The sequence below is a fragment of the Brienomyrus brachyistius genome, chromosome 13 (genome assembly GCF_023856365.1).
Source record: "Brienomyrus brachyistius isolate T26 chromosome 13, BBRACH_0.4, whole genome shotgun sequence".
Classification (NCBI taxonomy): Eukaryota; Metazoa; Chordata; class Actinopteri; order Osteoglossiformes; family Mormyridae; genus Brienomyrus; species Brienomyrus brachyistius.
Window position 1 is genome coordinate 15,359,546 of NC_064545.1, and position 61,753 is coordinate 15,421,298.

The 61,753-nt window shown below is 50.0% G+C and overlaps 1 protein-coding gene across 4 annotated transcripts; it reads left to right on the forward strand.

The window, feature by feature from the left end:
* Window positions 1–6,261: 6,261 nt before the first annotated feature.
* LOC125706317 (SH2 domain-containing adapter protein F-like) lies at window positions 6,262–57,166 on the forward strand. 4 transcript variants are annotated; one of them, XM_048972964.1, is made up of 8 exons: window positions 6,262–7,016; window positions 17,752–17,881; window positions 43,781–43,996; window positions 44,314–44,412; window positions 47,387–47,518; window positions 51,829–52,003; window positions 52,206–52,325; window positions 54,342–57,166. In XM_048972964.1, the coding sequence occupies exons 1-8, from the start codon at window positions 6,591–6,593 to the stop codon at window positions 54,526–54,528; spliced, it is 1,485 nt and encodes a 494-aa protein (XP_048828921.1). In that variant the 5' UTR covers window positions 6,262–6,590; the 3' UTR covers window positions 54,529–57,166. The 4 variants fall into 4 exon arrangements, with proteins under 4 accessions (XP_048828921.1, XP_048828923.1, XP_048828922.1 ...); XM_048972966.1 differs by lacking the exon at window positions 47,387–47,518 and having other exon boundaries at window positions 6,263–7,016; XM_048972965.1 differs by lacking the exon at window positions 44,314–44,412 and having other exon boundaries at window positions 6,263–7,016.
* Window positions 57,167–61,753: the final 4,587 nt, after the last annotated feature.

The following is a 61,753-nucleotide window of genomic DNA, read 5'->3' on the forward strand; positions in this document are numbered from 1 at the left end:
CAAATTTCTATTGGACTCACCATATTCTTCATACAGAAATGACATAAATGCATTATGAACCCATTACGCCAGTGACGATCCATAAAGATGTTCTTGTAATGAAAACCTGGGCAGTTCATTTCAAACACCCCCCTCAGCACCTCAAAGTGGATTAAGCCCCATTTCCACACCATTTGCAGACGAACTTGAAAGGTCAGATGTTACACCTAAAATACATTTGAAACACAATCCTGTCTACTGAGCCTAATCTAGTCCCTCAAAGTCAATTCTCCAAAGCCTTAGTGCGAAAAGTAGCCTCTCGGTTTTTGTAACACTGGTTAATGTAACACCGGACAAAAACTCTGACACTGATGTCTAAATAAAAACATGGATACTCACTTCCGTATTTGCTTTGGTGTTTCCTCCGTAATCAAGTAGAATTGGAAAGATGTTGCAAAAGCCTCAGCAAGTGACTAGTCGTTTTTGTACTAGCAACTAGTTTAAAAAGCTAACTAAATAAACATTAAAATATGAGGGAAAGACCCTTTCCTGATGATATAAATGCAGGTGTGTGGCCTAGTGTCGCTTGCTGGCCTGCAGTCACTCGGGAGGCCAGTCACTATGATGCTGGCTGAGTCTGACAGACAGCAGCAATCACATGGCTTCACAGGGATCCTATTAGCATCCCGTACCTACAAAGAGCTGCACGGCGACTCCCTGCTCAGCTCACCGGCAGCTGTAAACCTATGCTGTGCCGATACACCAGGAGCTGCACTGCTCTCTGCAGCCATTTCTCAATAACACGTCTGGGGTCGGTTTCTTCCCTCTACAGCATGACATCATGCCCCGCGGTTTCAAGAAGCCCTGGAGAGGCAAAGGAGCTGCTGAAGATTTAGCGACGTGTCGTTCCCTCGGCTCACAGCCATAAAGCAGCTCTCACCTGCTCGCCGTAAAGCTCAGCCTTTGTGAAAGTTACAGTGAAGGGGCAGCTTCATCTTAGCTGCCAGTGAAATCTCTGCTGTGGGCAGACAAGACAGAATGGGAGATTCGCTTGATGTGAGCTTGGAGATGGGATCGATGTGGGTGTTTGCCAGTGCTGGGCATTGCGTTTTGGAAATCAGCATGACAAAGGTTACCTCAGCTCTGAGTGGCCGCTGGTCATGGCAAAAAAAAATCAAGTGTTAGAGGAGGCAGGATGAGGGCCGCCGTATGCACAGCCCACCATACGCTCCACCCCCGAATGCTCAGCCCCTGTACATTCAGCCCCCTGTATGCTCGGCCTGCCATACGCTCGGCTCGCTGTACGCTTAGCCCACTGTATGCTCCGCCCCCTGTTTACTCAGCCCCTGTACGCTCAGCCCACCGTACACTCTCATTTGTCAGCCGCTACTGAGTAAAGAGGCAGGGCTGCACTAAAAGCCAGTGTGATCAGTCTCAGCAGAGGACACAGAGTCAGGCTGGGAGGGGGTAACCAGCTTGTCAGAACCACAGAATCCATTCTCTTCTGGCTATTCTCTGTCAGAAAGCAGGCTGCATATATATTTTATCTTAGGAGTTAATGTGCTGATTGTCGAAAGCACAAAATCTAGAAAGTCTGGTGTCTTTGAAAAACCGTAGTAGTAGATTTGAGATAATAGGTTTACCCATTGTCTTAATATAATACAGCTATCAGCAGATCACATGGTCAGCCCCTGTAGCACCATAGCGTGACTAGACTGTGTGTTTGGGGCAGCTGGGCTTCAACATGATTAGACAAAACATCCGATGGCTTTTACTTCCTGTTACTTAAATTCTGCCCTTGATGCCTCAAGTCACGGAGTCCTTTTAGAAGGTCAGAGAAGGTCCTGCCTTCTACAGCACTGGGTCACCTAATGCTCCTCTGTATTAGGGGAAAAGTTTTCTCGCTTTACACAAACACACAAGTGTTACCCTCTTGGGATTCGAATACACAACACATGTGGTCATAAACTGAAAACCTAAACCACGGTTGCACACTATTGAATCCCTGTGTGTCATTATGTTAACCCACAGACCGTATGATAAAACCTGCTGCTGGGGCCACAGAGCTGCAGCGACACAAAGATCGAAAAGACAGGAGAAAGCAAAGAGGAGGGCAAACAGAGGAAGTATTACCTCACTGGCGGCCTTTCAGCATCCCGAACGACGACATCAAAACAACTTCAGTCTGTCTTCACTTCATGTCTCCCTCCTCTTCCTAACAGAAAACATTTCACTAAAAATGATTCCATTCGTAGGATGAACCAGTTTGATAGATAATCCTAAAAAATAAGCATCGCGGTATCTTTGGAAAACATAAATGTATCAATGAGTAACACTGGTCCACAATACGCCGACCGACGTCTACAGAAGGGGCCCCATTTGCCCCTGACATGCGGCGATGGTGAAGGGTGCAGATCAGTCTCCTGGCCGCAGCTTCAGATCGGGCAGGAGCACCAAGGAGCGTGTGCAGCTCGTAGAGTCCGCTCACCTGCTGTAGTCGCGAGAGGAACGAGTTTCCGGGCGTCTCTTTGCTGGGCCGCCACTCTCTGACCAGTGACACGGGCCGAGCAGTGCTGACCTTCGATCTCCCAGTATGGAGAACAATCCAGAAGGTCCTGTGGTTTTGGCAAAAATCAGGGTGGCAGTTCATCCAACCCGTTAAGCGGAGCTTGGTTTGTAGCCCACAATGCTCTTAGGGAGAACCATAAAGCGTACGATCTCCCAGTTCAGATTGGAAACATCTCTGTCCTCGGCCTATAAGGGAAACACAGCCAACATGTACTACAGCGTTTTTAATAGTAGCAGCAGGGACCTAAAATGGTCGGTTTTCTCCGTGATGCCTGGCTGATGGATACAGGGCCTTTGGCGGCGCTTTTCTTAATAATGCATCTGCAGAACAAACCGGGTGTCAGACACCCAGCTGGGGGCCTGGGGGACAGACGCTTCGGGCCTGACGGGGCCTACGAAGGATTCAGTCATTCCTTTATTACATTACAGAGGAATATCCTTTGCTACACAAACTTTTGGACGGCAATTGCTGTACATACTTCATGTAGCCTCCCTTGTACCACAGTAGATATAATCGGAACATTTGTTGTAGAATAACTTCTCTGTCGTGTTAGTTGGAAGCTCGCTTGACTTGGACACAGTGTGGCTGCCCGGCCTTTCAGTTACAGTGAGCCTCATAGCTGGCTGACTGAGCGCAGTATGTCACCAGCTCATAAAAAATGTATGCAATGAAAAAAAAGGCTCTTGCAGCATTGAGCTGGAACAAAGCTTTGCTATATTAAAACAGGAGCATTAAAAGATGGTATTCCGGTAAATGGTACGGTCCCTGAGGTATATGCAAATGAATTGCCTGGCAAAGAGTTGGTGGTAAAGCTGCGCCTGAATGAGTAGTCTCTGTCGAGGCAGGGAAGCAGAGAGACGGAGAGGCTGAGAGGCAGGGAGACAGAGAGACAGAGAGGCAGGGAAGCAGAGAGACAGAGAGGCAGGGAAGCAGAGAGACAGAGAGGCTGGGAGACAGAGAGACAGAGAGGCAGGGAAGCAGAGAGACAGAGAGGCAGGGAAGCAGAGAGACAGAGAGGCTGGGAGACAGAGAGGCAGGGAAGCAGAGAGACAGAGAGGCAGGGAAGCAGAGAGACAGGGAGGCAGAGAGACAGAAAGGCTGGGAGACAGAGAGGCAGGGAAGCAGAGAGGCAGGGAAGCAGAGAGACAGGGAGGCAGAGAGACAGAAAGGCTGGGAGACAGAGAGGCAGGGAGACAGAGAGGCAGGGAGGCAGAGAGACAGAGAGACAGGGAGGCAGAGAAGCAGAAAGGCTGGGAGACAGAGAGGAAGCCTCGTCAACTTAACAAATTAGGGTATGCCATCATTCATAATTAGCGGGGAAATGTAACCACCTGCTCTCTTTGTTGAAAAAGTAGCAGTTATATTGCTCAGCTGGGATGCTGAGTGATGGAAATGATACATGCGAGTGCTGGATAGACTGCTGCAGAGGCTGAGTCGCGCACAGACGTATACTCACGGTGTTTAATTCAGCGGCAATCAGCATGGAGGAGGTGCACAGATATGGCTCGGAAACCCTGGCTGAATATCGCAGGAAAGCTGCTCAGAGTGACAGCGCTGCCATATTTAATGGAAGCATTCAACACGAACACACCGGCGGTAGATGAGATGCCTCACGGAAATGCCCAAGACGGATAAAAGGTTGTCATGAAAGCAGGCTTGATGCTCATCTCATGTTCATCCCCCTTTTCATCTTGCAGAGTGCACAAGGTCAGCCAGAGGTCCCGTGAAAGGGAGATGTGGACCTTTTCCATTCCACCTGCCGAATGCGTGTCTCACTCATCAATTTTCATATCGCACCAGGAAGCGGCGCGGAAAAGGCTCAGGATGCTGGCTGTGTGACATGGCAGAATCCCACCCAGCAACTGCCGTAGAAAATTTTTTTCTTTATTTTTAAACGAAGCTGCTTTAGCGGCTTACTGTGTGTCTAACAGTTTAAACAGAGTTTTTGTTTTGTGTCTATCAACAGAGCGCTTCAGGTTTGCAGTCATGGGCAGGCTGCGGGACTAGAGGTGGATGCCAGTCACTGTCTCTCGGTGTCTGGAATCTTCTCTGCCTCTCTAAACAGGACAGCTATAATACTGTCAAATTTGTCTCCAGATTCATCTAATTAGCAATGCAAATGCCGTGGCTTGTGCTGACCCGATGCTCATTGGACGTTTCCCTTGCGCCTGGAGTGTGATTGATACCAGCCCTTTGTGACACACCATTTTCAGGCTGAGTGCATTCATCTCTGAGGGAGGGGATGGCCCTGTCTTACCAAAAGGGGGTGCTGTTTCGAGAATGAGTCTGAGGGATGTTACGCAGATGGCTGTGTAGGATGAGCGTCAGAGATTTGACCCAGCTCCACCTAATGTCGCAAAGTTCTCCAGATATCACATGAGGGGGCTTTCAGCCATGCAGCAACACCTCAACCGCTCTTAAGGATTAAAAGAAACTGATCAAAAATGGTGTGGTGTTCTGTCAACTGCTGTATATGAAGAGCCCCTATTTTCGTGTTTGAAACCTGCGTTTCATCAAGTGTTCTATAATTTATTGTTTTTACTGGCAGTGGGCGTCTGTGTGGCTGTTTCACTTCCATCTTCATTCCTGCAGCCACCCAAATGAAATTAAGGTAATGCATCCAAAGCGGCCAATAAGATTTCTTTCAGGGGTTATACTGGTTCCTGTTAGGGTAACAGGTGATCTGGGCTCCAAAAGAGAGAGAGAAAATAATATGCTTCATTTTAGCCAGAACTACCCATGTGCTTCTGGCCAGGAGACATGTAGTCTAAGGCTACTTAAAAGGACAGCGTCAAAGAGGCAGAAGAGGGAGCTGATCGTCATTGTAATGTCTCTGTTATGTGTCAGTACATGTGATTCATGTACAAAGCTTTTCCCAGTTGCTAAATTCATCCAGATGTCTTTAAGATCTTATTAAAGACAAAGCACAGCTACCAAAGGTGTCCGAGTCGTGTGCTGTGCTCCTGACCATTTTGGTGCAAAAATACTAAAGCAGCCATAAATGTATCGTGAGGCTTTACAACATAATTTTCGTAACACTGATAGTTTCACCGAATGACGTGGAAATATGGAGTTGTCTAACATGTTTCTGTCGTTATCTTTTTTCTACAGTACTGCTTTAACTGGGAAAAAAATACTTTTACATTATTGAGTGGGGCATTTGCGTAGCTGTAAGACTTGCATCTGGATAATTATGTTGCCGTTTCTCGCTTAGCTAGTCATGTGGAAAAGATAATGCTTGAGCAAGGTGAAATCTGCCCCGTCTCTCAAAGCTGTTTTGCCGTAAAGCACGACTGTAAAGTTAATGGTGCCAATGATTGCTGATTAGTTTTCAAAATAAATGCTGTATCACCTTTAGTTTTTTTTGTAATGCAGTTAAAGAATAAGTAGATATGCACATATATCCGCATGGGGGAATTTAGAGAAATGCTGGTTGTACGTGTAGATAAATCGCGTGTTCCACTGTGCCGTTGAAGCGTGTCATTACGGTACGGCAAGGCACCTGCCACACTCAAATACTGCCCTGCAGCCGTCGCCAACAAATCTGCAATTTTAATTTTAAGGTAAAGAGTAAAAGTACTCTTTACATATAAACGCGCGCGCGCGCTCGTGTGTGTGTGTGTGTGTGTGTAGATAAAAGCATGCACTTGTCATTATATAATTCGATTATGTAACAAATTGTTATATTATAGAGCCCAGTGTGCGACATGACACGCATGCATAGGAGACGGGTCTATGAACCTGAAGCATCCGGTAGATGGCAGTGAGCGGTCTCAGGTACCCACCGGAGACCCAGCCTGCCTGCCTATCGCAGCAGACACCCCCGCACCCATATTGCTCAGCGCTCTGACTGTCAGCGCCGGAGTTGCAGGAGGACGCCGCGTGGGTCCGAGAGCGCGTGTGACCGGGAGCCGAGAGCGCTCGCCGTCTGACTTTCACAGACACTCCGGGCTTCGGGAAGGACGGACGGACGATCCAGCAGCTCAGCGGGAGAAAGTGCAACTAAATATCCAAAGTGACTTGTGAGCAATGCGCCGGCATCATGGCCAGATGGTTCAAGGAACACTTACCGGGATTCAAAACTACCAAGGCATCACCTCCGGCTCCCCCGAAACCCGACTACCGGTACTGCCACACGGCGGTGCCCAGCACGCCGGGCTGCCACCAGTCAAGCCCCGGGGCCACTTGTCATTACCCGAGTGCGGCACAGCCGGACATTCTCGCCGCCTACAAACTACAGAAGGAGCTGGACTTCGAGGATCCCTACACCGGGGGAGGGAATATTTCCTTTTCCAGCCCAATTTCAGTCGGCTCGTCGGACATTAAGTACGTGTCGCCGAAGCACCGGCTCATTAAGGTGGAAACGCTGGAAAAAAGTGGCTGCCCTCCGAATGCCGGCGTCTCATCACCTCCGAGCGTCAGATCGCCGACTTCCCCTCCCGCCGAGCCGGACAGCCGACAGGAAAAGGTACCGGCAGCGGAGCTCGGAAACGGGCGCAACTTTGTATGGAGTGATCGCTTTGAAAAGAGCCGCCGATCGCGTAACACGTCGCTGGGGAGCCGCGCTCAGCTGCTTCCCAGGCCGTGTGAAAAGTGCGCGCCGAGTGCATAGAGTTAGATGTAACCGAGCCCGTCTCCCGGGCGGACGTGCTGCGGATTGTCGGAAACCGGAATAACAAGTTAAGCGGATCCTCCACGGTCTACCATGCGGGCCGGGAACGTCGTTATTGCAGGCTGTGCGCACACTGAGTTAACTTTTCTCCGCTTTAAATCGTCCCCCGACCCGGAGCTGCCATAAAAATCCATGTACGCGGACCGATGCTTTCCTGTGTTTTAAAGTCGTTATCTGTCGTCACATATGTTGCAAATGTGATTTCGCACATGTTTTGCTTTCCGTAGTTATTTATTTTGGATGTTCAACTTGACGCACATTAAAAACAACGCTCCTTAAAGTGGGAATGCGGTTTATTTGAAGACCCTTAAATCCATCTGCTATTAAACCTAAAAGTCAACAAAACCAGCAGATGTGCAGTTAAATACGTAGTTTTAATACTTCCCTATTTGTTCCCAGTGCAAATCAGTGTACTAATAAGAAATATACTTTCTTTTGCAAACTGAGGAAAAGGGGGCGTGTGAATTCGACGCCTTTTGCTGGAGAAAAACACTTCGTAAGAGTGTGATTTAATTAGGCTGGACACCGCCCCTGTTCCCCCGATGGTGAGGTACCGGACGCCCGGCCTGGGAAGGTGTTACTCAAGACAGCCAACACCCCATCCGCACGGATCACTGGGGCCACGGAGCCGCTGATCTGCCGGATCGTCAGCAGCAGTCGGCCAGTCCCTGTGCGCTCGCAGTGGTTTACGGCGGAGGCGGGCCGGACGAGCCCACCATACAGCCCAGAGGCTGCGGCGTTTAAAGCCTGGGGGAGGGGGGGGGGGTCTCTGCCTTTTGTGGCCGTGGCAGTGCGGGGGTGTGAGTTAGGCGTGGCTGCTGCTTCTGACTGGAGTGACTTCAGTGAGTGAGAGAGACGAATCCCAGCAAATTGCTGCTATGGTGTGAAATAGTTCATGTTTTTTTTTAAGCAGTAAGTTAGAAGCGCTGTGTTTATCTCAGTAGCTTGTATGTGTCCATCCCTGCAACCTGTCCCTCGTGGATGTGTGTTCAGCACTCACGGGGCCAGATTTGCACATTTGTGTTGGAGTGTGAAGATAGATTTAACTGTTAGAGGTGGAGCACAGGTGGTGTCTGGCTCTGGTGAAGTCAGTGAACAGAATTTCAAACAGCCTGACAGTACGTTTTCCTCTGGGTCGGGGCTCTGCACTGCGCGGGAGCTCTCCCCATCACTGCCAGGGATGATCACTGTAATAAATGGTAACAAAATCCATGCACATGTTCGTGGCCCTGTCAGCCGCACCTGCCACCTAGGGTACGGGGGAGGGGAGGGGAAGTCGTGTTACGCTCTCCACTGAACACTGTCACAGTCTTACTCTTCTCTGAATATTTCCTCATCATCCCAAGGTAAAGTGCCTATTCTGCAATCCTAAAAAACATGTCCTTAATTTTCTTGTCTTATTTCCTGGGAGACTCTTGTACCAAATACTAATAACTGAAATCGAGCTTCTTGCCGTTTATCAAAGCAGCAATCAGTGACACTCATTGACGTAGGACTGAAGGATCATGGGGAATCTCAGACTTTGATTGCTGATTTGAGGTTGATTTCTTTTGCCCCCTTTCCATTTTGTTTATTCTGACAAAGCAGTCACTGTATGATGCGTGGCGGGAGAGCACTTACTGCAGCAGCCTGGTTAATTAAAGCTGCCCCCTAGCAGATGTGAAGTCCTGAAGGTCGGTGGAGACCTGATGAGGATGATCTCACAGGCGAAGATGAATGGAATCCCAGACAGCTTTGCCCTGTTGCCACGTCGCGTGATGACTGTGTGGTTTGCCGCATGCTATTTACTTGCGTTTTTTCCCCCCATTTCTACTCGAAGATTACAAATCAAAGAAGCAATTTCAGTTGAAAATAGCTGCCTACCCCAGTATCGATTCAATAAATGTCTATTATGGCGTGATTAGGCTTTTATTCTAATGAAAATTTGTGCCTTTGTGTGTCGATCCACTGTGCCAATCTCAAAATGCACATTATGTACAGGACAGTGCAGAAGCTCTAAGTAGTCAAAGAAAATGCTTCGACTTATTTATCTGGGTTAGTCAGTATGTATTTACTCTTAAAAAACACAATTTAACGATTGAATATATGAACTGGATGTACTGGAAGGTGGAAGGTTGCTGCAAACACTGGTATGATTGTTTCAAAATGATTTAAGGTAGTTTCACATCATTTAAATGTCATGTTGCTCAGTGCTGTTACTGTATTCATGTATGTGCATTTTGGTGCTTTAAACTGAAGCGTCCTGGAACCTTGTACACATTAACAGGGCTGCATCTTGCAGTTCTGTAGTCACTCCTTGTTTTTCCCCTGACATTTTTCATTTCAGATCCTCTCTCGCTTTGACACGTAGAGTGTGTGCGTTTGACCTTTGACCTTGCCTGGTTTCTCCAGTGCACGCTGGAGCTGTCCCATCACAGAGCGTTTGTAACTCTTCTTTGCCAGACTCTTGTTTCGTGATGGTGTATTAATAACAAATAACCGTAGAATTGTTCAGGAGCCTTGCATCTATAGGCAGTTTTGTGCATCAGCCTTCTATCTTGATCAGATTACCCCAGTCTGGCCCCGGTAGCCATTCAGTGCTGCCCAGTGGAAGCAGCAGAAAGAAGACTCCATTTCGCTGTTGCCTCCCACCTCGGTCGTCAGCGTCCCCCTCCCCCCCAGCATGAAATATTTAGTCTTTAGTTTACTTGCTTTTAGAAGTAGCTCTTGCTGTAAATAAGGCTGCAGAGTCCTGATCTAGATATTTTTGAATGTTTCATAAAACAGCATCCTTGTTTAAAGGGGGGAAGTTCTTACGTTGTAGGTTTATAAATGATGTAGCCGTCTGACATCTGAACAGCTCTCCCCTGTGACTCCCCTGGGAGACGTGGACCACTCTAAGATCTCATCGTCCCGCTGGCGTCTCATCACCCTGATTGGCTCAGATCCCTGACCAATACCCTGCCGCTCTGATCCCTTTCAGAACCTGTTCAGTGCCGGTCTGTTGCTCGCCCCTTAATCGCTGCTTCTCCCCCCACTTTGGATTGGCTGCATGTTGTCCTGTCCTTCTGCATCCCCCCCAAACTGCTGCTACGGCCCGGCCTCGGCTGTCCCACCTCTTCTAGGAAAATCAGAGAACAAATGGCGAAATCCCAGGGCAGGGAAGGATCGGGTTACTCGGTTCCTAACGGGGCCGTTCTGGCTGGCTGCCTCTTTTTTCACAGCCTTTAAGTGGTGTGTGGCACTTTGTGGTGAATTGACAAAAGATATAGGTTTTCTTTTACATGTGAGATTTTTTTAGCTCCTACAGAAATTGCAGTATGACTTGTGCTCCACAGCAGCGTATAATCCGAGCCAAAGCTGCGTCTTAAGGCAGGGCAGGTGCCTGACTAAGAGAAAGGCCCTGAGTGTCAGGCCCGTCCTTCCGAGCCAGCGGCTCCCTTCCCGTGAAGCTCCTTTGGAGTGTTTCAGCACTGCTGACAGGCTCGAGTCCAGCTTGCGGCTGCTTCCCCCTTGTTTACAGTGCCCTCGCTTTCTGAGCGAACCTCGAAATCCGCCACACGTGGGTTGGAGGACTTTTGCTTATGAAGGATCGGCAAACAGAGAGTCCTGCTTTTGGAAGGGACACGGTTCGAATTTTGGAAGGCGCTTTTGTCCCCAGCTGTCTGCAGTGGGATCTAAATTATCCACTAAACAGTAGGTGTTTTGCAGAAATCTGTCATGCTGTTCCACTGAAAAACAGTACTTGTTATACATATATGCATGTTACTTTAAATATAATGTTTAGGGTTTACAAACATGGGGAGTTGTTGTATTTTACAGTTGTTTCCTCTTTTGCATTGATTTGGATAAATTATAGCAGCACTGTGTGCAGATATCTGGCAATGTGGATGTATGCTGAATGTTTAAAAATAAAATGGATAAAATTTTAATAAATTATGAGGTTAGAGATGTGCTTGTTAAAAAACCCTGGTCTCGCGTCACCTCGCAGAACCTTACACTGCCCTCTGAAATGCATACAGGTGAACTGAGAGCGAGATCCTTGTCAGTGGGCTGTTATCCTTAAATGCCTCTTCTCTTAAACAGTCATCTAATCTTGTAATTCAGTCGTGACATTACCCCTTAAAGTTGCTTGTGAAAATGCTAAAAACCTTCATTGCATTTAGTGCAGCAGCACCCAGGGTGGTTCATGTGAGCCGAGTCCCCTTCAGTTTCACCTGTGGAAATAGCCTTTATAAATCACGGTTGTGTTTTAGCCCTGAGAATCCCGGCCGGCAGCCTCCCAAACCATCTGTGTTACCGATTCCTTTGCTTCTGTGAGTAGTCAGTCACCTTGGTCGCTCACGCCTGCGGGAAGAGTGCGACCGCGTGCCGGAGGATGATCAGCTGCGATCAGGAGGGATTTTAAGCGACACACACAGTAATCTGACTATCGAGTGCTTCTGTTTGGTTATGGCGTTTAATGTGCAATTGACAGAAAGGTTTCTCTGGAAGAGCGTTAAGGTTTGAGGGACCCTCTCTCCTCTTCCTCTCTGCTGGTTTATTTATCACACAGCTGACATAGACAGTTTGTGGTTCAGATGCGATAGTGCACTGGTTTCCCACATAGGATGTCTGTAGTTTAATTTGTGTTTTTTTTTACTGTATCAGTTACTGGTGCCCTCAGCAGCATCTTGCTGGGCGCTGAGAGTCTGTCATGTGTTGGAATCCATTCCACCAGGGACAGGATATAGGTGGAACAAGTGATGGCTGTTGGGTTGAGAGAAAGTTGGGCTGGAAATATGTGCTGAGGTCACTGAAGGGAAGTGTGTCGTGTTGGTGGATGGGTACGGAGCCGCAAGCTGTAACTGAGTTTCTCTGTCGCTCTGGGACAGACGCGCAGGGCAGGACTGCCAAAGCCAATCACACTGAACGCTCTGGCTCTGAACCTGCCTGGCTGCTGTCGGTATTTTTATGTTTAAATTTGTTCGGTGCCAGGATACTGGATATGTGCTTTGGAAGGAGCTGAACACCGTTAAGGACAGACTGATGTGTAAAGGGGTCCTTGTTATAAAACCATATCTTGACATATTCATATAATCTGAGTCATTCATTCATTCATTCATTCATTCATTCATGCATGCAGCGTGTGTGTTCGAGGCTATGGGGATGTTTTTATTGCTTTTTGTTGAAGGTTTTTCTTTGCCATGCATAAATGCAGATCTAAATTGTCAGATTTTCTCTCTTTCTTTTTTTTTCCTTCATTCCACCTGGCTTGTGGGAAAATGCCCTCAGTGCCAGTGTGGGCAGGACATTCAGCACAGATGCTGTGTGTTGCGAGTGCCGCCTGGCCCGGGTGTCAATGGGGGCCGGGCCGCTCACCGCTCTCATTAAAAACGAGCGCCTGGGGTAGACGGGACGTGGGGAGCATTTGTGGGTCACACGCGGAAGAGGGGCGGCTGATGTCTGGGAGATCACGTTCTCGGGCCGAGTGACGTTCCAGGAGGGAGCGGAGGAAGGCTGCGCCTTTGGTTTGTGGAACACGGAGACGGAGTGAGCTGTTTTCGGATTAAGGAAGCGCTCGCTTCCTGGCAGGAAGTGTTTACAGCCTGTGACATTCCCCTTTCACTGGGCAAGTCCCTGCCCGCCCCCTGGAATTTTTTGGGAGTGGCGCTGTACTCAGTCGGCAGAGAGATAAGGAGAACATGCAGGTTCCTCTGGCTTTGCCCCCCCCCCCCCCCCCCCCCCCCGGCCACGCAGAGCCCCCATCTTGGTAAATAATCTTTCGGTGTATCCCGGTCCCCCCCACCATGACTCGGCTCCCCTTCCTCCCTGGCTTTTATGAAAGTGTCATAACGGCTGCTTGACGGGACCCACCCACCATCGCTGTCTGGCTCTCAAGCTGCCCCCCCCCAGGTCACAGCTCCCAGCCCCTTCCCTGACATTAAGGTGGCCTCCCTGTGAATAGTAGACAGAATAATCCATCTTAATATAATTTGCACTGATTTACTAATTGAGCGCTTTGTCACAATCTCCCATAACTCCCATTATTTATGTTAAAGAGCTTCTTGAGAATAATGCACCATTTCCCATGTAGAAAGCTCTGCTAATTGATGTTGCCAGGAATGGATGTGTTACCTGGAATGGATGTGTATGCCCAGGTGCGGCTGGAATGGATGTGTATGCCCAGGTGCGGCTGGAATGGATGTGTACACCCGGTGTCTGTGCAGGCGGCGGCAGGAGGGCCATTTGTCAGGAAGACGGGCTTGTTTTCATGAGGGAAATTAATGTCTGATTTGACTTGCAGCCCCATTAAGGGGGTGCTGGCTTTCATGGGAGACTGGAAATGAACTGGGCAGTAATGGGCAGATAGGCGGTGAGCCGGGGGTGCAGGAAAAATGGCTTCTTATAAATTCTTAGCGTTTTTAAAAGCCACTCTTTCCAAATCCCACATTGATTGTAAAGTGTGTTTATTGGCCTGTTGGATGCGTCCCTTCCTGCGTTCTGAGGTAGTCAGAGGAACCTCAAGAGGAGGACAAGAACAAAAACATCGATTTCTTTTTGTAATGAGTATTCCAAAATGGCGCCTCCATATCATGGTTTTTAAAGTTTTGTTTTGGAGGATTTGTGTGGCAGAAAGCATCATGGGTAGCGACTAAACGTGGGTGTTCAGACGTCGCTACCAGAGTTCTCTCTGCTTCTGAACGACCGTAAGAAATCCAAGCATATGCACGTTGGCTTAGGAACAGTCACTGTCTGTTCCGTGCTGAGAAATGACTCAATGGGCCACTGCTGCAGAATGTTTATAGTGTCTGTCTATGGGAACTCGTCCTGGTCCCCCCAGTACCCGCTGGAAACCCCACGGCGACACATGCAAACTCCACACCCGAAGCCATGGCAGGGACTCGAACCCATGTCCCGCAGGTGTGAGGCGACGGTGCTAACCATGGCAGCTACGTGCCGCCCCAGCTGCCGCGTTAGCGATTTTCTTTTTGCTTCTGCTAGCTTCTCTTCCTCCACGCAGATGGCGGCGGCTGCCGGGACTAACTCGATTAGTGGACCAGGTCCCGTTTCCTGTGAGTTCTGAGCACCGGTGGCTGAGCTGCTCATGCCGGCTGAATTGGTGATGAGCCCTGTCCTACGATGACACCTCGCTCTTACGAAATCTCCAGAATGGACACCAGCTGAATCTTTTCCCATAACACACAATGACTATGCTTTAATTTCTTCATACTTATTATTACAATGATTTTTGCCCATAAAACAAAAAGTCTGTGAGTCATGACAGCGTCACTTTGGAAGAGCCGGGCTAACCACTGTATATTTCCCGTCCGTAACTGACGTGCTGGTCTTCAGGGGTAATCGGCCCCTTGTGAGCGGGGCGGCAGACCCCTGTGAGCGGCCTGCGGGCCCCATCCATGTGCAGGCAAGGCGGGGGGAGCAGCCAGGCACATGTAGGCGATAGCTGTAAATATTTCTCTCTCTGAACATATGAGCCACACACAAAGATTTATTAACAAATTATTGCCGGTGGGAGTGAGCGGTGGATCCTAAAAGCAAAGTGTGCCTTTTCTTCTAATTTACCTTTTCTTATTACCCCGCCATTTGTCTTCCTCTGGCCTCCCCAACTCCAGCCCTTGGCTCAGGGAGCCTTTAATCAGTCTGAAAGCAAAGCTGGCAAATGTATTTACCTGGAGACACACTGGCTTTTCCCTTCTAATGACGCGTTTCCCCCCCCGACCCCCCCAGCTCATGACCGTGACACTATTGCCATCGCTGCAGCACGGGATTTACAGCTGCCACATTGAAGTGGGGGGGGGGTCATCTGGTAGTGCGCTGCCACACCCTTCAGGGATGCAGGCGTACATCAGCATCCCTCTCTCTTTAGGAGGGGGCAGGGGCCTTGCAGTTTCAGCATGTCCCCCCCCCCCCATGGTCCCCTTTGCTCTGCCCTCTAGCTAGCGAGCATCGTGTCTGTTTGTGTGACTGTTTGTTACTACAGTCGTTCTTTAATTGTAAGAACGCAGATGGGGGTTTGGGTGGGGGCACTGCTTTCAGAGACGCTGGCCCCAAAGTGGCATTGGAGTCCCTGCCAGGGCCCCCCCCCCCAAGCCTGGGCTTTAATCGCCATGGACAGCACCTTTCTCGCCTGCTCTTACTCGTCCTTTTCATCCCCCCATCATTCTTCACCTTTATCTCCGCTTGTGTGTTTGCTCTTTATTCTAAAGCCTTGGTGAGAGTTGGGGTCTTACTAACAGTTATTGATTTGTGTTCTGAAATAGAATCAGCATATACTGTGCAAAATCGAACAATAACACAATATGCTCTAGATTGGCTCACTTTGAATCTTAGCGTACCTTTTAGCTGCTAATATCTGTTGTGCACGGTAAGGTGTGACTGCAGTGTCTCTTCGTTTTCCCTGATGCAGATGTTCCAGCTGTGTGCCAGACATACACTCGCCCCCGCATGAAACTGCTGCTTTCTCTTACATTTATTATTTATTTGATGTTGTTATCCAAAGCGATGTTCGTTTTTGAGGCAGCAGGGTCACACTGTTCTAAGGCCTTTAATTGGGGCTTAAGGGTCAGACTGTCCCTGGATCAACTGGGAGCCTCGTAGAGGGTGAGGTGACCCTGGGACTCCAAACGACGGCCTCCCCATCACAGGCGCCGCGTCCTGCCCCTGAGTCACGCAGCTGCCCCTGAGTCACGCAGCTGCCCCTGAGTCACGCAGCTGCCCCCGCTCTTGTACCCCCGGCAGCCCCCGCTCTTGTACCCCCGGCAGCCCCCGCTCTTGTACCCCCGGCAGCCCCCGCTCTTGTACCCCGACAGCCTTTGCTTTTTGGCCCCCAGCAGCCCCCGCTGTTTGACCCCCGGCAGCCTTGGACTTTTGGTCACTCTCAGCTGTAGCAGGCAGTTAAAATGCTCCTGTTCGGTGTAGGAGGTGCCAGTGGTGAACGTGTTACGGCTAAGAGGCCATCACCGGCCAAATGGACTTCACGGCCGTTCCTGAGTGTGCCAATGCATTTTAAGCAGATTAAAGAATTTACTTTACTTTAATTGCATATTTTTTTGGAGGTGACAGTGGGTGTATTTTCCCAGGCCAGTGACAGGAAGGTTTGCACTGGCTGTAGCAGACAGCAGCAAAATTCTGAGGGCAGATACACATGTGGACAGAGACACATCCACCAGCACTAATCACTGGCAGGTTGTAGCAAGAGGTAAACATGACCGTGGTCGCATGACAGATTTGTTTGTAACTGCTTTGGTTGGGCCTGGATTTCAAATATTGGAAGAGGGAAAATATCAGTTTGAGAAGGACAGCAGTGGATCCTGCAGCTGCCTTTGGGTCACTGTCATCTGGACATCGCGGCCAATGCTGAATTTTAGGACCCTTTTTTGTTTGCATTACTCGTAGATAAAATAAATATCTCTCTCGCTCTGCTGCACAATGATTTCAGATGGCAGTGAGCTGTGGGCGGTGGACGTGTATTAAGTGCTCATGAAATAGATACACCGTAAACATGTCGCCTGGCTTGGCATGGCTTCCCATTTCATGTTTGATTTGTTTTTATTTTCATTTTGCGTGGAATTTTACGGATCCGAGCTTTTTTTGGGCTTCATGCGAATGCGGGGGTGCTGCTTCTAAACATAATTTGCTAAACATTTGACGCCAGCATGCTTCCGTGTTGGATCACGTTTACGCGCGAGTCCATTTCCGTGGAGGGAGACACACCACGATTTGAGTTGGATCGTTTCCTGGACCGTGGTAGGAGTCTGCAATCACACTGGTGGGATAAATCAGGCAGTGTGATTGATTGATGGGGGTCTGGGGGTCGGGCTAGGTCATATTTCCAGCCGTGTGTGTGCGTGGGTACGCGTGCGCGTGTCAGTGTGTGTGTGTGTGTGTGTGTGTGTGTGTGTGTGTGTGTGTGTGTGTGTGTGTGTGTGTGTGTGTGTGTGTGTGTGTGTGTGTGTGTGTGTGTAGCGAAGTGCCGCATTAAACCCACCTGGTACCTTTACCTTCAGTATAACAGGTACCCATCTGTTTACGCTTATTCACCATTTAAGGTTTAATCTCTGCAAGCTCTAGTCTTTTCACTGGCCTTGCAAATCCACAGTGAACTTTTCACCCCGAAAACTGGTACTCAGATTGATTATATGACGCGATACGTCATTAAACGCATGACACCTCGGCTGTGCGGTCGGCATGTTGACCGTGGCTTGAGTTGTCTTCATTACTCCAAATGGTCACTTGCTGTGTTTAGTCTGTAGACAGATTCTGTTTCTCTGACGGTTCTAGCAGGCAGATTCTGTTTCTCTGATGGTTCTAGCAGGCCTGTAATGTATTCTCCGAAATAGAACATCTGTCATCCCAGGTGTGCGGGGACGTCAAGCCCTTCATTCCGGAAACCTCATTAGCGTCGGAAGGGGATGAGCTGTCGTCAAGGCGATGGCGATCTCTCTCATCTTAACGCTGTGTGGACGGCTGGGCAGTGGGGGGGGGGTGTGGTGGGGTGATGACTCACTCTCCGTCGTCTCTTACGCCCCTTCTCTTCACCGGTTCATTTCAGGTCGTCATCCTCGAAGACTACGCCGACCCCTTCGATGCCAAACAGGGCGGCGGGGGCCAGTCCAGCCCAGAGAAGGTCACAGAGAACGATGGCTACATGGAGCCCTACGAAGCCCAGAAAATGATGGCAGGTAGGGTGCATGCTCAGCTCATCCCACTGCTCTTACCCCATTGGAGACTAGAATAGTCATTCTGTTACCAGCTGTAAGCAGCATTGCTGCCCGCAAGGAAACCGCGTTTGTATGGGCCTCCAAGGTGAAACGCCGAGATCCTGGACAGCGAACTCTGTTTTTCTAAATCATGTCAGTCCTCTTCTACTTGACCAAACAGGACTCCATCCCATCACTGACCATGACACATTGGCAACAATCCCATACATTAAACATTCATATGAAGCAACTTCGAATGTGTTACGGTGTCATTTATCCCTATTGCAGTGCAGTGCGATTCCACACAATTTGATTCGATGCACCGGTTACACGGTTACATTTACAGGATGTGATGGTTGTTGGTTCGGCTTTTTTTCGGTACAGTCTGTGTCTGTTGTTTTCTCAGCTCTGCTTCCTCAGTTTGACAGGTTTTTGTGCCCAAAATAACTGGGACACTGTAGGATCGTCTGTGAGTTTCTATTTTTGCTGGCTTATTCGTAACCCTTTTAAGTGGCATTTTATTAGATTTCTCTGTCTGTGGCAGGGAGTTGGGGTCATTAAATGTACCAAGAGTCAGGCGGAAGTTTTCTTTAAACATGGAAATGCAAATGGAGAGCCGACGTGCGACAGGGCCGGTCTAGTCTGCAGCTACGCACCGGGCCTTTTCACGCAGCCGTGACTGCCATCCGCTGGGGTCCATGTGGCTCTGGGCATCTCGTTCCTCTCGCGTCTGCCACCCCCTTCTCTCCCCAGCATGCTGTCAGGACCTTTCTGGGGACATAAGTTTACACAGCAGGTAATGCTGAATGTGAAAAGTCAAATAAATTAGGCTAATGCAATAATAAAGCGAGTGAAAGATTATATCCGTAAGTATTAATATTTACACTCAGTGGCCACTTTACATCTGGCTGGTTCCTGGTGGGACCCACATTAATACGGACACCTAGCTAGTACAAGGTATGACGTGCTTTATTACGGACACCTGGATAGTACCGGGTAGGACACACTTTATTAGGGACACCTGGATAGTACAGGGTAGGACACACTTTATTAGGGACACCTGGATAGTACAGGGTAGGACACACTTTATTAGGGACACCTGGATAGTACAGGGTAGGACGCACTTTATTAGGGACACCTGGATAGTACCGGGTAGGACACACTTTATTAGGGACACCTGGATAGTACCGGGTAGGACACACTTTATTAGGGACTCCTGGATAGTACCGGCTAGGACGCACTTTGTTAGTAAGGCTACATTATTTACATTATTATGTGTGGCTAGGGCAGAGTTTTCCTAAGTCTCAGCACAGTAAAATGTATACAAACTAGATGTATGTTTTGTAAAGTCTGAGTAATTACGTTTTTTCAATTACAAACGTTAAGTTTGGTTGGTTAATTACTTAACGTTTTATTTGTGCTCTATTGTATGTTTTGTACTGGGCACTGGTGTGTACTTTAGGACTAGAATTGGGTAGTTGGGGAAGACAGTGATATTTTTATGATTTTTTAAAGTATATTTAATTTGGGAACAGATTGCTGAGTTTGCACATTAATAAATATTTCTGTTCATTTTTGTGAATGTTGTTGCAGTATAAAACAAAGAAGCAGACTTGTGTAAATCATGTTGGCCATGGATTTCTCCCTGTAGTGTAATGGCATAGTGCTTGTTTGAGCCACATGACCAGTATATTTTCCTGTTCTTAGCACATTCAGACAATGCTGCCACAGCACTAAATGCAGCTGGTTTGCTGTTAGTTTGACTGTATTGATACAACTATCTCATTTAATGCTTAGTAGCTGATAAAGGGGGTAAATAATAATCCATCCATCCATCCATCCATTTTCCAAACCGCTTATCCTACTGGGTCGCGGGGGGTCCGGAGCCTATCCCTGAAGCAATGGGCACGAGGCAGGGAACAACCCTGGATGGGGGGCCAGCCCATCGCAGGACACACTCACACACCATTCACTCTCATATGCACACCTACGGGCAATTTAGCAACTCCAGTTAGCCTCAGCATGTTTTTGGACTGTGGGGGGAAACCGGAGTACCCGGAGGAAACCCCACGACGACATGGGAAGAACATGCAAACTCCACACACATGTAACCCAGGCGGAGACTCGAACCTGGGTCCCAGAGGTGTGAGACAACAGTGCTAACCACTGCACCACCATGCCACCCCTGGTTAATAATAACAATAATAACAATAATTATAATAATAATAGGATTGGTATCAGTTTCAGCAGATACTCAAAATGTTTGTCGGTATTGGGATTGCGGCAGAAAAAAATAACGTGCCGTCTCTACACTTGTGTCCTTCCTGTTAGCTTTAACGAGCTTAATCTGCCCATTCTCCTCTAACCTCTCTCATTAACAAGGTGTTTTCCTCAGCAGACCTATGGCTGACTGGATTTGTTTTGTTCATTACACCATTCTCTGTAAACTCCAAACACTCCAGTGTGTGAAAATCCCAGGAGGACGGCTGTTTCTGAGATACTGGAAGCTCTGTGTCTGGTAGCGACAATTTCACTGCTTTTAAAATCCCATAGATCAAGCGGCTTGGCTGCTCTGATGCTCAGCTGCACGCGACCTGCTCCTGACCCTCTCTGTCTGCTGTATGCATTCAATTTCAGCCGCATGATTGTGTCAGCAAGCAGGTGTAGCTAATAGACTGAGCACTAAGTGTACGTATGTAATTTTGCACAGCGGCTGCGTGGCGTGGGGGTGTGTGTGCTCCGGCCAGCTTCCCGCTGTGCCTGATACGTTTTGCTTGGGCCTGAACTTTCCCCAGGAGGCTGGTATCCCTTTGATGTGTCAGTGTGAGTTCGTCGGAGCAGGAGAGCCCAGCCTGGCCGCCCAGACAGGTGTGAACGTCACACAAACGCCTCTCGCTTCTCTGTGTTCCTCTGTGTCCTGCTCTGACCAGGAGTTACCTGTGTGTGTCAGACTCAGACAACACGGAATTCATCCATCTTCCTTTCATCCAGTTGAGATGGGATGCCAGTCAATCACAAGGCGCGCACACTATCACCCATTTAAAGGCGCCATTTAGCCTGCTTGGCTGTTTTCTGGCGTGAATCGCTCACCAAGCTGCGGAGGAAAACACGACATGACAGAACGGGTCATTTCATTTGCTGTCTTTCAGCCCGGAGCCCTTTTTGCATTCAGGGGTGGCTGGGGAGGGGGGTCACTGCGACGCCTCCTTATTTGTGAGCTCATTATGTCGGTTGTTGTGAATGCTATCTCCGGCTGCAGTCCCACGCAGGGACGCACCTCCCTATTCCTATTTATTTCAAGGACGTCATGCGACTGCTTCCCGCCACTGCAGGGCTCTCGTCCTGCCGCGTCGTGCGGACAGGCCTTCGTCCATCTGCCGATTCATCTGTGCCGGTTCTCTGGTGTCCATTTTAAATATTTGTCAAGACTTAGGGAATGAAATTTAATCTCTTGGCGCGGTGACATTAAAGCTCTCGGCTGTGACCAGCTTATTCTGTGTGTTGCTGTACAAAACACCTTCTTTTGTTATTGTGATTTCAAAGTTAAGTGCCTCCTTTGGGTGGGGAATTGGAGAGCCGTGCATCTAGCAAACAGCAATTTCGAGCGATCCAATTCAGTCTGTATCGAATGTGTTCGCCTGCCTCTTTGAAACCTTGGTATTGTTCTGGAGGGAGTGCGTGCCGTGGTGTAAATTTGCTGGTCGGCCAGCCCTTGGTGTCTACATAGACGCCCGCTGCTCTCCCATCTCCCATTCCCCCAGCAGCCCCAAAGCCTGCCTATGGTCAGGCTTGTTTACCAACCTGCTCCGGATTTGGTTCCTGTGGCTCACTAAGCTACGCTGACAGTCCGGCCTTCTGCATGCTGAACTCCTGCGAGCCCATAAGACTGGATGCAATGGAAAAGTAATTCTGAGATGCAGGTTTATCCTGCACTTCATGCCTTTGAGTGTCATGAGATGTCATTCTTGCCAGTGAGGCATCTCCAGAAGCCGCTCGTGACGACGATCCTTCTAGCTGGCCATTTGGACGTTTTTAGGATGTCTGGATGGTGTTTAGAGCAGCTCGCGGGCCGAGCTGGAGGACAGACGGCTCAGGCAGACAGACGGCATCTAACAGAGGAGCTCCCGGCTCCTGAATCTCCATCCTGCTCACTCACGTTTTGTGTTCTTTCAGGCTTGGTGGGGGGACATTGCAGTGTTGGTTCAGGGAAGCCTTCTTGTCATTTTTTTGGTTTCTTCTTCCTGAGTCCTCCTGGGACGTGCAGACCATAGGAGAGATGTCCGTCAAAGGTTTACTGACAGCCTGAGACCCTCTTAAGTCTCTCCCCGGTGCCGTTGGGGCCGTGCCCTCAAGGGAATTCCGAGTTTCCCGATAACTGCCTCCGAAAGGTCACTATTTTAGTGGCCATCATCATACTGGTGACAGCAGACATTTCTATTCAGAGCTTTGGAGATCGCCATGGTTCCTGAAGCCCTCAACCGCTAGTGGAAATCAGACTAGCCTATGACTGGGATTTATGTGTGAAGCGGGACTGGGAGATGGCTTAGCGCCAAGGGGAATGGCGTCCCTGTGCAGAAGAGGCCAACATTCCCTGGGGGGCGGCGGTTTTACCTAATGAAGCACCCCCTTCCTTGGAACAAGCCTATCGTCTCCCTCCTCCTTCCCTATTATCGTAACCCAAAGGTCACCCTGTTTGTTCAGCCCATCCACTTAGTGCCGGTATATATAGTGACATTTATACAGGCCTGACCTTCTCCACTGGTAAGGAAGCATGCAGACTATCTGCAGCGATCTGTCCCGGTAGCCATGTGAGCCTGAAGCAGCCAGGCCACAGATACTACGAGGATATGCAGTACACCGCTGCATTATTTCCTGCGACGGGCGCACACGCTTGCAGTGACAAACATGCACGCTCTGGGGAATTTGAGCTGATCTCCTGGCCAGGAAAGCCAGGTAATGGACACAATGAACACAATAGCTCATTGTCCCTGTGCCTCATTTATCTCTTTTATATGCGGTAATACTCTCAGATATTTCGCTAACCGCGCAGGTGATGAATTGTCCTCTGAATGTAGGCTAATGTTTTGCCTCAGGCTGCTCCGCGGCGCCTCCTATCTCGCCTTCCACGCCGCATGTCTGCTCTCTGCGATTTACATGGTGGCTTCGCTTGGCCCCTCCCCCTCGTGTGGTGCCTCTTATGGGTCTCACCGGGCCCGCTCTGCCGCTGGCTTGATATGGCGCCTCGGGGAACGGGCCAACAGGGAGCCGGACCTCACCTCCCCGTTTGTTTGGTGGGTGATGGGAAAAGGGAGGGTGGCGAATTTGGGGGTGGGGTCTCGGGTGTCGGCCCCTTAGTGTTCTGTCTCCTTGGTCACCGGAGGCTGTTGGACTGCCTGGCCACCTCAGCGGAACGTGGGGAAAATGACCTTGCCGCCGCCACCAAGGATTCCCAACTTTCCTGGTCGAGCAGTTAATAAAAATCAGGGCTGACAGTGTGTATGTGCCGCTGGCTTTCATCTCGACATCATGATGGGGGGGTTCGGTCCATTCTGACGCCTTGGGCTGACTGTATGACCTGCTCGAAGCAGGAATGTGCTGGTGGTTAATAATTACTGAAGGCCAGGGTCGGACCCGTGACGATCCTCAGTGCCACAGGTCTGAGGTGACACCTGCTCTCACAGCCATCCGTCACCATGACGGTCAGGGACAAACACGCCGGTGGCTCACTGGTGCCGTAAAACCATTAAAAGGCTCCCAGCCTCCTCCCAGCAGGTGACAGGAAGTGAGCTGGTGGTTATTCTGGGGCTGGATGTTACATGATGCATGTGTGTGTGCGTGTGTGTGTGTGTGTGTGTGTGTGTGTGTGTGTGTGTGTGTGTGTGTGAGAGAGAGAGGGGGGCAGGCAGGCCATTGCCGCAGCTGGAGGATGGGAGCTGTGAGATCAGCGTTTCCCGACGCCCCCCCTCCCAGCAGGGCATCCATGGCAATATAAGGGCTTTTTAAAAGGGGGGTGCTGGAGGCGGTGACCGTGGGGTCCTAACGAAATTAGCTCAAGCTGTGTGGGAGGAGCAGCTCAGCTCTGGCACGTGCTCTGAAAATGTGATTACCACCAGCGTCCCGGAAGGGGCTGGACAGGAGCCAGTACTGCATGCGTCTCCCCCCAGGGGACAGGGTTATGGAGGGCCCCTCTAAGCATTCCCCCCACCCCCCAATGGTGGGTGTCCTCCATCACTTTAGCATCAAGCCAGGTCTGATATGTGTGAGAGCCAAGGGTAAAACAGCATGTCCATGCTAGGATCTGATCAACGTTGCTGCTGCTGCTGCATCGCCTGTTAAGCACATCGAACAAAAGCTTTCATAGCTGATACAAATCACATAAAATGCTTTGATGAAAGGATTTTTTAATCACCCCTGTTGGAGCGTAGATACAAGGCTTTTTTGGCTAACACAGACATCTGTGAGCTTGAATGCTGAAATTAATGTCTGTCTTTTTGTCTGCTTTGTCCCTTTGAGAAGCTTTTTCCCATCTGGCCGACGGTGTGAACGGCGTAGAATCAGTCCACTATTCACCCAAGGAGTCTGTTACTTTGCCTGGACCAAAATGCCACCTGGAGACTCATTAGAGTAATGGTGAGGCAGTGCCCTTCGTTAGTGCTGCACTTCCTGGGGCTGGAGGCCCACATGGGCTGTACAGTCCCAGGGAAACGTTTGGCTTTTATGTGAGATGTGTGGGAGGGAGTGTGTGTGTCTGTGGCTCTCTGGGTGATGTTTAAGTAGGAAACTAGGCCTGCACAATGTGCAATGTTAATATCCACATCACATTCAACTGTCACATCACAAGAACCACGGTAGTCAGCTGGGTTAAGACAATAAATCATGATTAAACATTTTTACTCTGTCATAGGAAGCAAATCTTTGCAAGCTCTACAATTTTAATGACGAATCCTTTTCAGAAATATCTAGTGTATGCGTGCGTACGTGTGTGCGTGTGTGTGTGCATGCGTGTGTGTATTTTGCTGCTGCTGCTTTCGCATGTGTGCTGTATGTACTCTTTGAGCCAATCATAATCATTCACGTCCTCGCTGTTGGACTCACTGTTTTGGTAGTGTGGTGCGTTTGTGAGAAAGGAAACGATAGTGAGCGAGAATGAAGAAAGCGAATAAGTACTGGTCACAAAAGGACATTCGTCTTCCGTGGTTTGGAAATATTTTGGATTCCATAGAGACAATATTTAGCAAAAGCAAGTGATCTGTTGGCACTGTTTGTGTTGCTACAACAACCCACAGCATCACCACCACCTTGCCTCACAGACTCCATTGGTAGATAATAGCAAATCCTCTTTGGCTAGAGTTTATTTTCGGTAAATTTTCAACTCCATATTTTTTTTATAAATATTGCTATATTTTTTGCAAAAATTTGGAATATCACAATGTGCTTTTCATCAAGTTCCATGTAGTCCTAGAGGGAACTTGAGTTTACATATGACCTGTCATTTATACTGCATCTCAGGGCTTCAAGGACAGAAGTTGTAGAGAGGGAGGGGGGCAGCTGGGATTGGCTACGACAGGCCTGATCAGGTTCAGATGGTTGTAGAGAGCAAAGTGAATTTGTTTCTTGTTGAGGTCAGCTTTTCCCTTCCATGTGACTTTCACTGCGCCACAGTGTGAAAGGGACACTTGAGAAAAACATCAGTATGTCCATCCTGAGCTTGGAAAAATAACCCAGGGTGCAATTTAGCAGCAAGTTCCAGAGATGCATACGCATGGTACCATAGTACCATGTAGGGGGGGGGGGGGGGGGTAGAATCAAAACATCGCTGTGGATTAAAGAAACGTTCAAGCTGTAAATAAATGTTCAGGCTGAATGTCATAGAAGGGCAGGTAAGCAAATCAAAAGCGGCTAAATAAGTTGTAGTATCGTGTTTGGCAGAGGCTGTTTCGGAAATTCATCCAGTGAGTTATGTAAATCGGACAGTGGACCTGGCCAGTGGTGACAGGTGAAAGCACGTAGGCCACTCGTCCTACTGGATCACCTCGCCGTAGGTCGTACCATCCGCTGGGACCAAACTGATTGGCGAGGCCTGTAACCACCAACCTGTAGACAGTGTGACACCAGCAGGGCAGCCTGTCCGGAAGATGCCACCTCGGGCTGTGTTGGAGAGCCCTGTTTTTTTCCCTTCCACTTGGGTGGAGTGACCGTGCACAGAGGTGTAGACAAACAAAGCACTTGACTTTTGGCTGCGCTCAGCGCAGAGTGAAGTGCAGGGGTTTGGGCCAAGCATAGGGAATGGCGAAGAGCAGCAGCTTAACTGGCAACCGGGTCACCCTGGCAAATGGAGGCCTTTTCATATCCCTCCGTTCCCCCGGTGATCCACTGCAGCCCACAGCCAAATCTGTCCCGGTCCACAAGACGCTTTTGTTGCTGAACTTTTACTCGGGGCCCCTTAACCCCCCTGCATCAGGCAAACAAGGAGGGAGCCCAGCAGAAAGAGTCTCCAGTAGGGAGTCTTTGGTGAATGGGCAGTGAATGGGGATGTGGAACAATCCGGAGCACTCCTGCCCCGTTTCGGCTCCTCGGACATCCTGGGAAATTATCAATCGGGAAGTAGGTGGAAGGTCAGAGGTACCGCCTGCATTTCTGGGGCCTGGATGGAGTGTTTATGTGGCCAGTTTATGTGGGCGGAGCCCCAGCCTGTCTGTGTCATGGGACTGGCTGCTCTGCTGTGGAAGTGTCCCCCAAAATGCCGCCTTTAGCATGACATCATACCTTTGTATGAGGCAGGTTTGAGCAGGAACGTCACCCTCGTGTGACGAGGGATGACGGGTGCTGCATGTAACCACCATTTGCTGTGGATAAACTCCTGTGGGGGGTCGGCGTAGTAACTCGCAGCGATGGAATCGCTCTATCAAGTTAGCGTAATTACAAACAACGATAACTGATGAGCAGTCAAGTTTAAATTGTGTAAACCCCTATTTCAGTCGTGTGGAATGAAATTTCCCCTTTGAATTCTCAGCCTCTCATTTATTCCGAGTGTAAGCATATTTCGTGGCTCCATCACTTCTTGCGCTAAAACCACCAGAATCAATACTAGTTTGAGCAACAATATAGCCATCTCTGCCCTGTACTTAATTTTTTCATGCGAGTCGTGTTTTTTAAAAGCCAAGGAATGGGTAATTTCATTCAGCGTGGTAAGTCGGAATATTCCGGAAAGAATGAAGGCATTGGCCCAGCTGTGTACAGCACTGCAGACCACATAGTAAACAAGCGCAGTATCTTTCATCAGCCAGATTTTATCAAACGGAACCCATCACCCAGTAGAAAATAGCATTTTACAGCTGCCGTAATGTAGGTGGTGTTATAATTTTCCTGCCATATGACACCCCATGGAAGAAGGGAGAGATTTAAAGGGGACCATCCTCAATGTGCAGCGTCACAGATAAATCTGCCTACTTTTTGCTATATATTGCTTTAAAAGTATTTGTAGCTGTTTTGGGCATTGCGGCTCTATCAAAACGCACGGGGTAGCGTAGGGGCATGTCTTCTGGGTGAAATTACCACGTTCGGTGGGAGAAAATTGGCAGGCGGGCCCCGTTTGAATGCTCAGCCGTCGCAGATCACATTATGTTTCTCCATCAGGCTGTGGTCAATTAAAATCGCAATTACCCAAACTGAAAGTGGGAAAAGGCGGGGCTCCGACTGAACAGCGGCAATTTCACACTGTAATCTACTTATACCTACCTGGCAAAGTGACATTTAATTAAAACGTGAGGAGTTTTATTACACAGAAAAAGACATTCCGGTGTGGGATATTATAGGGTCTCTCTGTGTCTAACCCGCAGTTTCGCCCTGGGGGCAGTAGGGGGCAGCACTTGCAGGTAGTGTAAGTGATTGGTAATGGCGGTGAGAGCAGTGTCCGCCCCCCTCGTCAGGCTTTGCCTGATGGTCTTATTGGCTCCCCATGCATCAGGTTCAAACATCAGCCTGCCTCCTGTGTACTGAGGATTCTGTTGGAAGCAGAAGGTGCAATAAATAAATAGATTTAGATTCAGAGTTATGAGTCAAGAGTTATTAATGCTTTTAACTGGCTAGGAAGAGCCAGGCTATTCGTCTTACTTAGTGAGGAATATCGTCCACAGTTATTCATGACCCTGGGTAAATAAGGTACTCCAGATGGAGGGTATTGGGACACGGACTCTGGGGGACGTGTGCTCCGAGGGACACGTGTCCCGGGGGGGGGACGTGCGGTCCAGGGGACATGTGTTCCAGGGAGACAGTTGGTCCTGGTGGAACGTGCACTGGGGGATCCAAACCATCCCACATCCCTGCACCAAGCTCTGCACTATCACCATTAATCTGGAGCGCCAATAAATTGGCGAGTAATGTTGTCAGGAGAGTCTGTAGTTAGATGACCAGAAGCTGTAGTTACCCGACCGATGACATATTCCTGTAAGACTCTAATGTTTACTTTGGGCTCCTTTCATACCAGATTTCTTTGTATTTTTTTTGTCTGTTGTCTCTCACTTGTTTGGAAATTTGGAAGCTTCCCTTCATGTTTCTCATTCTAGTGGTAGAATATTAAGTCTGTAACTTGTTTGCTTGTGGTTTGTTTGTCTTGGCTGGACGGTCCCTGAAGTTAAGCTCTATTGGCGTCAGATTGGCGTGCGGCTTGCATTTGCAGGAATGCTGTCCTCGTTCTGGGGAGCTCTGTCATCAAGCTGGCTGTCTGTGAGTAACGGGTCAGCGATGGCTCTGTAAGTGATTGATCATCTGATCCTGTGGTCTCACATGAGGCATTGAGGTGCACTGGAGTGTGTATAGGTACCTCGGGGCGCATAGGGGTACCTCTGGGTGTGTATAGGTGCCTCGGGGTGCATAGGGGTACCTCTGGGTGTGTATAGGTACCACGGGGCGCATATGGATACCTCTGGGTGTGTATAGGTACCTCATGGCGCATATGGATACCTCTGGGTGTGTATAGGTACCTCGGGGTGCATAGGGGTACCTCCTGGGTGTGTATAGGTACCTTGGGGTGCATAGGGGTACCTCTGGGTGTGTATAGGTACCTCGGGGTGCATATGGATACCTCTGGGTGTGTATAGGTACCTCAGGGCACATAGGGGTACCTCTGGGTGTGTATAGGTACCACGGGGCGCATATGGATACCTCTGGGTGTGTATAGGTACCACGGGGCGCATATGGATACCTCTGGGTGTGTATAGGTACCACGGGGCGCATATGGATACCTCTGGGTGTGTATAGGTGCCTCGGGGTGCATACGGGTACCTCTGGGTGTGTATAGGTACCACGGGGCGCATATGGATACCTCTGGGTGTGTATAGGTGCCTCGGGGTGCATAGGGGTACCTCTGGGTGTGTATAGGTACCTCGGGGCACATATGGATACCTCTGGGTGTGTATAGGTACCTCGGGGCGCATAGGGGTACCTCTGGGTGTGTATAGGTACCTCGGGGCGCATATGGATACCTCTGGGTGTGTATAGGTACCTCGGGGCACATATGGATACCTCTGGGTGTGTATAGGTACCTCGGGGCGCATAGGGGTACCTCTGGGTGTGTATAGGTACCTCGGGGCGCATAGGGGTACCTCTGGGTGTGTATAGGTACCTCGGGGCGCATATGGATACCTCTGGGTGTGTATAGGTACCTCGGGGCGCATATGGATACCTCTGGGTGTGTATAGGTACCTCGGGGCGCATAGGGGTACCTCTGGGTGTGTATAGGTACCTCGGGGCGCATATGGATACCTCTGGGTGTGTATAGGTACCTCGGGGCGCATATGGATACCTCTGGGTGTGTATAGGTACCTCGGGGTGCATAGGGGTACCTCGGGGTGCATAGGGGTACCTCTGGGTGTGTATAGGTACCTCGGGGCGCATATGGATACCTCTGGGTGTGTATAGGTACCTCGGGGCGCATATGGATACCTCTGGGTGTGTATAGGTACCTCGGGGTGCATAGGGGTACCTCTGGGTGTGTATAGGGGTGTACCAGGATGCCCACTGTGTTGCTGTAACAAAATTTAAAAACAAAGGCACACGGGAAGAAAGAGGACAGTCTCCCTGTGTGCCACCCAACGTCACCTTTGAGGAGCACTGCTGTAGATGCCCTTTTATTCGAGCGCTTTGGGGAGTAATGCTGCCCTGGGAGTCGCAGGTATTGCTGCACCTCTCTGCAGATCCCAGCGGCGGCTCTAAACTGACAGTTAAACAGCGTTTATCGCAGTAACAGTTCGGCTTTTAATCTGTAATGTAGCTGTGTATGACTGGAAGAAGCATGCTTCACATTAGTGTCTGTCTTGCTCTTTCCTGGTATCTCTCTGTCTCTTCCTCTCTCTCTCTGTTTTTCCCTTTTTCTCTCTCTCTTGCCCTCTCTCCCCCCTCTCCCTCTGTCTTCCCCTCTCTCTCCCTCTCTGTCTCTCCCTCTTTCTCCTTCTCTCTCCCTCCCCACACTCCTCCTGTATATACTGTGTCTCACGCTAGGTGACACTATGGGTGGCACACATACGGCCGGCCCTGTAAATCCGAGTTTAAACCTGGGCTGCTTTTCTCCCGCCTTCCGCTTCTTCCTTCCTGCTCGCTGCTGTGTTCTCCTGACACAAACAGGTGTAGCGAGGGCCTTTATTGCCAGGCTGTTTCTCGGGAGTGGAGGTCCATCTCCTCGTCACGCTGTTTCCTAAAGTCTACGTCAGCATGCTGGCCCTGTGACCCCCCCTTCTCTCAACATTCTCAACCCACTGCGCTTGACGGTACCCCCCTGCAGAACCAGGGGTCTGCCGACGGAACTGGACAAGGTGGCTCACTGCAGGGAGCTCGTGCGGCTCCTTCTGGCTGTGATTCCGCCCGGATTAGCCCCCACGTACAATGATGTCGATCATCCTGGGTCAACCCCCTCCCCCATGGCGAATGCTGAGCCTCGTGGCAGCAGTACTGACATGGGCTGTGCTGTAGTGGCGCTCAGTGGGTCAGACCCTTTGTGTGTGTGGTCCTGGAAGGTCATTGGTTTGAACTCCATCCTCAGCAAAACAGTAAAATCTCTGTTGGGCCCTTAATCACGGCCCCCAATCTTCTTTCTCAACTGTATATATGTGTGTGTATGTCTCAGAGGAGAGCAAGATGGGATATGAAACAATTAAAGAATTCCAGTGAACCTGTAATTGTGCAAATGGCAGTTAAAAGGATCGTTAAATTGTTTGCCCAGGGGTTAGTGTACATAATAGCAGGGTAATACCCGCCCTGGACTGAGCTCTGATAGCCTGACTCCGTCCTCCTCTAAGTGAATTCTGCACACGGGGGCAGTTACAGACACACAGCCTATATTTCACCGGTTTATGGCACTGTAAAGGGAAGACCACATTGGCGGGTGGCACAGCCGGTGCGATTCACACGTGGACAGACCCGTTAAACACAATGAAGGTCTCTCTGTCCTATACAGGGACGTGGGGGGCTGGGGCCCACCCCGAAAACAACACCGGCAAGGCAGGGAACAGCCCAGGATGGGGCGCCAACCAATCAAAGGAATATGGTATACTTTCACATTAACATAGCGGGAAAACTTGCAGTCTGGATGAGCTGTTTTTTTCCATATGCCTCCGAGGACCACCGGGGACAGAGGGGCAGGCATGTGGGGGGCCGTGGGGTGTCCAGGGGGTGACGGGGCTAACGGGACCTGCTGACGGCCGGCATATCAGCGCCGTGACCTGGCAGGCAGCCATGACTCCCCATCGCAGGAACGCCGGCCGCAAATGTAATTGTCTCTTTCATCAGACTAAGGAGCGGTTTCTATATTTAGGGCTATTACTCATTTAATTGGTGCTTCACCGGTGTGTGAAATCATCTGGAGATGAAAGCTCAAGATCCATCCCTTATACAGTACACTGGAGCTTATTTTTTATACGTATCTATTTATTTGGGGGAGGTGTATCATCCTCCTAAATGACTTTTCTGGGGTCTGCGCTTTCTGCTACCCTTTGTAATTACCTTGGCAGTTAATTAATTGGAAGGAAAGCGATATGGATTCTTGGGCGAATAGAATTCTCTGCTTTAAAGGGAGTGCACCAACGATTGTTTTAGATAACTGGTGCTGTGTGTTGTTGTCCAGCCGTTAATCTGTCCCCGACCTTCGACGTGCTGCTAACGCAGACAGGCACTCTGCTTCCATGAAATTCCACCTTCTGAGGGCTGTGACAGTGTGGCCCTCGGCCCCCGACATACCAGTATCCCCAGCTGATGGTGATGAATCGGATCGCTCGCCGGCCTTGCATTGCCGCAGTGATAAAATGCCTTTTCCTAATTGAATAACTGTCTGTGAGTTATAGAGAGTGTATCGGTGAGGCAGATAAATTGTGGGGGACGGCCGGGACGCGCTCCTCTACGCCAGGCTCAGCTGTCTAATGACGGCCATTAACCAGGATCCTGTGTCCAAGCCGGATAGCCCTTTAAGGTCGTCCCGTTTCTGGGAGCGTTACAGTGGTTGGCGAGGAGTACTGGCTTATTGGGTCACAGTCATCATGGCTGTCAGGAGGCCAGTTCCTTTGGAGCCTAATTGCACCGGTTTGGGTTATGGGGTCCAGTGTCATGTGCTGTAATGCGGCCCGAAATTTCAAACAGCGACACTGCTGGTTATCACTAGTGATATCGCTGAAGGTCCCCCCCACACCCGAGTCCTGACTGTGCCTGAAAATGGGTGCCACCATCTCTGCCTTGGCGCCGCCTCCCTCTCTGCCTTGGGGCCGCCTCCCTCTCCGCCTTGTGCCACCTCCCTCTCCGCCTTGGGGCCGCATCCCTCTCCGCCTTGGGGCCGCCTCCCTCTCCGCCTTGGGGCCGCCTCCCTCTCCGCCTTGGGGCCGCCTCCCTCTCCGCCTTGTGCCGCCTCCCTCTCCGCCTTGTGCCGCCTCCCTCTCCGCCTTGGCGCCGCCTCCCTCTCCGCCTTGGCGCCGCCTCCCTCTCCGCCTTGGGGCCGCCTCCCTCTCCGCCTTGCGCCGCCTCCCTCTCCGCCTTGCGCCGCCTCCCTCTCCGCCTTGGGGCCGCCTCCCTCTCCGCCTTGCGCCGCCTCCCTCTCCGCCTTGGGGCCGCCTCCCTCTCCGCCTTGGGGCCGCCTCCCTCTCCGCCTTGGGGCCGCCTCCCTCTCCGCCTTGGGGCCGCCTCCCTCTCCGCCCAGGGGCTGTTTGCATGAGAACCAATGAGCACGTTGAAACGATGGTGACGAGATGGTTTCAGCAGAGAGTCTGCACCTGCCCCATCCCGAAGACCTCAACTCACTTCAATTAGCCACTCCGAGACAGAAGAATGCAGCCTGGGTGTTGACGTCTTAACTGGTCAATGTACGATAAGGGTGCTCCAGGATTTGGCTAGTTTGAAAGGGGATCAGATTCTGTGACTCCCTTCATCCTGCAGAAAGTGGATGAGATTCATGCAGTCTCATTGCACGCCCAGTAGAGGGTGCCTTGGTGCTGCCTCCTGTTTCTGACGGTATGATTTCCAGCGCATCCCAGACTCCAACGCGACTTTTATCTCTGCTCACAGACGCCGGTGGCCATCGGGGAAGCGGTAGACCACACCCCCCACATGTTTTCCCTGTGCTTGCCATTACATATCCATGCGGGCACGTGTGCGGCCGAGCACGTTATGTTGGGCGTGCAGGCGGGGACCCTACACGCGGCCATCTATCACACTGCCATGTGCCATCTCTGTGGTCTTACTCAGTCTTATTGATCTGAGAGCAGCTGTCTGTGTGCCACAGAAAAGATAGAGGTGTTTAAAAGATCAGGGGTCAGACTAGGGTCAGGGATCATCTGATGGGCGGCAGTAATTAGATCCGCCCTGCAGATAATCAATAATGTACACCTGTGGCTCCCGCCTCGCAGGCCTGGACAGGTAATCTCCTTGGACAGAATGGCCTCAGCATATGCTGCCCCTTGTGTTCGCACTGGCAGCCGGGTAGCCGGATTTACTCGGCGCACAAGGTAGCAGAGAGTGACGGAGCAGCGGGGGAGAGAGGCGGAATCCGGGCTGGACATCTGCTGCATGCTCTCCTGGGGAGGGGTGAGGGGGGGGCTGTGGGACCCAAAGCAGGCTGAGGATCTGCACCAACAAGCCCACTGTAAAAGGAAACCGAAGACTGACCAGCCCATCCTTTAGTTTTTCACTAAAAGCTTTGTATTATGTTTGGTTACTTATGGTTAAGGTTAGGGCTGGGTAGGGGTTACGGTCGTCATGTTGGGATTAGAGTTTTCCACATAGAAATGAGTGGAGAGTCCCCACCCAGATATAATTACAAACCTGTTTCTGTGTTTGTGGCTCTATGTCTGTGTGTGTGTGTGTGTGTGTGTCTGTGTGTGAGTGTGTGTGTGTCTGTGTCTGTGTCTGTGTTTTTCTCCATACGCTTCTTGTGAATCATCTCCAAATGCTGGACTTGATATATCCAGCCGGGATCCTGTGTGAATCAGGTGATAAGCATGAGATTTCGTGTTTATTAAAGCCATGAAGGGCACTGCAGTCTAGCTGAAATGGATAGAAAAATAAATAAATAAATAAATAAATGGACAGACAGCATGGGCAGCAGGTTGGGGGGCGGCAGGCTGGAGGGCAGCTGGGGGGCGGCAGGCTGGAGGGCACTTAGGGGGGCCTGGAGGTTCCCGGGGGGAACAAACGGAGGCAGGAGCTTCAGAATCACGGGTTTGATTTGTATGCATTTATAATTAAACAGCATCCAAAGAAATGACCTTAGAGGTTTTTCAGAGCTTAATTTACCAAAAACAGTGCCTTGAATAATGGGTGAAAAAAACGTGACAAGAAGCTCTGAAATCAGTTTGCTATTTCCCTCTGTCTCTCTCTCGCTGGTCTATTTTGTGTCTTTATTTCATGTCGACAGAGGTTATGAATTTTTCCCAGTAATGAATTAGCTGAGAGAGTGTCTTTTTGCGGAATATCAGGTTTACTTGACTGTTTAGTGTATTTTCCTTTTTTTTTGCAACTGTGAGGGCTAATAAAATTGCCCGCTTCCCCTGCGTAGCAGAGAGGTGTTATGTAGGCAGGTTCTGTGAGGGACCCCTAATCACCTCCAGCACCAGTACGGCTGCTGTTTGCGTGTAGGTGAGACATCTCTTCAGATCTGTGTTTATAGCTGACCAGAGTAGCTGTGGTAGGTGGGACACCTGGAGCTGATCTCTGCCGTGAGGGGCTGACCGCTGCCTGGCCGCCGGGCCGCATGTAGGCCCTGTACTTTCTGCTGTGTGTGGATTCATCCCCAGGTGTCTGCGGACAAGGCACCACAGCGGCCGCTTTTAGAGCCTTTCTGTTCAGATATCAGAAAGCAGGCCCTCACATCGGGCAGCATGTTTACTGATATCTGTCTCGGGGTTGCATGTGTCTCCAGGTGGCTGATACTAGGACTGGGAAGTATCTCATTTTTCATTTTGCCATCCTGAGTAAAGAGGAAATTCTATGAAAATTGAATATCACAATTATAGTGACCAAAATTATCATGCTTATCAGTATTATCGGGGCGTTGTTAAAATTTGCTGCAAATGTTCAGAAAGTATTGACCCACAAACTGAAATAATTTCACCAAGTTTTATATTTGAAACCACAAATAAAATTAGCAGCACTATGCACCTTTTGTTTGCATAAATATTTAAATAATGACATAATGCACATTTGATATGGTTTTCATAACACTAAGAACCTGCAGAGCGCTGTTACCGCCTTCTGGCCTGTTTTGTACTGAAACCCCTGCGCACCTGCGTCTGGGAGACTGTCACTAAGTGTGGGTGATGCTGGACAGGATTTAACATGAAGCACAGTAAAGAACCCTGGATTTATCCATCTATAGCAGCTTGTCCTGTTCAGGGTGGCGGGGGGTCTGGGGCCTATCCCGGAAGTTATTGGCACAAAGCAGGAAACAACCCAGGATGGGGTAGCAACCCATCGTAGGGCACAAAGGAGGGAACAACTCAGGATGGCGACGCAACCCATTGCAGGGCACTATGGTTTTAATGATAATTAAAAATTGAAAAGGTAACACTAACTGTGGTTTACTGTGAAATCGGTAATCATTTCATCCCTAGTCCAAACATACCGTGGTGTGCCACATATTTTGATGGAATTTTCAAAACCAGTACTATTCTGGTATTCTGAAATCTTGGCAATAAAACTCACTGGGGGACACACCCCATTATATTTTTTTTTTTGCCAAGATTTCAAATTACTGCATTTTTCCACAGCAAATCAGCATCACAGCTGTTGTTACTGAGACCACAGGAACAGTTAGCCTGGGGAGTGGTGGTGTGGCTGAGCCCAACTGCTGGAGTCCCCCCCTCCAGGTATGTGACGGGGTGGCAAGATGTCTGAGGACCTGGACCTGTGATGGAAAGGTCCCTGCTGAGAAGATCCAGACCGGGGCTTGGCCAGAATTAACCTCCATGCTTCAAGCAGATGTCAAGCAGTGGATTTAAGCTGCAGATTAGCCGGAATCAGGGCAGCACTATTAAGTCACTGAACGCTGCACATAATGAAATGGCGCCGGGATCTGTTAGGACTCCCTATAGAGCAAGTGTGTGGAAAAGTAGAGGTGAGAGCTCTCTGAACATAGCGATGGTAAAGGTGGGGCACACAGAGCCCATCCATCCTCTGATTGGCTGGATAAGTAGGGGCGAGAGCTCTCTGAACATAGCGATGGTAAAGGCGGGGCACACAGAGCCCATCCATCCTCTGATTGGCTGGATAAGTAGGGGCGAGAGCTCTCTGAACATAGCGATGGTAAAGGCGGGGCACACAGAGCCCATCCATCTTCTGATTGGCTGGATAAGTAGGGGCGAGAGCTCTCTGAACATAGCGATGGTAAAGGCGGGGCACACAGAGCCCATCCATCCTCTGATTGGCTGGATAAGTAGGGGCGAGAGCTCTCTGAACATAGCGATGGTAAAGGCGGGGCACACAGAGCCCATCCATCTTCTGATTGGCTGGATAAGTAGGGGCGAGAGCACTCTGAACATAGCGATGGTAAAGGCGGGGCACACAGAGCCCATCCATCCTCTGATTGGCTGGATAAGTAGGGGCGAGAGCTCTCTGAACATAGCGATGGTAAAGGCGGGGCACACAGAGCCCATCCATCCTCTGATTGGCTGGATAAGTAGGGGCGAGAGCTCTCTGAACATAGCGATGGTAAAGGCGGGGTGATTGACTGAGTACACGGGGCCTTTTCCCTATGTGACTTGTCAGATACCTGCCTCTGGGCCCTGTGACCTAATGAAAATGGACAGTTAAAGGAGCTTCCTGATTGCCCTGTCACAGTCACATTTATTACACGTTCTCTTTTTCTTTTTTAAGCCATCTGTGTATTCATATAGCTGGCTGTTTATTACAGCAATCTGGACAAAGTGGCTTGTTTATAAATCACAACTGCAGAAGCCCTTGGGGATTCCCGCTGACAACTTTATGATCAAAAGTCCATTTGCTTTAACGCTGGGCCACCTGCTGCCCAAGATCATCACGGGTCACATGCACAACCTCCCTCAGATCCTTTCGTCAGATCCACATCACAGACTGTTCCCACAGAGCTTGTGGAACGCTGGCTGCAGGTTGAAGGTACTTTGTAAATACCACCGTTACGTCAGCTTGGAGCTGCTGCTTTAACTGATCACGTGATTTTGAATCACATGACGCCTGGCCTTCGGCATGTTGAGTAATGGGTCCTTGATGAAGCTTACATTTGTATTGTTTTTAACCTTGATTTTCATCTTTCCATTACAGTATGAGGCTGCTCTATGTGAGAGTGCAGCAAACAGCACCTTGACCTTTTCTGTCAGATATACCTGCCTAATCGGTCAGATAAACAAGATGAACAAAAAATCCACCCAAAACAAACCACATACCTCCTTTTTCCCTCCATGGACATGGGGGATGCCTTGATGGACGATGTTATTTGAGGCTTCTCTCCCCATCTGCTTGCTCCTCGCTCGTGTTGATTTTTCTGTACGCACACAGAAAGATTGATCTGGTACCCCAGGGTTCAATTTTAGGACCACTATTATTCCTAATTTACATTAATGATATTGACACAAATACATACAGTAAATTAGTTAAATTTGCAGATGACACCAAGGTGGGTGATGTAGCAGATACTGAACTAGTGGCACAGAGGCTATAGCGGGACCTTGATTCAATTAGTGACTGGGCTGATACCTGACAGATGAAATGTAATATAGACAAATGAATTAATGTGTATGTTGATGCTTCCATGTCCCACTTTCAGCAATGTGGGGTAGCAATTAAAAAGGCCAATAGGATATTTGGTTACATCTCTAGGTGTGTGAAGTTTAAGTCAAGAGGTAAGACCCCACCTAGACTATTGTGTGCAGGTTTGGTCACCATACCTTAAAAAGGACATTGCTGCCTTGGAAAGGATTCAACATAGGGCTACGAGAATGATTCCTGGTCATAGAGGAATGTCTTGTGAGGAGAGGTTAGCTGAGCTGAATCTGATCAAAGCAAAGGAGACTAAGGGGGAAGATGATCCAAGTATTTAAGTTTCTAACAGGTCTGGGTGCTGTTTAGCCAAATAGTTACTTCAATATTAGCTCAAGCATAAGAAATCTAAGAACTCGTGGCCATAGGTGGATGACATTTTAAACTGGATTTCCAGACTGTGCTGTGCTGTGTTGGGCTGGGAGGTGGCATGCTCTTTCTGGCCCAAGGCATCGGCTGATCTCCTGGTACCCCCAGCTGTTCAATTGAGCCCCGGCAGGTGCCTTTCAAACATCACCTTCTCCGAGCGTAGATTCGGAGACCTATAGAGGCCCTTTCAGGTCTGAAACTGCAGGGCAGTGCCTCTCAGTCCATGCTCCGTCCTGGCCTGTCAGGACCAGAGCGGAATAGCCCATGGTCGTTCTGTGAAACTTCTAAGCACTGCTGTGAGCGAAGCCACTTACAGCATAGTCAGGACGTTTACAGGAGGGATGATTAAGGTTAAATGCATATTTCTGAATCCTTTTAGCAGAATTCCTTTCTATTTTTCCCTCTCACTGAATAACATGGTTTGGTCCCAGCAATGCACTCAGTTCCTCGCAGCCCCGCTGGCTTTTTTGCTGCGGGCCCGGATACACCTCTGGCCTTTTCTCTACCGCAGTGCCTTCTCCGTGACAGTCGGTCTTGCCGTCTCGCTGCTGTCTCTCTCTGTCTGGGGTCCCTCAGCTCACTTCCTGTTGGCTTGTGCCATCCTCCATCAACAGATGGGCAGCTGAGGCCAGTTTCCAAATGAAAGACCCCATTTATTGTCCATTAACAAGCCGTCACCAGCGCTAACGAGCTCTAATTTCCATTTTGGTCAGTACTGGAAGCAGTTCTGTTATCTGGGCTTTGGCCAGGGGGAGGACGGCCATTTGCATGGAGGGCATGCGGTCCGGTTGTAACATGCTGCCCTGTGATATTAGGCAGCCTCTTCCCTCAGTTCCACTCCACTTGGTATTAACAGAATACATCTTCTAACATTCGCCTTGATTTTTAGCTCATTTGGCGTCAAGAAGCTTTAATTTTTCAGTTACTTCATTGTGCTAGTTTTTTGCAGTTATTAACATAATTTGTTACTTCTCCGGCATAGCCATTTAAATGCTTGATGCCTTGCTTTGGGTGCACTGAAACATTTGGGGGGAGGGGGGTGGCTTGTCAGACGTGTTTGAGTTAATTAAAAGATGCTTCTGAGTACCACCGTGGCTCACCGGCATTGAAATACCGTGCCGCTGCCGGGACATCTCCTGTTGGCCTCCAGTGTCCCCCGGAGCGACGATGCGTGGCCTGTTGTGCCAGGAACCCCCGGCCCCCGGCACCCCGTCCGGATGCGATAGCGGAGTCTGACAGCATGATTGTGCCTCGATGGTCCAAGGGCACCGAGGTGCCAAACGTCATTAGAGATGAATGAGCTCTGGTTGCAGAGGGGAACTGCATGCTGGGACGTTTGGAGATTATGGCCGTTGCGAGCGAGAATTGTGACAAGATTACAATCCGGAGCGCCGCGATGTGGAAAGGCACCGGGTGTCTCGATCTTACACCGTGAGGGGAATGTAGCTGTCGGCAAATGTGTTCAGTTTCGTTCTGTAGGGCCTCTATGGTACTGATCACTAGTCTGGCTGCTGAATGAAGCCTTCCAGTGAATACAGGGTTGCTGGTTTCGTGTCATTTTTCAGAAGAAGTTGACAACTGACGTCACGATGAATGTTATCAATGAATGTTAAACAATATTGTTATCTTTGGTCATTTTTGTTTACATTTGCTTGGTTATGTTTGTTAGTTGTCGTTCTGTTCATCCTCGTTACAATTAAAAGTAGGTTTGATAACGACAGGAATTGTCTCATGGGTTGAGAAATAATATTGAGGTAATTGTGAGATGTTTACCCATGATGGGACTGCTTCGACTGAATTCTAATGCCGCCAATTTAACCGTCTTGCACCGTTTGTTCAGTATTTGTGTCCTTTTATTTTGTGCTGCCTTAGGCTGATGTGAGCCTAGTACGTAAATCCCTGTTTGTTATGTTTTTGCTTTCTGGCCTGTCTTCAGAGCGAGATGGACTGGGCCACGTCTATGTAATCACTGATCAGGCGTTCAGGATGCCAAGCTAACACTGCAGACATGGAGATGTGAAGACATGAAGTTGAAAGACCAGTTTTACTGGCCGTTTCACTTGAGGGTCATAGTGAGACTTTAAGTGGAACGTTTAGGGCACAGATTAATGCACTTGTTTGTTCATCACTGGAATCCCAGCTGGGCCCCCTTTGGTCCTCAGCTCTTGCCACCGTGTGTCTGTCTCTGCACAGGACCCTCGGGGACCCCTGTCCTCCCCCCCACTTTCTGCTTTCTTGATGGCCCCCAGGACTCGGGTTATGAGGCTGGTGCTGCTGGCTGTCAGGCTGGGCTGTTCGGGCCAGTGGGCTGCGATGGCTCTAAGCCCGGTGTGTGCGTGGGCTTGATTGCAGGCTTAAGGCGCGTGAGGTGCCAGAGATAAAGCGGCATTAAGGAGAATTCCATAAATCCGGTGACGAGGGAGTCTCTCGCGCTTGGTGGGCTTAGCTCTGTGACCTCTGACCTGTTCCCGCCTGCCACCTTTCAGTCCCAAACCCTCAGGGCCACAGAGGTCTCTCCCACTAGCTTCGCTCGCGCGTTCAGGCACTGAGGCACGCCTCCCAGGCTGTGTGGCTAATCCATAGAGAAAACGGTGGACTCGTCACGGCAGAATTCACCTGGATCAGTGCCAGTGTGATTTACGAGCTGAAATATCACTTGTTTGATCTCCTCCTGAAAAGGTTGCAGTCCGTGTCGGTGAGATTGTTTATCGTGTCCCGTGACCTACTTTACGAAGAGGCAGCGCAGAGCCGCTGATGGGGTTATTAATGCTTCCTGTTGTAGGTGTGACACGTGGAGACGGTGCTGTTTTGCCAGCTGATGCTGGACGTAAGAGGAAAATGCGTTTTGTAACCATATTGCTTTATTGATTTCTCTTTGCTGTTGACTGAACGTTGCAGGTAATTTTCATCTAAACTGACTGCAGAAAAGCGTAGAAACGCTTAGTCATTTTACCGCCATCACTGCCTTCTGGAGGTAAACTGAAAAAAAATCACATTGGCAGTTTCGTGTTACCCGGGCTTTCGGGCATCGCTAATCTCACAAAAAAATGCCGACGACACGGATACTGATGCTATTACAGGAACGTGGTGAAAATGAGAAGCGCATAGATAAATCTGGGCTGCATAGAAATGCCCTTTTCTGGGACGACGTGGCATTAATGTCCCGAAGCCTGTACTGCTCTTCAAAGGCGAAACAGTAACTTCACTGACAGGGAAACTGAGGAGCAGAACGGCAGGGCTTTTGGCCATCCACCCAAATGTGTAGTAGATCGGGAAATCCTAGTGTGGTGTGCAAATTTGAACTAACATTTCATTTTGATTAAAATATGCAGCTACTGTGTTTGGCCTTTGTGGGGCAGTATAGAGGTCATGACCAGGCCTCGTTAAAGAGTCCTCATACATCACAGATTGGGAAATTCAGGGTAATGATGATCTCCCCAAAATTGCACAGTATGCACCAGCTACAGTTCAAGGGACATTTAAATGTCTACCCCCAGCCCCCCTCCCCATGAACAGGATTTTACAAAGCATATAAAAACGTGTGTATGTTATTAAATAAGTCAGTTAAAAGCAGCTCTCCTCATTATTAAGGAAAGCTCTTCAGCATCACATCGAAACATGGGCACTCTTCACGCCAGAGCTGCCGTCTGCGCACAGCTGATTTACTCCTGCTATTTTTTCCCATGAATTATTTAGAGCATATTAGTCCTGAAGAGGCCCTGAGGCTACAGACGTCCAAAGCCGGGCTTCTGTTCCTATTTAATTACTTAACTTCTGAAGTTTGCTCCCCCTCGGTGGACTTGCTTGGTCCTAGTTGATTACAAGCACGACATTTCTGTCGCCTCCCACTGAGGTCCCACTTCTTTCCATCAGGTTTCTGTTTCTCTCTCTCTTTTTCTTGCTTTGCCCCAGTCGCTCCAGTCTGTGCCCTGCTATGCGGCTTCTCGTATCCAGTGACCTGACAGGGTGGCTCACAGGGAGCTTATTAGTGCTTACCGCTGATTCATCGTCAGACGCCGTGGACGAGGCTCCCGGGTGGGTGACCGACAGTGCAGACCTGTGCTGTGAGACAGTGATGAGGAGGTGCAGTGAGCTGAGCGGCCAGTCTCCACTGCCTAAGCAATCCCAGTGAACTCCTGTGCACATGTAGCTTAAACGCCCTCCTGGGTTCACTTTACTCAGGTCGATCGCAAATCGACCACTCCACGCACCGACTCACAGAAACGTCCGCTCCGGACACCTCGAATCTCGTCTCCGGGAGGTAACCACACTAATGAGGTTTGACTTCTGGAGGTCCTGTTGCCATGACAACCCCTGGTAGTGGAGCGTGACCACTCTTCACCAGAGAGGAGCCCTCAGCCAAGTTAAGGGTCAATGGTTGGCGCTGGTCAATCCCAACACCCCCAAACAAGCAGGAGAGCATTCCTGTGCAGCCATGAAGGGGAGGGCTAACTTTGTGGCTGGGTGGGAGTGGGAGTAACAGGTGTGGCATGCTAGAGTTTTGCTGGACCTTCTATACCTTCTATAGCCCAGAGCAGATAGGACTGGGTCTGGTTTGCAGGGGGTCGGGTATCAGGCTCTGTGAGCCTTGCATCTTCTCACACTCTACGCAGGCCTGCTATCAGGTTTCAGGCTCTTTGGGTCCTGAATCTTCTCATACTCTCATCATGCAGGCCTACTGTCAGGTATCAGGCTCTGTGGGCCTTGCATCTTCTCACACTCTCTTTACGCAGACGTGCTGTCAGGTATTAGGTTCTATGGGCATGCAACATGTCACCTCTCATCATGCAGGCCTGCTGTCAGGTATCAGGCTCTGTGGGCCTTGCATCTTCACACGGACCTGCTGTCAGGTATCAGGCTCTGTGAGCCTTGCATCTTCTCACACTCTACGCAGGTCTGCTGTCAGGTTTCAGGCTCTTTGGGTCTTCTCACCTCTCATCATGCAGGCCTGCTGTAAGCTCCTCCTACGCATCATCATGGGAGCCACATTGGCCTTCTTCTGCTCAGAGCATATTGCACTGTACTGTTGTTTGTGGTAATTACATTTTTTTTATTGTCCCACTGCACAAATAACTCGGTCTCTATACAAAACATGTTTGTAATGCACTGAGGACCTCGGGGGGGGGGTGTCCTTCACCCTCTACCCCATTCTTGCCATTCGGCACTCTTCAGCCAAGAGGGAGCTTGTTTACCGTGGCACTGTGTCTTGGGGGTCATACTTCAGCATCCTTCCCTCTGCCCTCCCGACAGAGATCCGAGGGGGGAGGGGCCCCAAAGACGGCCCCCTGCGACAGCTGCCCCTGTACGACACGCCATACGAGCCGGCGGAGAACGGCACCGATCTGGATGCAGAGCATGGCCTGTGCCTCCGGGAGAGCAGGCTGCCGCGGGACGACGAGAGGCCCCCGGAGGAGTATGACCAACCCTGGGAGTGGAAGCGGGAGCGCATCTCCAAGGCCTTCGCAGGTACGGTGCCTCGCCGCGCGGCTTGCGGGTCCCCGCAGCAGGAATGCATCAATCATTCCCGATGCATCTCTAACCACTAGTCGTCGTCTTCTGCTTGTTTCCACCAAAATACTCCCATAATGATTCATGCTACCCTCTGAAGTTTGGGAACAAGGGTTTGTCATTTGCCATGAGGATATGCGTGTATGTGTGTGAGCAGCACCTGGCTTACAGGGCTACAACCGAGCCTGGGAACCGGCCTTTCGGCAACAGCCCCAGTAGCATCTGGGATCTTTGAAAGGTTTCTCTTCTTGTTTCTTGTCTTGCCGCTCGAGCAGCCCTGCTTTGTTATGACTGCATTAGCTTCGCGGGCACTGTAGATGGCGCCGGAGGCCCCAGGCGGAACAAGGAAGACACCACCACTAAGTCGCTGTCAGGTACCGAGGCCAACAGGCTGGGCCAGACCGGCGCTGTCACCCCCACCTCCACTCCCCTGTCCGTGTGTGTGTGTGTGTGTGTGTGTGTGTGTGTGCATGAGAGTGTGTGTCTCGGTGCACTTTGTCCTGAAAGAGACGATAAACCCAAAACAGCAGAAGTATGATGCCAACTGAAATGTCAACCGGAAGTCATGAAAAAGGCAGAAATATCAGCATGTATACGTACGTTAAGCGTTATAGCTCGCGTTTCGGTGCTGAATTACTACACACTGACTCCCGGTGATCGTAAATTTAAGGTGTATAAAAATGCAGTCGACCCTTCCACATTGTGGCAGGTAGGGACGCAGGCCATCTGGACAAACCCCGTATATTTTGTGATGCCCTTGGCCAGTGAAGTGGGCATGTGAGCGGAGCGAAAAGATTCAAGAAACATCAGATGCAAAGATCACTGCAAGATCATTGTGAGATATCACTATACCTGCATGGCGTCCTCCAAACCGCCACTGTATGTATATTCTATGCATTTATAAGTTTTAAGTTTTTTGTGTATGGTCTGTGGTAAAACCCTCAGAGAATTCCCATTTCATTTCTCATACCAGTTGATTCCTTGATGGGGAAAATCACGATGCAGGATGCTCGACTGTACACTAGTCTGACTGGAGGATATACCGCTGGATACTAATCAGTTTCGCCTTTTTTCCCCAGAGTTGCATTTCCTTTATTGTTTTGCATAGGAGACTTTATCTAAAATCATCTGAAGTACAGGCAGAAAGTCCAGGAGAAAGTTCAGTGCATAATGAACACTGAGGCAGTTAGGATTTCATAATCACGCAGCTCTCTGTGTGGCTGAAAGTGGGGCGGCCCTGAGCTGTCCGGAGACTCCCTGGGGGGGCCAAATAATTTACCATTGGTGTGAAAGCAACACACTTCACAGATGGGAGTGCTGAGAATGCGATGCAGCGTGTGGGTATTGACCCATAATCGATGTCTTAATGAAGCTAACTAGGCCAGTGGGGCTTTAGCCTGGCTCTCTGTAATGAGCTGTGCAGGTAGTAAGCAGAAGGAGTGGGGGGGGGGGGTCACAATGCACCAAGCGCTGGGGGGGGGGGGGGGGGTGGTAGTACGCAGGAGGGGGCGTCCTGGACCGGTACACGGCTCGCTGCCTTTCTGCTTAAAATAGGTGAAGAGTTTATTGATACATTGTGAGCAGAATGTGTGCCGTTATTGTAGCAATTGCACTTACTGTGAAATGAAATGAAGGGCCAGCGATGGGTTGGCGTCCTGTTACCCTTCATGATGTGGGTGGGGCTGTACTGTATAGGAGCTCCTGTCCTGCCAGGGTTCCCTGTCCCTTTCAGAGGCGAGGGGCTCCTGCTTCTCTGTATGTATACGTCCCGCGAGCTGCTGAGTGGCCGAGCGTTTCGACACGAGGCGCCCTCCCCCTCGCTCTGAAGGGGGGTGTCTACGCCTGCCCTGATCCAGGGACATTAAACAGCATCCAATTAAATGCTTAAATCAAATTTATTTTCAAGATGATTATGTTAGACTCTCTGCCCAGGCGGAGCAGGGAACACAGCAGTAGGACGGGAGGGTGGGATTTGCCCCCCCCCGCAGTGACACACATCAGCCCCCAGTCTATGCCTCTAATTGGCCCCTTTGTTGATCGTACATCCAGGAGGTCTTAAATTGGTTTGGCTAATTAAAACAAAAGCTAGTGACATTTTTTAGAATAAAAAGTTAAAGAATGGCTGCTCCGCGCTACTGAATCACCCCGGTTTCCGGAAGATGCTGCGGCCGACCGTGTCGGGACATACGAAGACATTCAGCTCCGCTGTGTTTGCAGATCCCTGCGGTGATTAATTTTACTTCCTGAGGGAGATCGAGCGTCCACCTTAAGCAGAGCAGTGTGGTCCTGAAACACGCCGGGTTCTTTTGTCCACCAGGCCTCTGCTTCTAGCCTCTGCTCTCTGGCACTTGACAGCTAAAGCCCAGATATTCAGAGTGAAGCACTCAGCAGGGGGCGAGACTCTGGACGTCCACTGGGACCGTGGAACCTGCTTACAGTATCACTGCCAGGGTTCGCGCCTTGTTTTCTCGCTGTGCAGTATGGACAGGTCCCCCACCCCCTCCCCCGCTCCCCCCCGTAGGCTGACAGGGCCTCAGAGCAGGGTGACGTCACTGGTAGGTACAACGGCCGCTACTGTATTCCGGTTAGGTCCAGTTTGGAAATGCAAAGTGACAGGTCACCTCAGTGTCAAGCTGGGCTGTGTGAGGGAGGTGTGGGGGGGTCTTTATGAATAACACTGCTTGGTCCTGCACTGGAAAAATGCTGCTTTGGAATTGGACCTCGGCTCTGAGTCATCTCCGAAGGCACTCCCTACAGCGCCCCCCACAGGCCCCTCAGACTGATGCTCTGTTTTTGCAGTTTATCCACATTGCCAGGGGCCTCATGTCTCCTCCTGTTTTTAGCTTGTGCCTTGTGGGAAAGCGGGACGTTAAGGACTGGCAGTGAGCCTTGAGAAGATGAGGGGGTTCCTCTCGTTCCAGGGCCCCTGCTCATTCCTAATCAAGCTGATCTTGCCTCCAAAATACACCAGCTGCCCCGCATCTCCACCCCACACCTCAATACTATTCCTCTTTATATGAAGCTTCCTTTAATAGGGATACATCTTCCAGTGAAAGGTAGCGCACCTTGGGCACCAGTGGGTATGTTCCCTGCTGGTCGGATACGCCTAGTCCCTTAGCACTCTGTCCATGTCTCGGCGTTCTTGGTGGGAGGCCGTCAGAGTCAGTCATTCTAACTCTTCTTATTTCAGCCCCTCGGCCTGCTTTTCATGACACTCCTCTGCTGTCGAGTTTGGTCTTTCCCTGGATTCTTACTCCTCTTTCTTCTCTTCCCCCTGCTCCCCCTGCCCTGTGTCCTCCTCTTCTCTTTCTGTCTCTCTCGCTCTCACTGACTGTGTGTGGACTGCAGTCGAGATTAAAGTGATCAAGGACCTGCCCTGGCCTCCTCCAGTGGGGCAGCTCAACAGCACCGCCCCACTGGCCGAGGGTGTGGAGGATCCGGCCCCGCCAGGACACGCCGCTGGCGATCAGCACCGTCATGGTGGGTGTGTCTCATCCCACTCCCTGCGTGTCCCTCCCCCGTCACACTGCTCCAAGCCACCCACCCACCCCCTTCTTACTCGGTGCACCCCCCCCCCCCTCCATTTCCTTGTCTAACACCTGTGGATTCACACCCTTTCACCAGTATATGAAGGAATTTGCATTTGTGCTGCTGCAGGGGTTAGAAAATTCAAGAACGGCTCTTTGTTTTATTGTATAAATTCAGTGTGATGGAGTTGCTGTGCCAATATCAAAGCCTATGCGCACCCGGGTCTTCGGCAATAGGAGAACTTAGTAAGTTCATCTCGCCCCCAGCTAAGCTGTGAAGATACAGGCCTGGCTGACTGTGCGAAGCTGCAGTACTGCGCCGTTTCTCTGGTTCCTGGAAGCCATGCATAGCTTGAACCAAAGTCAGTGGAACAAGGGATATTAATTATAATTAGCTGTGTTTAGGAAAGATAATTGCCAGTGTAAATTACCTGTACTCTCATTCTGCTTGCGTGTTGATAAATATCTACACGCCTCTGCACAAACAGGATAAATTAAGGGCTAATTAGCAGAACGCTGTGACATTACATCCGGAAATTCAGTTCTCCTGCTCACTAGTTAAACAGCAGTGGTGGTACAGTTTGACTGGTGCCATTCCAGTGCCGTCTGGCCAGCTGAACGGACAGCTCTTCTGAGAATCCTCATGGGAGATGTGGTCTCAGTGGCATTGCACATCCCTCGAAACGGTCATCCTCAATCTCTAGTGCTGCTGACATGCCTCATAATCCGCGGGGTCATTCTTACTCTGTCACTGGAAACCACAAAGACCGCAGCTTGGACAAGGTGTGTCAGCTTCATTTGCCAGAGCAGGGCAGGAAAATGTGCGGCATGTATATGATTCGAGTATATAAATTCAAAAGATTCCCTTGTTTCCTACTGAGAATCACCTGTCTGCCTCCCCAAATGATCCGGCACATTCCGTTGTTTCCTAATGGGCATCTCGTACAGTGATCTTCTCCTTGCTTGGACTCTTGTCGCACCTCCGCCAGTGCGCATTCAGGTCAGCTGCATGGTCTTCAGCTGGAATCCACCGTTAACAGACCTCCCTACCAAGTACATCTACCTGCTTTCCCAAATGATGACATTCCTCTCCCTTTGTACATAACGCTGTAATTAAGTGACATCTGTGTTTCTGCATTTCTGCAGCACAATCGCTGGAACATTTCAAAGGTGTAAAAAAACTGTAAAGAGCATAGATCCTGAAGTTATTGCTCATTTAGGCAGTAAAAACAGCCAAATTGAACAATATTTTTAATCTACCGTATGAATACATGTGGACTCCTGAATACATTATACATTAGAGTACATTAAACCTAGGATTATTATTATCATTACTGAAATTAATCTGGTACGGTCTCTTGTTGTAAACTGCCAAACTATCGAGAAGGAACTCAGAGTGATTTGCATCATTAAATTTTATTTGGTAAGATGAGGGGAACAAGCTGAGTGTCAGGTACAAGCAGGATGGCCTGAACCGCAGGGATTCTGTTGGATTTTGCACCCACAATCAGGCGAGTGTATAAAAGCACGTCAAACACAAGCCAATAAGGACTCGGACGAGCGTTTAGGTCCAGACTTTTGTGTCCATTGAGTTAGACTCCGAAACATGGTCGACTGTCCCTTCTCTCCATCACAGCTGTGAAACATTTGACTACATGTCTGTCGATTTCCCCGCTCAGCAGCACTAAAGAGAAGCATCTCCCTCAACACTGAGCTCCACGTTACCCAGCTGTGAGCTTTGTGTATATCGAGCAGCAGATAGGAGGCCTGAAAGTTCTCTTTGAAAACCGCACCTGCCAGCGTTTACTCTGCTTCCCCTTACAACGCAGAACTCCCAGAACATTTTATCTGAAGTTAGCAGTTTCTCAGTTACAGTTCCTGTGAGTTTTCCTGCTGTTGGTTACTCATGAATCGACACACCATTTTCACTCAATCAGAAAAAAACCCTGGGATGGGTATGCTGAGTGCTGGCATTACTCTGACTGTCAGAGAAATCGGCGAGGTCCATGAGCTCAGCCCTGAATGGACGTGCTTTGATTGGAGGGCCTGTCCGTAATGGCTTTGCTGAGCGAGCGCAGTGAAGTACTCTGAATACCATGCTCCATTAAAGTGTGGAGGAGAGCAAGGGCTGGGCGGCATGAAAACCCATGATATTCTCTGGTGTGCCGCTGTCAGGTGTAAAAGCCCTCACACAAGGACATACAGGGAGACTGCTGTGCTCACGTTTGGTCAGGTGATTGGTAAAATCAGGCTTGTGCTCCTCTTATGATCAAACTGGAGTCATGGATACGGAAGACCTTACGTGGCTTTGAGTCAGCGCAGCCCAGACCTGTGCCGAGGGCTCGAATTGGCACTAGGGTGCCCAGACAGAGTCACAAAGAAAATTATATTATATACATGACCAGCACCAGCTATAGGCAGGATAGACAGTTGCTTAAGGCTGAAATTACCTAAGAGTATGCGGCCGGAAAATGTGGGGCTCCCTCGCAGTGGCTCCCTCACCCTGACTCTCTCACTGTGGCTCCCTCGCAGTGGCTCCCTCACCCTGACTCTCTCACTGTGGCTCCCTCGCAGTGGCTCCCTCACCCTGACTCTCTCACCGTGGCTCCCTCGCAGTGGCTCCCTCACCCTGACTCTCTCACTGTGGCTCCCTCGCAGTGGCTCCCTCACCCTGACTCTCTCACTGTGGCTCCCTCGCAGTGGCTCCCTCACCCTGACTCTCTCACTGTGGCTCCCTCGCAGTGGCTCCCTCACCCTGACTCTCTCACCGTGGCTCCCTCGCAGTGGCTCCCTCACCCTGACTCTCTCACTGTGGCTCCCTCGCAGTGGCTCCCTCACCCTGACTCTCTCACTGTGGCTCCCTCGCAGTGGCTCCCTCACCCTGACTCTCTCACTGTGGCTCCCTCGCAGTGGCTCCCTCACCCTGACTCTCTCACCATGGCTCCCTCACCCTGACTCTCTCACTGTGGCTCCCTCGCAGTGGCTCCCTCACCCTGACTCTCTCACTGTGGCTCCCTCGCAGTGGCTCCCTCACCCTGACTCTCTCACCGTGGCTCCCTCGCAGTGGCTCCCTCACCCTGACTCTCTCACTGTGGCTCCCTCGCAGTGGCTCCCTCACCCTGACTCTCTCACTGTGGCTCCCTCGCAGTGGCTCCCTCACCCTGACTCTCTCACTGTGGCTCCCTCGCAGTGGCTCCCTCACCCTGACTCTCTCACCATGGCTCCCTCACCCTGACTCTCTCACTGTGGCTCCCTCGCAGTGGCTCCCTCACCCTGACTCTCTCACTGTGGCTCCCTCGCAGTGGCTCCCTCACCCTGACTCTCTCACCGTGGCTCCCTCGCAGTGACTCTCTCACCGTGGCACTCTTGCAATGGTGGTTCCAGTTAGAAAAATAAAGGTCAAAATAAAAAATCAAAATAAAGGTCATCGAGGCTCCTGTCTCTCATAGTACTTTCTCCATCCTACCTCTAATCTAATGAACTGCATTATCAAATTTATAATTGATAGTAACAGCATTATAAATTACCTAATGAAAATCTCGGAAAATACCTGAGGCTTCTGAGGTTTCCAGATTTCTTCTACACCTCCATCCACAGTTACTGCTATGATTCCTGTCACTTGCCGCCTCTTCATTATTACCATGGGACACCAGTGCGCATACTGCTGCCACCTACTGTACGGAGTGATGTACAGCACACCACTCACAACGAGCAGCCCCCATAGACCCTCCATGGGTGAGGCTCTTTTCTCCTGCTGGCCCCTTCTCAAATTACCGGCCTTGCAGACAAAGTGAAAAGATCATCAGCTTTCTTTGTAGGGGGGCCTCCAAAATTAAGGTCTGCCTAGGGGTCCTGGAAAGGCCTGGGTCCAAGTCTCCTGCCCCCCCCCCCCCAGGATTATCCCACCCCCCCCAGGATTATCCCACCCCATGGTCTTTCTGCTCGCTCACTCAACTGACATGGCTGATAACAGTGGTTGAGGCAGTTCTGCCTCGTTGCCTCGTGCTCAGACGTCTGAGACGCGATGACATCATGGTCATTTTGTGTGGGGCTGCTGGGGGTGGGGCTCTTCTCATTCCACAGCTACATTCATTTCATTCACTCGTTTAAGGCTGAACCCCTCATCTAGAAAGCAGCATCACTGCAGATCCCTGTAATGTGCCCTGCCCCTGGAATACACGGCTGGTTAAAGGCGTCTGGCGGTGACGCACTGCGGGCCAGTGCTTCCTTGCAAACCCAGCCTGCCTCACTCCTCCTCTACAGTGCAGTTTGACGGCGTTGAGAAACCCCAGCCTTCCCCCAGCAAGGACACCAAGGTGCGTCCTCTGCAGAGACACTCCAGCGGCTGCCTGGTGAACACCAAGCTGGGCTCGCTGGACCAGTGCCCCCCCATCCTCGGCGAGCGTATCGACCCCTCCTTGCCCCTGGAGAGACAGTTGTGAGTACACCCTTGTACTCATTCATTCTCAGATCACGTTGCCCAGTGGGTGGTTATTGGTTTATGTGATGTAGCTGATGGATAGCCTGGGCGCCATGCTGGGTTGTACATGCTACTAATCTGGAAGGAGGAGCTGGCATTCACTGGGGGCCCTGGGAGCTTTACCTTTCCCTCCGATATTGGTGTGCTCCGAATCCCACAGCTGGTACCACGGGGCCATCAGCCGGATCGACGCCGAGTCCCTGCTGAGACTGTGCAAGGAGGCCAGCTACCTGGTCAGGAACAGCGAGACCAGCAAGAACGACTTCTCCCTCTCCCTCAAGTAAGGCCCTCTCCTGGTCACATGACCAGCCCAGGGGTTGGCTCCACCTTCCCGGCCAATAAGGGCAGGGTGGCTGTACGTGTCACGGTTCTCTCTGCGGGGGAGGCAGCTCTGCGAGCCTGAGTGCCGGGTGAGGTGATGTCTGACAAGGAGGGGCAGTTTGACAGATGGGAGCGTCTCGATGAGCGAGTTCTCAGCCGTGGCCTTCAACCCGGACAGCTGTCAGGAAGCTGGGCAGGGGTGGGTCTGGTAACAGCAGGTTAGGGCAGTGGGGTGGGGGCCGTCCTTGTTCATGGGGGCCCCCACGTCATCCTTTGCCATTAATCCTCTGAATCATGGGAGAAGAGAAGGGGGCATAAAAATGCCCATTTGTCATCGTTCCCTGGCCCGTCCTGGCTGCTGTGGCTTGAAGGGTGGCCTGATTAGCGGAGGCTGACCCTGTTGTCTGTCAGCCCGCATCGGAGTCACTTCCCACAGTCAGGGACCTTAGACAGCAGGGTCAGTTCTGGTGTCACCTGAAATGCGATGACATTTTGGCCGGACTTGCTAGACCCCCAGGGATACAGAGTTCAGTGAGCCTGCATCCCGTAATGGTATGGAGTATCCTGGAGGAATGTGCGCTGCGAGACTGTAGCCTCAGCTGCTGTTCTGTCCCGGGCTGTTCATGAGGGAAACTCGCTCGTTATGTAAGCTGTCAGATCGTCGCCGGGTCTCACACGTCCCCTCAGAGCCTTTATTTTTATAGCTGCAAAACCTTTATTTATGCCCCCTGCCTTTGTAACAAAAGTGTTGCTGCTGTAAGTATTTTCAAGTTACTTTAATTTATGACTCGCACATCAGAGATGCGCACTCTCCCTAACTCATGCTCCTATTTATAGTGAAATCTGCCAACTGTCCTCTTTGGTAATTTCTCTTCTTTTAGATGGCAAGTTGGCAGCTATGATTAAACGTCAAAAGCCTCTGTCAGCTGTCTGTTTTAATACCTCTTTGTGACAGTGACAGACTTATTAACAGGCACTGAGCTGGGAGCCCTATCTGAGGACTCTACCGTGGTCATGTTCTCCAGCCCATGGTAGCTGGAGACGGGAAGCGAGCTTAACCCTGAGCTTAACCCTGAGCTTAACCCTGAGCTTAACCCTGAGCTTAACCTCTCTCTTTCAGAATGGCTAAGTTGACATGTTATACAGAGGATGTGGAGGAATGCAGGGCGATAACACAAACATACCAGTCATACCCTACAGAGACGGTCATTAGCGCTCATACAGCTTTTAATTTGTACCCATCATTCTTGGCTTGTTTACTGGAGGCCTTTCGACGCAAGAGGATTTGATCAGGGATTACATGACACTCAAGTGCCTTTTGACAACGGCAAAATGAAAAAAGGCGGCCGCGAATAGGAGCTCGTGGAATGGAGCACCGCTCCTGTAGATGGGAGGAAAAATCAGTGTGTGTTACAGCAGCTCAGTGCTGACAGCGGGAATGAGATGCACACGGACTGATTCCCACAGTAATTAGCGGGGATTTGAAGCCTGTCTAATGGCATAAAAAACATGCCCATTTCAGACAGCCTATAAGTATTGTATGAATATCTCAGCAGGATTTATTTCTCGCCTGTAATTACCACGCAACTCTTCAGGCGTCCATTAAGAGTGCTGGATTCGGGCTGCAGCGGCCCGGTCACTCTGCCCAATCATGGCACAGATCTGCCTGTCAGGAAATGGCCATTTGTCCTCTGATGTGTGCCGGCTGGCCTGTCCAGCTCGTGGATTTACCTGTCAGTGATGGCAGTTTGTTCCCTTGGCTGGGATGGATGTAGATTCGCCTTAGAATGGCACATATGCCTGTTTCAGCTCCAGGTTTGGGATCCACCTTGGATACTGAAGGATGTCAAGAGTGAAACACCAGGTTGCAGGGGCGTCACCATTTCACACGGTTTCCAGATCACCATTGTTGCATGTCAAGGGTGGGTCACTGCGCTGGATAAGCGACTTCCTGACCCCTCTGTTTTTCTGACAGGAGCAGCCAGGGGTTCATGCACATGAAACTGTCCCGAACCAAAGACAACAAGTTCGTCCTGGGCCAGAACGGCGGCCCCTTCGACAGCGTCCCCGAGATCATCCACTTCTATTCCAGCCGCAAGCTTCCCATCAAAGGCGCCGAGCACATGTCCCTGCTGTACCCTGTGGCCATCAGGACGCTGTAGCGCCGGCGACCCTCCTTTTAAGGGGGGGCTCTCGTGCCCACTCGATTGCTGGCTACCCAGGTGTGGATTAACAGGCAGCTTGTGAGGGCAAAGGGTCAAAGGTCAGAGGATGAGGTCGCCCCTGTGCTTTTGTGTGAGATGCCGCCCTTCTCCCCCACCCTTTATGACATTTCCACAGGTTCATTCTCTGACCCCCCTGGGGGGGGGGACTATCATCACCAGCTAAGTAGATGAACACCCCCAGAGGTCAACACCATCAAGAAACGTTTATTTTGCAAGAAGCTATATAAATTATGGAGAACTAAAAAGAAACCGACGATGTGAACTGAGCTACTCCTTGTTGTTTAGGGTTATATGCAATTAAATGTGTCGTTTGTTCCTTTATGGTCGTTACTCCACGTGGTCCTTAAAAAGGAAGCATCTACGTCTGTCAGAAGAGGGGGTTTGTGGAAGCGGCGTTTAAATCTCAGTGAAAAGCAGATACCGGGGAGTATATTTCAGATGGTTTCTATCCTCAGTACACATTCCTATTGACAGACTTTGCCTGAGATATTGATATATAAGTTAATTGTAAATTAATTGTATTGTGATGTAAAATTGTGTTCAGAAGCTGTAATCCTGAAGGACTGGGTTCCTGCACTGAATGTGGTGTCGGAGATGTTCTGTGAAGCCTGGGAGATGTGCAGACACGACCCCCTCTGACCTGCCAGCCCTCCATGTTTGGTGCCGATCACTATCCTGCTGCTGTCCGGCAAACTCCAGCCGCGCAGCTGTAGCTCTGCAGCCGGGATGGTGACGGCCCCCTCTGCAGGTCCTGCCCCTCCCCGCCTGCGTCTCTTGCCATCCAGCCCAGATGAAATATGCCTCCTCTGCGATTCTTCTCCATTGTTTAAGAGTGATGGACCCGTCTCAAAGAGTGAAATTACCGTTGAATTCTCCAACCTGCGATTGCTTGAAATTAGAGCGGCTCAAACACACATGCATTATCTACCTCAGGAAAAAGCGATCAATTTTATTCACCCACCTATGAATCAATATGTGCGGTGGGGTTACAAGGTATAGATCTCAATTCCCATCTCATCTTTCAAAAAAGTTTTACTGAAAACGATTTTGCCTGAAGCTAATCAAACACCACTTAAGCGCCATTAGCCGAGGTAGCCGTGGTTAGTTCGTGAACTGCAGTTGGGTTACTGCCTTGCTGCCTTGCAGTTTGCTCTGACATACTTATGGTACAGCTGCAGTGCATTGCGGGTAATTCTCACAGATCCTTTTTATCCAGGTCTGAATACAATAATTTGATCTTCCTCTCATCCAAAGTCAAGTCCCAGTCGCAGTGTTCGAATCTGACTTGGTGTTTTGCCACTTCACCATTTAATTACAGAATCCCTGCATTAGTTTGACTGGTGGAAAGTCAGAAAATGCACAGGTAGTTTATTTCATCATGCCCGTTTTTCTGCGTACATACCATAATGTAGCCGAGCACTGGATTTTACCCACACAGACACTTTTGAACATGATCAACACTAGTAATTGCTGTGCAGTTCTGCCGTTGTGCCATGTCGCGTGCTGGGTCATGTGCTCAGCGGCCTGTGCGACATCGGCAGTGATGAACGACACCTACTCTAGGGCTCGCAGTGGTGAGCTGATTTCTCCGCATTCATGTGTTTAAGCTGCTGTACCATTTCTCTCCAGAGACCCGAGGCTCTCTGTGGACGAAAGGATAGTCCGTCGACTGGCTGATAATTATGTAAAACTGCTGGCACGTGTAAAACTGGTTCCTGTCCTGGATTCCCTTTACCCATATCATCCAAGGCTCTGAGACTCCCCTTCTTCTGTCACTAAGTTTATGTGCTTGTTTTGTTATGGTACAGCCACTTATATTAGCGTTACCTCGGTTACTAGTCATCAATAACATCTATTTAAAGGAGGTCGCCATGGCAGCATGAATTATGATCATTCAGCTCACACCGTGACATGGCCGTGCGTGAATGCTGGGCGTGACAGATACCCCAGTGCTATGAGGGCACCTCCGGCCAGTAGGACAGTGTGGCTCCCTCTGCTGGGCCAGCGAGTTGCAAACATCAATGACCCACTTCTGTTCAGTAGGATATTTTTCAAGTTTCCTTCCCAAATGACACGGGGCAAATGGGGGCTGCTCATCAAGCCATGGAATCAGCGGGAGAGACGATGCAGTTTGCTGACATGGAGCAGACACGTGGAACCTTTGGGAAATCACAGGAACTGCGATTACGTGTCAATAAGTGACAATTGAAACTAGAAAAATGCTCCCGAACGTGAACACGCTCATGGGAGATACAGCATGTTTCGTAATTATGCAGTTTCTCGTCCCCTCAGAAGCTACCGGACTTGTGGTGCTTGGCGGGAACCCGAGACGGCAGAATGGCTTGCTGGCAGCCTCAGGGGAGGCGGGGTGTCAGCCCAGCCGCACCCCTGTGTGTCTGCCATCTTGCGGGGGTGCGATTGACCTCCTCGTGTCCTCCCCCCCATATATGCACTAATCAGGCTGATCCGTATAGTTCCTCTTTGCCAAATGTATATAATGAATGTATTGTATGGGGATTTCCTGGTATCGAAATGTAACGACTGTGGGAAATAAAGTGGAGTTTATGAGTCTCTGCATGGAGTGTTGCTCCTTTTCTCTGCCAGAGGATCCACTCTGTGCTGCCAGGACTGCGAGCTGTCCCAGTATCTTCCAGCAGGAAGACCCTGGCCAGCAGATTTCCCAATGGGGAAGATGGTAGTGTTATTCTCAGTTGTCAAGGGGAACACTTTTCACTTACAGCTGCAGTTGCTAAGTAATACTCCTGGTGTGTGTGTTCTAGTAGTTGAAAGCCAAGTAAAAAGGTATATTGCTTTTGGTTCCCACTCTTGTAAGCCTCAGATCACACCTCTTGACTGATCTTCTGAGATTGATGTGAAATTAAATCTGTTTAATGTGTAGGCGACAACTTGATGTCATTCCTTCACTTTTAAGGCATGCCAGTTCCCTCCTCATCCTACTCCTAAGCGCAAACGCGACTGAAAATCGCTGTCAAGGCCTCTTCGCAAACCGACATCTCCGAATGTCTGTTGCCATGGTGAGCCGATTTGGGAAAGTAAGTACTGTGCAGTTACTCAAAGTTCACAGAGCCAAGTGGTGCTATGTAAGGCTGAATGCGTAGTGCTCTTTAAGACGGGGGGAGCGCGGCCAGTGACGAACTTCTTGACAGTGACGTGCTCATGAATGCTATCCGTGTCGGGAAATTAGATATTGGTCTGTTCGTTTTTCACCGCTGTAAAAAGGACCATTAATCATCTTGGATTTCTTCTTGTCTTGTAAAAATTGTGAAAGAACGTCTAGTAAATCCTTCCTTGCTTAGGTCATTTTGTTGCGTAAATCAGCATCTCTGACAAAACCCATGGTTGATTTCGTACTGGTTCTTGCTCTTCTGCCCAGTCGAGACCCCAACACCCCCCGGGCACAAGGCTGCAGGGTCTCAGCTTCACCACTCTCTTGCTGAATCCGACGCGTGACCTACTAAAACCTCGGTAAGTCAGCTGTCAGAGATGCGTACTGCAGGAAACCCTGTTAATAACTCTGTGGAGCCAGCCTGTTATCAAATCCCTGGTGGTCAGATCTTAACGAGCTCACTTAATTAAACAATTAGGGGAGAGGATTGAAAGAGACAGGAAAGCGTTGCATAGATTAGACTAAGAGCAATGCCTCTGCTTTGATAATGCTAAAATATCTAATGAACTTAACCCCGGCAGGAACGCTAACCTGGAGTAAACTCTGGCAGACACATCTTTATACCCTGACACACAGAAAAGCCTGATGCCACTTCAGTCATTCAGAGACTCACAGCCTATAAGAGTTCCGCAGCACACGGAGCCCAGTGACAGACTCATCACTAATTAAGTCTAATAAAGAGGTTGGATAATGTGGCTCTTTGTTGATTAGGCCTTACACTGGTCCATTGAGAAGTCCAGATGGGCGGAAGCTCTCTTCTCTAGCGGTGAGTAATGGCTCTATTGTGTGTCTTGTAGAGCAACCTGCTTTGTGCTGTCGCTTCAAAAAGGTGCAATTTACAAAGGTCAGCCTGTCGTGGGCCGTACTACAAATGCCTCTCTCGCCTGGCTTCACTGGGAGTGTGTGCAGGACACGTGGAGGCTACCTCTGGAATTGTCTACAAGACCTTCTCCTCTGAGATTGACTGACTGTTGGCGTACATTTGAGGACATGTGGAGGAGTCGTTTGAATACCACAGGCCAACAAGCTAATTGAATTACAATTCTGTCTGGTGCCATGCTGGAGTCGTCTTATGTGGTGGAAACACGTGGAACAAGATGTAGATTGGGAAAAACCCGGCACCAGCTCCAGCACCACTTTGGTGGAAACGAGGAACGTGTCTGACGGGAACCTCTAAGGATCCCCTCCGTAGCAGTTTGTACCCATCAGCAAACCCGCTTGCATGTCTGCGCCTCTATCTCATACATGCAATCGATGCATGGCGATGGATCACGCAGTCCACTTCTGTTATGAGTGGCTACTGCACTGTATGTATTAATGTAATTGGTCATGTGGGGGGATATTTAGCTTTGGGGGAAGACGTGTAAATTGCCTGATGGGACCATGTGCCTTTGCATTTTTACTTGGTTTATTGAGAGGATCGAAAGTCTTTATCACAAACTGCAGACTATGAGTGCATGAATTCTTCCGCAAGGGCACCGTTGTGTGCTGGCACTCCGAGGCACAGGGTGGCACCGCTTCGATGAGCGTTAATTCTACAGCGGTCACCTCTAATTCGATTAATTCCTTTCTTCTGCCATCCTTTGTGTGCGTTTGATGGATGGATCACTCGCTCAGAGGGAATTAAACACCTAGGATTAAACTGCACGGGATGAAAGACGGAGACCTTTTCTTCTGAGCACAAAAGGCTGATCCGATGCTGGGGGGGGGGGGGGGGAGAGAAGGATGGCTGGCAGGCATCACAGCTCAAGTAGCAGGGTCACAGAAAATGGGCCACGTCAGTCACAGGCTCATTTCACATTCTGCTCAGTCATGTCCACCTGAAAGCAATTTCAGGTAATAGACTTCTTACCATCAGCCCACAAATTGCATCATGGGGGTGAAAAAAAGACCCAGAAAACACACAAGATACCAAAGGCCCCATTCTGATCATATTTTTTCAGTCTATTATCAAGCATAAGACGTAAAAATGAACTTTTTTCTCTATGATTGAGTTAATGCAATAGGGCTTCAGCAGTTTTTTTTAATATCCCATGTAAATAATCCTGCAAATTACCTGAAATGATTGAAACAGGAGGGTTAGAAGGTTGAAACGCCCAGTCAAGGTTTTCTACAACAATCCCATTGGGCTTCTCCAACCCATCTTGGCCTAAATCAATGGGCTGTGGGATCTGCAAGGTGATGGCATTTAGGATGGAGAGCCCTCCGGCTCCGGGATCCACAAGGTGACGGTGCTGGGGACGTAGGGCGCTCCGACCGTGGGATCCGTGAGGCGACAACAAAGGCGATGTAGGGCGCTCCAACCGTGGGATTCATGGGGAAGCGGTGTAGAGGACGTAGGGCGCTCCGGCTGTGGGATCCGCGAGGCGACAGTGTAGGGGACAGAGGCCGCAATGGCAGGAGTCTGACAACCATTTTAAGCACTGTAGATGAAACATGGCTTCTGTTACCCGTGGAAGGCTGAGGTAATAAGCTCTGTCTTGGAGGAGGATGTCGATATAGGCATTATGGGAGAACTGAGTGGCGGGACTGGGAAGGAGGGGCATAAGGAAGCACAGCCCTCCGGGGCAGGGGTGCTGAGGCCAGCGTGTTCCACCAATGGCAGCTATGCCACTCCGCTTCCCCTGGGGAACCATAAAGTGTATCCTAAGCCATTTCCTGCACCCACTTGTCCAATGCAGGGTTGCAGGGGTCCGGAGCCTATCCCCGAAGTAAGGCAGGGAACAATGGGGGGCAACCACTGCAGAGCACACTCACACAGACAATTTAGCAACTTCAGTTAAGCTCAGCGTGTTTTTGGACTGTGGAGGAAACCCCACAACGACACGTGGAGAACATGTAGAACATGCGGAGACTCGAACGCTGGTCCCAGAGGTGTGAGGTGACAGTGCTAACCACTGCACCACTGCAGCACATCAGCTTCATGTTAAACATCCCCTGTACGGTGGCACCAGTGGTGATAACTTGAAGGTTGGCATTTGTGAGGTATAACAAGCCTCTTTAGGAATTTTCTGTATTGTATGTTGTCCTGCTATAGGGTATCATACATGAGAGAAAAGGCTTTTGTGAGCAAGAGGTCTTTTGTTCACAGAAAAGCATAGGTGCAGCGGAACCACATGCTTCATGTCTGCATGCTTGACCAGCAGAAGCTCTTTATTTAATCTGTAACTACAAAGCAAGGTCAAAGTCAGCACAGCTTTTCAGATATGGGGCATCCCTCAAATCTCCAGCAGGCCAAACCTCAGCAAAGTCACTCTGGCTTTCAGGTCACTGAATAGACGCAGAGGCTTAATCAATGGCAGCAAAAAGGCCTGTCACTACACCCTCGCTTTTCCGTGTTCTGATCAGAATTGCTTTCGACAGAGACGGTATCTGTATCATCCATTTCCAATTCCCTCAATGAGGGACTTCGATCCCCTTCTGGCGTGCCTTTCTATAGGAAGACAGTCAATCAAGAGACCAAAGCAAGCAGAAGGTGGGTGTGCTGAGTGCAGGACGGCCTCTTCTGGGGCATGATGGGAAAGGCAGCAGGTGCTAAATGTGGCAGCATTTGTGGGTGTCTCTCCTTTGAGGGTTTGCAGGACACGTGAGGTATGTGCTGTGTTTTGGAGCTCTGTAAATTAAAGTCGCCTGCTTGCCCAGTTTAGCAGGTGACCATTAATAGGACAGCATCTGATTCGGGATAAAAAGCTTTAATTAAGAGAGATGGATTTTGAGCTGTGTGGGAAGGGAGATGGTGACTCTTTTGTCTGAGCTGCAGACTCTCTCCTGAAAAAGAGAGACAAAACAAGCAACCAAGTGCGTGTGATTCATCGTAATAATGAATGCAGAGGGCTGTTCGCGTGGCCACCCACCAGCTTCTCTCTGAACTGGGAGACGCCACCACTGGAAGCCATGACTGGGGGGGGGGGGGTCCATAGCGCTCACCTTCATTAACAGGCTGTCTCCGGATGGGTCTCCTGCTCGGCTTCTCGC

Bases quoted from the DNA above. Each gene is read 5' to 3' on its own strand.
- LOC125706317 (XM_048972964.1), top strand. From the start codon at position 6,591: ATGGCCAGATGGTTCAAGGAACACTTACCGGGATTCAAAACTACCAAG. The intron at 7,017-17,751 runs GTACCGGCAGCG...GGTTCATTTCAG, and splicing joins CGGACAGCCGACAGGAAAAG to GTCGTCATCCTCGAAGACTA. The intron at 17,882-43,780 runs GTAGGGTGCATG...CCCTCCCGACAG, and splicing joins AGCCCAGAAAATGATGGCAG to AGATCCGAGGGGGGAGGGGC.